Consider the following 72,089-nt stretch of genomic DNA (forward strand, 5'->3'; position numbering starts at 1 on the left):
TGAGGAAAATAATAATCGTTTAGTAATAAAGAGACTAAAAAACATGTGTGTGTATATATGTATAGGGTAAGGTTATGGTAAAAACAAATTGTTTCCTAGGAATGATAGGAATAAATATAGACCATTAGATCAACCAATCTAATGGATGAAATTAAAAGTTAAAAAAAACTCATGGTGTTTCTTAAGTTAACTCTTATAATAGTGTTTCTTAGGGGTACTTTCGTCAAAGCAGATTATTAAGATATTGTAACCGCCATATATATAATCAGTCAAAGTAAGTTAGACGGGGTGCGATGATTGTGGCCATGCTATAGCCATTTTAATTAATTTGAAATCATTATAAACCAAGTTTCAAACAAAAATCAAATATAAAAAATCTTTAAATACAATTCCTTTGAATGACCATCACCATCAGACTGTGTGGGTGTGTGAAAGAACTATTGTATCGTCATCTTATAAAAACTGTTAGCATAGAAGAAAAGTATAGATGGGGGAACCGGTTTCTAAACTATGGAGATTTTGATTATTTGGAAACCAGAATGATGTTCAAATTCCATTTTTTTAGGAGTTAAACTGTTTAATTGATATTTTATTTTATTTAATGGAAATATAAATTTACCTTAATACCCTTTAGTATAAATTAACAACTATGTCACATGTCAAAAACCTGTTGGTTTTTATCATTTTTAGAAAACTTTTTATTTTTATTTGAACTCTTTTCCATATATATATATATATATATATATATATATATATATATATATATATATTGATTTGATTTCTCCTATACTTTAAAAATGAGAAAGATATTATAACCACATATTACAACGAATCATGTGACAGAAACAAAGTTTAAATCATACTAACAAAGAAATATGTTACGAATTCATGTTTTATTAATTTAAAGAGTTAGTACAAAATTAATTAATATTACAAGTAACAGAAGGTTCAAGTGTAGACGTATGATTAATACCTCTAAAGTGTAATAAGAAATGTATATCAAGTAAGAGACCAAAGAGACAATTTATGAATAGATTAGAGTCCTACAACCAACATTTACATAATTCAATTATCGAAGAATAGACAAAAAAAATAATAATAATAACAATAATAATAATAATAATAATAATAATAATAATAATTGAATGCGTGATGGTTTTCTAAAATCAATCTACAAATCTAGTCAGGAATGAAGATACTTCGAAGACGGCTTTTCCTACGCGATACAGTCTCTACGAGTTCTTAGTTATGTCTTCCGGGTTAACCACCGCTCCAACCGCTTATTTTAACTCAAGCTCTAGTATTGTCATTACCGGACCGGATGGAACTGAAGACCTAATAGTACATCCTATCTGGGATTGAGGGTGCGTACTTATGCAACACAAATCGTCAACATAAAAAATTAGTAAGTAATTCGACCCACAAAAACTGCCTTTTCGGCCCGTTACCAAAACCCGCCTGTTTTGCAACATCGTGGAATTACATACTCAATGGACCCAATTTAAATGATGGATGATCTTCTATCTTATCTCGCTCGCTCCTCAGCACTTTTAGTTTCTGCACAAATACAAGTTTCAGTATAAAGATGTTAACTCATATATTTCAACTTTATTAATCAATCTTTAATATGACAAGCCAGAATATTACCTTTCTAGTTTCCCGTGAGGATGGGAGAATTCTAGCTTCTTTTTCAATTTCTGGAACAATTTGCGTTGTACTCCCACCCTGTTTGTTTCGTGTGGTAATAATATTACAATCAAAGCTCAAGAATGAATAGACACTTCTATAAGAGCACAATGATATTATAAATGACAGTCAAGAAAACCGAAGAACGTACGCAGAACTTTTTTGCTTCTCTTAAGATATCCCCCATAAATATGATCACCAACATACAAAACCTAAAGAATAATTGAACAGTATGTTAGCTTTATGAAAGTACTAAATTGTGATAAATGAAAGCAATAACAATCAACAAAATAAAATGAACATCAAAAATAATAATAATAAAAAGAAAACAATAACTACATCCAAAAATCAATATATGAATCAATGAAAAACGAGAAATAAAATAAAATACATGCGGACTAGATCCCACATTCAGTAGCTTATGCAAATGGCCGACATTACCTCCCTGAATCATATTAGTATAAGACACTAATACTTAAAATCAATATTATGCAGCAATCTGATAAGTAAAGCATGTTGTACCTGAAACACTCAAAACACCTTGCAATGCTTATTTGGGATCTGATCTAGCAATTCTACAGCAGGGCCTCCCACCTAATCATAATTAATTTATAGCCTTAACTTCCGCCTTTCTGTGCAACAGATCCTGACCAAAATGGGTACCTGAAATAATAATCGCAAATGAAATTATTAGCTTCAAATTGTAACTAATTACAGCATTTAGATTAAAAAAAAATGGTAGTTTAGTTGCTTCTTATTTAACAGTTAAAGCAAAAGAGTGTAAGGTGGACTTACAGTATTGAAGTCAGCTTCCTTCAAGATGCTAACTACAACTGCATGCATTTCCTCATTAGTTGGTTCTGGTTTTGCCTTCTTGTTGGTTTTCCCTTTTCCTGTAAAATTAATTTTATTTACTGAGCCACAAGCACAAGAAAGACCTAATTTTATATACTTGTAAACGAACCAAACAAACACAAACAGAGCATGTTCGGGTTTGTTCGTTAAGAAAATGGATATGTTGGTGTTCGCTTATGTTTGTTAATACCATAAGCAAACAGTTCAAAAACGTATGCAAACAAACATAACTGAACATAGATGAACAAACATAATTGAGCTAAAGCCATAAAAACAATGTGTTGGCCTAAAAGGTTATTAAAACTAAAACATATTAACAAACAAAAACTAAAAAACACAAACATAAATGAACAAAACCAGACATGTGTTCATGTCCGTTCGTTCGTTTAACTGACTAAACATTTTTCTTTTGCTTGTATTTGTTAATAATTAAATAAATGAACGTCCAGCCAAACAACTAACGATTTGTTCACTAATAGACCTAAGTGCATCCTAATATGGTATATCAGAGTTTAATCTAACTAGACAAGTAAATATAAAGTAGAAGAATAAACATAAAGACATGACCCATTTACATAAAATGGGTCAACCCAAACACAGCCCATTCAAAAAATGGAACCTGTTTATTGTAACTGTTCCAAGTCAACCCAAACCATTTTGACCTCCATTTTACCACCCTTACCAATCATATATGACTTAACAAACATCAAAGAAATGACGAAAATTAAAAAATCATGTAATCGTGCATTAAGTAATTGACAAATAATTAAATAAAACATGTATACCTTGAACTTTGGCAGAAGCTTTCTTGGTAGAGCTTTTAGCCTATGTCTTTTCGCTGCTCTTTTCTTCCTTAGCCTTCTTGCTTGATGAAACTTTAAGACTTAGCAGACGAAGCAGAAGCAGGTGTAGCAGCTTTCTTAGACTTTTTATTTGATTTGGCGGGTGATTCCACATCATCTTTTTTTTAACAGCTTTAAAGTCCTTAACAGTCTTCTTTGAGGAACTCTTTTCTTGTTTTTCAGACTCATTTTTTCCTCGTCACTTGCAGACTTGTCTTCTTCATCTTCATCTTCATCATCACCGCCATCTTCTTCAGACTTCACCGTTTCCTCATCACTTTCCGGTTTTGAAGGTGTGTTCTTCTCATCGTCTTCTTCTTCTTTAGATTCATCTTCACTCTCTGAACCTCCATTTTCTTCCACATTCTTCTCTTCTTTAGCCTTGGTTGCACGCTTGGTTTCTCACCAGATTGTTTCTAAAAAAGAATAGAAACTGAGACCAACTGTGCATAATAATAATAATCATAATAATAATAACAATAATAATAATAATCTTAACAGCAGTGCATGTGATTTAAAAGAAAGACGAACACAAACCATGGTTGGAGTCCTGCTCTTTTTAGCTTTAGATTTTTCGTTTTTAGCTTTCTAGAAGGAAAAAAACATTACCTTTTTAGCTTATTAAAAGGACCTGAATTAATTGAAGGGTATAAATGTAAAGTAACCTGTTCTTTCTCAGCAAGCAAGACTTCAGTTGTAGCATGTGGAGATTGAAGAAACTCAAATAACTTCAGTGAAAGTTCTTCCTGGACATATATTTAACAACAAATGGTGATTAATCAAAGATAATGTACCAGAGAATATAAAGTATGAAAGCTTGCCTTCTTAAGAGATGACTTGTAAACTTGAAGATTCATGATATCACAAAATTCAAACAGCTTTTCTTTGGTGAATTTGTCAAGCTTCGCTTTCACCTTTAACTCTTGCTTTTTCAGCTGCATGTATGAATCAAACAACACAGCATTATGTAAACTTAATGATTCATTGTCCAAGTAAATAACTGAAAGAAAAATAGAAAAAAAAACAATTACCTCGTCATCAGCCCAGACAAATCCAGAAAACAGGCCAATGTTCTTCTTCACAGTGTTCATCTGCAACATAGACATCACAGTCAAAAAAATCAAGTAAATTTTCAAGCAACTGACTCTAATTTTATTTTATCATCTTTACCTGAATGATGCACAACCCACCCATCATGCTAACTCTAATTTTCAAGCAACTGCAAGGCACAGCTGTAGGCCCCAGATGGATCGGATCATAGATATAATAGATTCAAGAAACCGGATTTGTAATAACCTGCAAACCAAAAACACTTGTGAACAAATCATTTCAAACTGATACATGTTATTTGACAAGTTTACCCTTAAATATGACTCTTTCATTTTGTCCAAAGTTCATAAAAACATATGGTGGCTAACGGGTCAAAAACAAAATAGTCTAATACGAGTCGGGTGGACCAAAAAGCACTTTTGTCTAAAACAATTCTATGAACAGCCGTGTCAAAATAAATTACAAAAACCATTCTTTTTCAGTTAATAATGCATTTTCTTTTTGAATAATATCATTTAGATGATCTAACCCAGGTATCTATCTGGTTTCATTTGCAGCCAAATAAGTGTGAAGATGACAAAAATGCCCTTCAAACTTTTAAGAAGAAACCGCTTCCATGACCCGGTATTTGTTGGCAACATTTATATATATATAAGTTATATCCTATAACTAGTAACAGAAAACCAAAAAGAACACATCAATGCTACACCCACTTATCTGATTTTCTAGAGTTAAAAACACTAAAAAGATGCAAGTGTTCATAAAGCATAAAACAGCAACAAAGGCTCACAGAAAAGTAGACAGTTCAAATTATCTTTCGACCGCCAACGTATTGACGAAAATTCAAAAGCACCTAGAACTAGGAACAATAAGAAAAGTAGGAACACATCAGATAGGTTGCTTAGAATCCGGCTCGATCAAGGCTGTGAATGAAAGACGTCTTAAAACACCCGAATCTTCCCCACCGTGAATGATTGAATCTAAGTTGTGAGGCCCGCACGTCCTCAAGTTTGGCTACGACCTCGGCCATGGTAGGTCTCCTCTGTTCTTAATCTTTGACATCCAAAGTCACACCAGCATACGAGTCGACTATACTGTGTGACTATTGTTGCGGTTTAGGGTCGAACACAATGACACTGCTGCATTCTATGATGGTACTACGGGTCAGGCACGGGAGGTTAGATGTGATCTGGTCCAAGGGAGAACAAAAGTGCTGCCAAGCTACACTTTCATACTCACCAGGTTCATTTTCAATCAAACTAATTATCGTCCCAGTTGTAGTTGATCTAACTTATATAAGACATGCTATCAACAAGCTTGGGGGTGACTTTAAGAAGATAAATTTTCAGCAAGTTTGACATGTTGAAACCAAAGAACAAGAACAAAGAAATAGGACACCATCTTTAACTTTACATTCAAACCTTAGTATACAATTAGTTACACGCTCACAAAAAATATTGAATCACACGACTCAAGAAATCGCCAAATAACAATGAGAGTAAAACAAATTTTTTTTTCATTTGAATGCCCACGCCTCATACACAAGAACAAACAATGATTATCAAGACATTAGGAATACTCTCAATGACAAGACTGGTTTAAAACACATAAACCATACAGTTCAACTAACCAGAAAACAAGAATATATATGGTCGAAAAGACATACGGGTCAAAGAAACACCACACATAAGAACCAAGTAAAACAACCACAAAACCCGAAAAATTTGTATACAGTTTTAAACAAATGAAACACATGCCATATTAAGAGGAAACAATCATGTCCTTATATTTAACAAGTCAAGATTAAAGCCAAATCAACTTCCCACCTTTTTATCTCAAAAAACCGGAAACTAAGAAACTTTAGAACATTATCTTGTTAAAAACAAACGACTGCTTAGAGTATCAAGTTTAGAATTTATTCTCTTAAAAACACACACACACTTAACTTGGACAAAAATAGGCATAACTAATATCATATCATCAATATATCACAAAACGAAACGTCTAGCATCCTCTTTAATGTTCCCATCAAACAAAAAAAGACACGCTTCAAGATTAACTAAAAAGATGAACCAGCAAATATCAGAACAGCGGAGCACAGCGCATCACAACAAGTTGAGCAAGAAAACCGATACTTAAAAGATAGTGTGAAATGAACTTGCTTTTATTTTCTTATTTCTCACACCTTATGAAACTTTTATAGAAACTAATTAAACAATACTTACAAACAACAAAGCTTTCCTGCAACTAAGAATTAAAAACTCTAAACAAAGCTATTTTGACTTTCTTGAAAATAATTTTTCAGATTTTAGAACAGAAACACAAGTCTAAATGTAACAAAAACTAGAAGACCAAACATAACTAAGTCAGTTTAACAACAGTTTGAGCATAACCGAATCACTACTAAGCTGAGGAAAAACTTACAGCAATATGAATGCAGTGAAGATCAAAGAATTCTTCAAGAAGAACCACTTCAATCTTCAAGAGGCGTTTATAGATCAGCAAACCCAAAAAAGTTGAACATGCATGAAGTTATCCCAGCAAAGCAACTTTAAACATCTATCATGATGCAGTCAGGCTAAGAGATGCTGTGAAAAATCTAAGAGAGACCAAGTGGAGCGGAGCTTTTGTTGATACATATGCAACGGTCACAACAAGAAAAGGAAAGAGCAAGAGGCCGGAATTGCAACAAAGGAAATCGTTGATTGGAACATATTGACCGGTGAGGAAACCATAAACCATACTGATGAAGCACGTTCACTTCATGGCTGACTCCAGGGTACATATTTCCCTGTTCAATAACAATTTAGCATATCATCTTCAATTTCCTGTCCAATAAAATATCCCCTTACTTCTTTAGAATAGATAAACCCCAAATCAGATGTGAGAGATTCCTAATATGGACAATCCAAACTCAAGAACACACTACTTATTTTAAACACACGATAGCCTTTGAATTTTGATTTGTAGTGATGCAACCGATTTGAAGAACTCCCTTGTTGCACAGGTGTGAGAATGGCAGCACAACAACCAGTAAGCACGAAGGGCCAATTGGTTTCTTTGACACACCAAGAATGTCCAGAGGCTAGGATTCAGTCAGAGATTCTGATGACAGCATAAGAACCAGAACTGACACAATAAGATTGTTCATCCGAGCTAGTGATGAAATTTGCACTTTTACTACAAGGATCTTGCACTTCCTATTACATGGGTTGACCCGATTCCTCATTCCATAAAGAATATTCAGTTGGATGTGCAATTCAAAAATGATTGTTGAACTTTGAAAAAACCAGAACCGATAACTGAAATTTAGGGGTGTGCAAGATTCGGTTTTAGGCTAAAACTGAAACAAAAAACGAAATTTCGGTTTTTGAATTCTTTTAAAACAGTTTGGTTTCAGGTTATTTTTGGATTTTTCAATTGGGCTTGAAAATTTTGGGTTGAATATCAAAAATTCGCTCAAAATAGTGAATTTGAGGCTATACCGTTTTGAAAATTAATAACTATAGAATTGGGTTAAAATATTTGGATTACGCATTTATTAAATTTTTAAAAATTACTTCAAACAAAAAATGAAATATAAAGTTTATTAAGTCGGTCTTTTTGGTTTTTATTACATGCAAAACCAAAGTCGAAGTACGTTCTATGGAAACATAAAACCAAACCGGGTCGATTTTATGTCTCGACTCGAATTGACCGGTTCCAAAGTACTTAGTTGGGTTACAATAATCAGTTTTCTTATATCCTAGCCTAATTGTCAAGATAAATCATCTAAATAATAATCAGCTTGCCTAAACACTTAATATCAAGTTCAAAACAAACATCCAAACAGCACTCAAATAAAATACACTGAAAAAAATTAGCAAAAAAAACAGAGATTTAAGTTACATTGAGGACTCCTGAATTTGGATGAGCAAACACTTCACCTTTTGAAGTGAAAGCTGGCATCAAAGCTTCGGCTCACTAATTCGCCATTGCCGGAAGGGTTTAAGCTCGAGTGAGTTTGGGGGGTTTAATTTGGGGGTCGGTTAGTGAAAAAACTTCTATTGAGGACCGGTGAGTTTAAAGTACTTTGGCCATACACGAACATCTTAAAGGACCCGCATCAGTCATGTTGTTGGCACAAGATAAAGTATATTCCGATATGTAAAGAAAATGCCATATGCAAAAGGTGTGAATATCCAAAACATATAGAATATAAGTTATATCCTGTAAACTAATAACAGAAAACCAAAAACAACACATCAAGTGTTCATAAAGCAAAAAACAGCAACAAAGGCTCACAGAAAAGTAGACAGTTCAAATTGTCAACGTATTGACAAAAATTCAAAAGCACCTAGAACTAGGAACAATAAGAAAAGTAGGAACACATCAGATAGGTTGCTTAGAATCCGGCTCGATCAAGGCTGTGAATGGAAGACGTCTTAAAAACACCCGAATCTTCCCCGCCGTGAACGATTGAATCTAAGTTGTGAGGCCCACACGTCCTCAAGTTTGGCTACGACCTCAGCCATGGTAGGTCTCCCCCGTAGCGGATCTTGGACATCCAAACATCTCGTTGCAAGGCGAACGTATTTCTTCAAACACTTTGGGGATACTTCATCCAATATATCCGGATCAGCTAGATGGTTCAACCATCCTTTTCGGATCAACTATCAAGTCTTCGAACCATTCCGCTATATGCACCCGCTGCTGCTGAATACGATCAAAACCCAAAACCGGCTTCCTACCCAACACTTCCAACAGCAACAGCCCAAAAGAATACACGTCAGAGGGTAATTTCATATATCCAGTAACATAAAACATGGGATCTAGATACATGAAATTCCTGCCTACATCACGATGAATGCGGCGAGCAGACATATCTGCTGGTTCCTTTAAGCAAGTTTGAAACAGCCCGAAGTTTGAAAGTTTAGGCACCCGATTTTCATCTAACGGAATATGCCAGCTAGCGATGTTTCCATGTAAAACACCAGAGTCAAGGCCGTGCAGGTATCGTAGCCCACACGCGACGCCTATGCAGATGTCGAGTCGGTGAAGCCAAGAAAGAGGGTCTCTCTGGTTGTGGAGATGATTCTCAAGTGTTCCACCAGGCACGTATTCATACACGAGTATATGCTCTTCTTCATAAGCACAGTAACCAATTAAGGACACGACATTAGGGTGGTGCAGCGTAGAAAGCGTGTTAACTTCACCCAAAAACTCTGCTGGCTTCGGAGTTGGATCCAAACGATTGACTGCAACAGGGACCAAACATGCTTCATAGGTTATGCTACCAGCTTAGACGGTCCCAAAACGACCCTTCCCAGTTATTGATGATTCAGCAAAGTTATGTGTTGCTGTCACAATTTCGGGATATCCGAAGACACGGAATCGATGTGGCTGTGGCATGATTCTTGATCAGTCGACTGACTTGGCTGAATCGATCTCAAAGTGAGGAATCTGGACAAGAAGAAAAGAAGGTGAGCATTTATATCAAGTGAAGAAGGTGAGCAGGACCTGGAAGGTTATAAAAAAAGATCCAAAAGCAATTGTGTTCTTAATTAAACGGCATTTCAAAGAAAATTGAATACTGAATCCGATTTGAGTTTAGTTTACAGCAAAAATCACATAGATACACATGCATAAAAAATATTTATTATATGAACAAGATAAATGAAGAACACGAATATAACAAACACAATAATACTCCAAATGCACACGATTATATTAATAAATCGTCTGGTACATGAGATTACACAAATCAGTATTGCTCTCTCTTGATGATGGTGGCTCTCTAGTTCTGCACACCAACCGAATGAACAACCTGTAAACCCTATACACACATATTCTCTATATATAGGGAAGCTAACAACCAAGCCCAAGTAAAGTCCAAAGCCCATCGGATCCTTTAAGGATCTCGGTTTACATATATCACAAAAAACCAAAACCAATTAACTAGAACTAAGTACAAACCACCAAATCCATAATGCCAGAATAAAATAATAAAAAATATCAAGGCTTAAAACCCTAAGTCAAGGATATACTCGATACCTCGAAAAGAAAACATAACAAAGAAATATAAAAGAAAGAAATATGAAAGTGATATGATTCTTTGTTATAAATATTATTTAAGTTATTATTAAGATTCTTAAATAATAAGTAAAGTATACGTTTCTTCAAGAAGAAGAAACGTAGTGCTTAAAGAAAAGTAAAACAAGTAAAACTAAAGGTTTTAAACTTGTAAAAGAAAGAAAGCATATTTAAACTAAAGGTTTAAAAGAAAATATAATCGAGGTAAAGATTATACAAAAGATACTAGAGGTCTTAAGCCGGATAAAAGATCTGGTACTAATAAAAGGTTATACTCGTACTATAGGTCCGAGATAGCTAAGCAAGAACCGATCAGTGTATTGAAGCCGGTCTTTTCAAGAAAGGTGAATACGCGCAACTTTATAAACTTGTTTAATCAAGTCAAATAAATTAAATGAATTACATGAGATTCCATATCTCTAAAACATTATAAACAAAGGTAATCGCTAGCCCTCATGTTGTCGTGTATGGTTGTTTGGATCCTTACATATGTGGTAAAAAGTCGGTGGGCACACCGCACCACACCTGATCATGAGCCTCCGCCACGATGGGTCGGACCTAAGTTACATCCAAGTGAGGGTGATCATGTGTATACTGATGGTACCTAAGTAATGTCGAACGCTGCGGTGTTTGCTGAGTGGTTTGTGTATAACTTAAGTTTATAATTATGTTTTGTTTTAAAGCTTGATTATCACTAAGCCACTATGGGCCGGACCTAAGTTATGTCTTGAAGGGTAATCAAGTAAAAGAAAATATTTTATGTGTCAGTTTATTCACCAGCATGTGTTTCTGACGTCTTTTCTAAACATTTTACAGGTAACGAAGGATAGCAAGCTTGAAGAATCGAAGTGAAGGTAGATGATCTGATGGCTCAGATCTTCTTGGTAAACTTTAAAATATGAAATGGTGGTTGTATGAACAAGTAATATTACGAGCAGTTAATATTACTTATTTTATATTATTTTATTGTATGAACAAGTAATATGAAATCCCGCCCGAAACAATAAGACAATTTGAATATTATTTATTTTATATTAGGATAGAATCAAGCAGTTAATGTTTTCCTATTTTATTGTAATATTCTATGTAATATAGAATAGCATTATGTGTATATAAACAAAATCAGTTATTGAATATAAATTAAGTTGGTTGACTATTCATTAATATGGTATCAGCCAGGACTGTTATGTTGTTATCAATGCATAAACGAGAGATGAATATAATATTACTAGATATGGAAGGAACACATAAAACGTTATGTAATACTAAAGGGGCGGAATCAAAATGAAGAGTTAAAGAACCAACATGAGTGATAGCAAGAGACGAACCATCACCAATGACTAGTTCTTGGGTGCCATTATACGGTGCATGCGTGGATAATACCGAGAGGTCATTTGTGATATGGTGAGATGCACACTATCAAAGAGCCATGGGCGTATGACATCGGGTTTGGTACTGGTAACATTCATCATGTTTGCTTGTGGGTGTAATTTTTGTGTACCTTTGGGTAAAGAAGGTAAACGAATGTGCGGATACATCCTTTTGAAAGCGTAACATGAAGTGAGTGAGTGGCCTTGGTGAAACAAAACCGGCATGTCCCAAGAAATTGATGGTTGGTTGTAGGAGATTGACTTGTGACAGATAAGTTTTGTGGGGTGGGCAATAGACCAGCTGTATGGTAATGGTTGCGGTTTTGCCACGGTTTGTGTTGCGGGAGGGTATGGGCCACAACTGCAGCAACCGGATGATGAGGCTGTGAGACAGGGGAGGATTGATTAGTGAGGGAGATGGTGCTGATGGTAGAGGCAGTAGACATGGTGATATGGAGGAGATGTGAGGGAGTCAGAAATATGTGCGTGGGGTTGCCGGAGTGGTTGCAACAGCCGGAGAAGACAGTGAGGGCTGATGTATGTTGCGGTGTTATTTTAGAGAGATTAGGGTAGTCCTGGCTGAACCCTAAACCATATAAATGAATAGTCAACCAACTTAATTTACATTCAATAATTGATTTTGTTTATATACACAGAATGCTATTCTATATTACATAGAATATTACAATAAAACAGGAAAACATTAACTGCTTGATTCTATCCTAATATAAAATAAATAATATTCAAACTGTCTTATTGTTTCGGGCGGGAACCGAAGTAGTCACTAATATTTGTATGAACCTTTTCATTAATCATGCTTGAATCGATACGAGGATATGTCTCATTGTCATCATCACATTAGAGCTTCGATTAAGGTAGCTAGTTGGAACTGGTGGTGGCCTAGATGAGATTAGCGGTAGATGGTTATAAAAGAGATGTAACTGCAATATGCGTCCCCTAGGGGTAAAAAAGTAATCTCATCGGTTTGTTAACGTTCATTTTAACGGGAGATAGAAGGGGGGGAGGGGCTAATACTAAACATGTACGTTACGGACTCAAACAACCTTCCTTTCAAAATAAAAGAAATCAAACATGCCATTGCGACGTGCTTATTTTTGTCAATGTTTCAATGTTAATTTTATTGAATATCGAGGTGCATAGCATAATGTACAAATCATAGCTGCATCCGAATACAAGTTTTTAAAGGTTAAAGATGCAACTTTTTAAGTAACTTTTGACTCTTTTTTTTTCAAATTACTAAAACAAGACCTTCAACCATTAGTCAAAACCAAATTAAAAACCAAAAATACAAAACAAATCCATCCATTTTTTTAAAAACACGAATAAAGAACAATTAAGAGAACCATTTTAACATATAGAACCTCTATGGTCTAATGGAGAATGAAAGAAACCAATTTTATGTACTACATCAATAATAAAAAAAACATTTCCAACAATCCAACACTAACATTAATACATGTTAACAGTTTACGTGTCGAAACCTTATGGGTCAAAATGTTTTTGTTAACGGGTAAAAATTAACCTGAATACGATTCTTTTTTTTTTGTATTAATGGGTTGGTTAACATGCCAAAATTATCCCAGTAACGAGGTTAGAAATGTGGTGTACTTAAACGGGTTCGACCCATAACAATTTTAGTTTTTAACACGTTATAATTATTGTGGTAACACGTAAAGTTTTGGTATTATCTACGGTTTACGTGTCGAAATCGTGTTTTTGAAGAACAGACCAAAAGGTTTTTATTAACGAGTAAAAGTTAACCCACTGGTAACAATTTTTTTTATTATTAACGAGACAAAACTATCTAGGTAACGAATATGATTTTTGGTATTATTAATGGTTTTCGACACGTAATAATGTATGTTATTAACAGGCAAAAAAGTATTATTAACGGGTTACGTGTCGAACCGTGTTTTTCAAGAATGGGTCAGAAGATTTTATTAGCGAGCAAGAATTAACCCTGTTTTCCTATGGATTAAGAGGGACGTGTTACTCTCACAATAATAGATGGTTTTCCTAGAGTACGTGTATTTTTACTTGAACATGACCCTTTGCATTAGCTGTAAAGCGCGGGGTGTTTAAAACTAAGGAAGTTATTTGCTTTAATATCATAACCGTAGATCCTCACAAATTTATGGACATATCATTTCCTTTCTACACACGTGAACAAAATTTTGCACAGATCCTCCCCTGCTTTAAATTAGACGCTAATTCGTTAGCATAGGTTAATAATTATCATGCATCAATGAAGACACCATATACAAAAAAGAGAAGTCCAAGACCATTGTGGGATGTTGTCAATATAAAGATAAGGATTGCAAAACCATATTTGTCATTTTAGTTACAAGAATGCCAATTTCCACATTTTTGTCGGCACCGAGAGTATAAAATAAGGAGGCTTAGGTTGGGAACGACAAACGAATGGACATTAAAATCCTCTTTTGATAGATGTTGATCAGTATAAAATAATGTATGTTATCTAACACTTTCTTGTTTGTGCAGGCGTGGATGTTGACGCATTCCGGGGTGAAGCGCAGGGGAGTACCTCCCCGCCAATGACGGTAGGCTCGGTCAGCCTTCCTGAGGCGTCGACCCAGGCGCCTGCGCCTGCATCCGCTGGTCCAGTTGCTCGTTCCTTTGAGCCAACTGTTCCGGCCTAGATGACGTCACCGCCGGCCGAGATGACGTCACCGCCGGCCGTGAGTGCGATTTTTACCGCATCCTTCACGGAGCCGGCGGTTACTGCTGCTGCTGAGGAGGCGGCGACCGCGGCGGCGACCGCGGCGGCGACCACAACGGCGACCACGGCGGCTGCCACCATGCCCGCGCCACCGGCACCTACGGCCGGACCATCAGGTACGCGCAGGGCTTCCCGCCGATCTTTGCCCCCTTCCCGTCTGCCTGACCTGTTGGATGGATTTCCTTTAGGTTCAGGTGATGGGTTTGGCGGCTATCGGCCTGTCATTGACCCTACAGGTGCGTAGGGTTCCTTTCTTTTTCCCTTATGTTTATCATCTTTTCCTTACTGCCTTTGTTTCTTTTGCAGTGTCGGATTCCAATGAAGTGTATGTTCCGCGATGGAACATACGCCGAGGAACAACCCTTCGTACCCCTGTGGAGTGCGTGGACTGGGCTCGCCACGCTGCTCCTCATGGTGCGTTGGGGGAAGCCATGGCTAGCTACCAGGAGGGTAGGCTAACCAATGAGCTTCGGGTTCTCCAAGCCCGGATGCAGCCGCGCGTCGAGCTGCTTTGTCGTGAAAACGACAAGTTGAAAGCAGCTCGCGCCAAGGACGTATCTGAGGCGCGTGCTCTTCGGGAGGAGAACCAACAGCTGGCGGCAGCTGCCGCCGACAAGGAGAAGGCCTTCAAGGCCCTCGAGGTTGAAGTTCAGGCGCGACTCGAGGCCCGCTCCAAGGCTGCCCAAGCTGTGAATGAACAGCTTCGGCTGGCCAGGGAGACTGCGCGAAACGCAACCGAGAGGGCTGCCAAGGCTGAAGCCGTTGCTGAGCCTTTGCGTGTGGAGAATGAGGAGCTCAAGGCCAGAATAGAGGCTCTCCAACGCGCTCATGATGCCTTGGCAATGGAAGATGCCAAGAAACTCCAGGAAATCCTGGACCAGAGGGGGGTGCTTGACCACACCGAGCGGAAACTTAAGGGCGTCGAAGAGGCTGCCGCAAAGGAAGTTTTACTTGCCAACCTTAACAAGAGCGAAGCCGAACGCGCCCATAACGAAGCTCAAGCTGCCCTCCAATGGCTTCTTCGAGAAGCGTTGCCTCAGGTATGTTTAGCTTTATCTTCTCGCTTTTCTTTTGTAAGAAAAGGTTCTAATACTTGTATTTTCTTTGTAGGTTGTGCGTCGGGTCTTTTCAGAGACCTCTTACGATGATGCTATGACCGCAGCCCTCAACGCTTCTCATGAGGATGGGGAAAAGGCCGGCTTCCTGCTTGGTCTAGGGTTTGTTGAGAAAGGCGTCCCGCCTTCCAACTTCCCTTTGTTCGATGTGGATACCGAAGCCATTTATGACCAAGCATTGAACCAATACGCCGCCTTCCCGCATCCAGTGGTGGAAAAGGTGGACGAAGTAGCTGCTGCTGATGATGGGTTAGCTGTCCTCAAAGCGTTCCTCGAACCACCCCGTTCTTCTGACGGAGCGGGTCCAAGTGGAAGCGGCCCTGAAGCTTGATCCTGAAGATCCCTTCCCATTGCTAAGAGACTTGTATAGTTTTTTTTTTTTTCTTTTAGGCGGGTTGTTACCCGGCCATTCTTGTAATATATTCTTGAAATATTAATCTTTTTGCGTATAAGATTGTTATTTCCTTCTTTGGGTTCCTTGCTTTATAAACTTATGACTTGCATACTTAGTTTAAATTAGCAATTTTCCAAGTGTTTAGAATAAGTTAACCTGTTAAACGTGGTTGATAATGGGTTAAAGTTTTGCTTCCTCTTTCGTGATTGTGCGGGTAGAACCGTCACTTGCACTTAGTAGGATGGCTAAACTTTAACCTTCATCTGACCTGCGTGTAGGTTTTCCTCATCTTTTGAGGATAAGTTAACCTTTGAACGTGGTTGATAATAGGTGTGAAGTTTTGCTTCCTCTTTCGTGATTGTGCGGGTAGAACCGTCACTTGCACTTAGTAGGATGGCAAAACTTTACCTTTATCTGACCTGCGTGTAGGTTTTCCTCATCCTTTGAGGATAAGTTAACCTTTGAACGTGGTTGATAATAGGTGTGAAGTTTTGCTTCCTCTTTCGTGATTGTGCGGGTAGAACCGTCACTTGCACTTAGTAGGATGGCAAAACTTTACCTTTATCTGACCTGCGTGTAGGTTTTCCTCATCCTTTGAGGATAAGTTAACCTTTGAACGTGGTTGATAATAGGTGTGAAGTTTTGCTTCCTCTTTCGTGATTGTGCGGGTAGAACCGTCACTTGCACTTAGTAGGATGGCAAAACTTTACCTTTATCTGACCTGCGTGTAGGTTTTCCTCATCCTTTGAGGATAAGTTAACCTTTGAACGTGGTTGATAATAGGTGTGAAGTTTTGCTTCCTCTTTCGTGATTGTGCGGGTAGAACCGTCACTTGCACTTAGTAGGATGGCAAAACTTTACCTTTATCTGACCTGCGTGTAGGTTTTCCTCATCCTTTGAGGATAAGTTAACCTTTGAACGTGGTTAATAATAGGTGTGAAGTTTTGCTTCCTCTTTCGTGATTGTGCGGGTAGAACCGTCACTTGCACTTAGTAGGATGGCAAAACTTTACCTTTATCTGACCTGCGTGTAGGTTTTCCTTATCCTTTTTAAGAATTTTGTTTTGAACCGTTCGACGCGCGGTTGTCGATAGGTTAGTGTTCAGTTTCCTTTCATGATTTATGCGGATAGACCGGCACTTTCATTTAATGGGATAATTGAACTCTTCCCCTTCAACTGACCTGCGTGAAGGTTTGTCAAGTTATTGGGTTCGTGCGGGTAGGACCGCCTTCCCACGCAACGACTTCACGTAATGTGAATGCCGTTACCAGTGTTGCATAGTTTAACCGTTCGACGCGCGGTTGTTGATTGGTTATTATTCAGTTTTCCTTAATGATTCATGCGGATAGACCGGCACTTTCATTTTTGGGTGCTGAACTTTTTCCCAAACTGACATGCGTGAAGGTTTGTCACGTTATTGGGTTCGTGCGGGTAGGACCGCCTTCCCATGCAATGACTTCACGTAATTATGCGGTGAAAACCGGCATATTAGTGTTCAGAAAAGTATGAATGTAAAATCATCAGCTTCGGTGTTCTTAAAGAGAATCATTTCCATTAGAAGTGGCTCTTGGCCTTTTCTTTACAAATTGGAATTGATTTACATGCAGACTGTGTAAATGAGCTCCCTTCCATGTTGGGATGGGAGTGCCATCGAGCCGATACGCACCTGGTTCGGGATCTCGTTCTTTACGCAGCATGTAGTCTCGATTTTGAAGCTGGAATTGATTCGTGTCTTCCCAGCTGAGGTTCTATACGCACCCGCCTGCTCAGCCTTTATTGTGCCACGAGGTGCGTGAGCGTCCCATCTCTGACAAATGCTTCGACCATGTCCTTTACGTCTATGCATTCTTCAGTGTTGTGGCCTTTTGTCTTGTGGAAGTCACAGTATTTGCTCCGATCAGCATCGTGACGATGTCGGATTATTGGAGGCTTTGGCCATGGGAGCTCTTCAGTGGCGAATATCTCAGTGACGCTTTTGGTGAGTGGCGTCCATCTGGAGTTCCGGTGCGACTGTACATTATCCCTTCCGCCCACTCGATGTTGCAAGCCGGATGAGGTGTCAAAGTTTACCCTTGACTGCCAAATGCCTAGCTTTCGCTTTTTATTTAGTCTGGCGGTGAGGACGTTGTCTTCTCTCGTCTTCTGAGTGTAGAGGTTTGTGCTCTGTGGGAGATCTCTACCCAGTTGCTTCTCCGTTTCCGCATAGCGTTTTGCTGCTGTCATGATGCCATCCCATGTGGATGGCATGCCATCTTTACCCGTTAGGGTGCGGATGAGCTCTGGGTCATGTGCGCCCTGGATGAAGGCAGCGCGAACAAGATCTTCGCTGATATTGCCCAAACTTAGCTTCTTTGAGTTGAAGCGAGTGATGAAGTTTGGCAGAGATTCATCTTCCTCTCGTATGCATTTGAGGATTGTCCATTGCTCCTCGGTATACTTCCGTTGCTGGCTGAAGTGTTGGCTAAACTTCTGCTGGAAGTCTGCCCAGTCGTAGATGTGGTTGACCGGTAGGCGATCAAACCAAGCTCTAGCAGCCCCCACCAGCGTCATTTGGAACATGTAACACCACGTGGGTTCCGTCCAATTGCTGACGGTTGCCCCCGCTATGAACCTGTTCAAATGATCGTCTGGATCAGATATACCGTCATATGTGCCTATGTTGGGCATTTGTTTGGCACTCTTTGGGGCGATTGCTTCAGCAATGTCCCTTGCAAATTTGGACGTTCCTGCATTTGCAACGTTTGGTCTGAACGTTTTGGAGAAGTCTCGTGGACTTCCACCTGTGCTTTTTGGTTTGAAGGCTTGTCCAAAATGCCTTTTCGGTTGGGATTCCGTTTCTTTACGCTTCCCTTTTGCCCTATGGCGAGGGTTCGCGTCGGAGTCGGATTCCTCCGAGTCATCCTCCCAGTATTCGAATTCGTCGGCCTGTTGCACGGAACGCAAGCGTTCGTCCAACTCAGCCTGGAATTCCTTTTGTCGTGCCTCCGCCCATGCCTTAACTTCATCGAGAGTCTGGCGGGGGATTCTTCGTTTCTCAAACTGGGTATCGGTGGATCCCAGTAGGCGATCATTTACTGCACTTGCCCCAGCTTTGGTAAGTGGGGTATTGTTCGTAAAATTTACTTCACTTGCCCCGGCTTCGGTAACCGGGGTAGTGTTCGTAAAAACTGTGTTGCCGGTATTCCTCCCAGTAGCTGGGGTTGTGGTTACCGGAATTTCTCTAACCATCTTTGTAAAAGTTTGAAAAAACTGGAGAAAATTGTAGTTCTAGCTTTATGCACGGATGGCGCCAATGAAGAAACACTAACCGGACCCCGGACAGATTACTGGTAACCTGGGGGTTAGATAGATGTTTCCCACGAGGGGTTAGACCCTTGGAAGATGGTTCTTCTGATAACCTGCAAAACAGACACCGTGAGCTCGTCACTGAGAAGGGGGGGGTTCCTCCTTGTGACCACCCTCCGGCGTGAGAATCAGACTAGATTGCTCTTTAAATATAAAAGTATATTAAGAGATTGCTAGAGCAGATATCAGGTATATTATGATGATAATGTGATAATGTAATGTTGTGTTGAGATGATCATACCATTTGGGGTATTTATAGCCGAAGGTAGGTTTCCAAGGAGGTATGGCCGGCTGCAACAGTGTTCCTGTTCATCAACAGTAGCCTACGCACGTGCCCTGCTGGTAGTTGGTGGGTAGGCAGCGGCTGATAGTGACCAGGCCTGCTGTATACTATTCCCTTTCCACCAACTGCCGGCTACGCACGTGGTATGACAGTAGTTGGTGAGTAGGCAGCGGCTAATAGTGATACAGTACAGGAGCATGCTGCTCGCCATACTGTATCAGTGAGCTGTCGTATCTCTGATCAGATCTTTCGCCCATACCTCGTCAGGTACAGTAAAAGATCCTTCAGTATACAGACTGGCTTATTTGGGCGGGAGTATTCCCCCTCCCGCCTCTGTGCGGGATTGCTCCCGGCTTTGCTCATTCCTTCAGGTGACACTGAATGATCGAGAGCTAAGTGCCTTGTGCGTGTAGCCATGCTGCGCGGGTGGCCTTCTCTAATGGCTTGTATCCGAGGCTGCGGGGACAGGCGGAGTCCTTCACCATTGGGAGGCTTTTCCTGTGGGACCAGCTTGCGTACTGCGCGTAAGGACGTCACGTCTCTGAGCATGGTTGGTTCTGCGGATCCAGTTGGTCTCTGCGCAGACGTCCCTGTTTAAGGTGAGTCTTGCGGGTCCAACTGGGCTCTGCTGGGACCTACCTCTTCAGTTTGTCATGTATAAAGTAGTTTCTCGTTGTTGTTCATACACATGATTACTGACGGAGAACCTATTGATAATGGATCTCACACCAACAAACGACTGAAAAGTTTAAGTATTATCAAAATTGTATCTTCGCTTTACCAACGGATAGTCAATTGGTTTTGAATTTTTACTAAAACCGACGAAACTTAATATTTTTTATATGTTACGGGATTAGGTCGAAATTATGTCGGTAATAACCAAAAATTTTTGTCCATCGATGACGCTTGTTTGTTTAGTAGTTTATACAATCAGATACGAGTGTGTATATGAACTTCATTTTAGTGTTTGGTTTGATCACATTTGATCACTAATTCACTAGGAATCCAAACCGTTTAACGAAAACTCAAATTAACCAACTGCTTTGCCTAACAAGAATCATGACGTTGGCCTAAGAAGAATTAATCGATATGAATCACGCTCGTTACATAATTGAACTTAACTAAAATTATATTGATACAAAAGTGCCCAAAACTATTTGTGTCGACCTTGACACAACCTCCTTAGCTGTGTTTTTTATATTTTTCTTCCAAAAGTTACATATCTAGCCATCAATAGTATTAAAAAAATAGAAAACTTAATTATGCTTGTTTCCAAAACTTGTTCACTGATATTACCGACCAACCAATTGCTTTGCACCGTCAAATCCAATCGACATGCCTACTTTCTTTGTTAATTATTTTTAACATTACCAGGAAGCTTACATTGACAAAGTACTTGTCGTCAAAATCATGAAAATATTTATGTAATTTCGTCAAAACTTCCTATTTTCATGTTCTACAAGAACCAAAGGGTCCTCCACTTCGTCCTTCACAAATGCTAGTACTTCTGGTCTCATAGAAACTAAAACATGATTTACATTTATTTATTTATTTGCATCCTACATGTTTATAGAATGGTTTATCTTATTACATGACTTGTATTCGTTTCTTGCTCGTCCTCTTTTTCAGTTTATATTTGAAGCGTCAACCACGACTTGTGTGGCGGTCCCACCATATGAAGAAGCTCACGCTATGAACTTTGGTTGTTTTGAAGATGGCCGAGGCAAGAAGTCGCCGGGAATGAATCAAAATACTATGATGGTAAGACTAGGGACGTGTGATCAAAACGAGAGTATAGGGTTGAAGGATATGGTTGATTTGTTTGTCGATGATGAACCAAGCTTATATGAAATAAAAGAAGCATTTAGCGTGTTTGATAAGAACGGTGATGGGTACATTGATGCGAAAGAGTTGCAAAACGTGCTTTATGACATGGGGTTTTTACGAATATCTGAAAGTGAATTTAGAACGATGATTGTTGGTTATAGTGCTCAGAAGGATGGTAAGATTAATATTAGTTTCCGAGAATTTTTGAAAGTAGTTGAGGATGCCTTTCTTTAACGTTGAAATCTTGTGTATTGGTTTCAATGTTAGCTGCCCATATATGATATATATATTTATTGAAACACATATTGTGTCATATGTGGTACATTGTATGAGTATTACAAGAAAGGAAGTACTAGATGCTTGTGTATGTACTAGATGCTTGTTGAAATAATTATTGTGGCATGCTTGGTCTTACTCTTTATTTATCATCATTGATTTATGAATTTAAACAAAAAACTTAGTTGAAGTTATGCACTAAGAAATATCAAAACTCTTTCGCCATGAAAAACCTTATACAGACGGAAAGAAATTCAACAAATAATGATTCAGATAAAGAGAATACACAGTGACAAAAAAACATAATACAAGTAGGATAGCATACCAAATTTTGGTGAATAAAAGTAATTCTGCAAATACATATACTGAAGAAAGTATTTCAGAAGTCAAAGTTGAAAATAAGCTAGATAGTGATAAGTTTTGAAAATTGCATAAGGTTTTTTTTTGAAAAAACGTTTGGATACACTCCCGATATTCGGGTAAGCCTTTCTGAAACAAGATGTCAATCCGTCATACTGATTTTGACGCTTAAGCCTGACTCACCCAAAAACATCATCAATATAAGAAAACCCTTTTAAGTTGGATACTTGAATTTCAAACTTAGATTTTAAGATTCCAAGCTTCAAACCACCCATTGGACAAGAAAGGCAATTCGCATGAGAAGTGAGAAGTGACTTTAATTAGTGTTTTACTAACAAGTGAGTTTTATTTGGTTCTTCGCTACAAAGTGGGTGTTGTATTACTTTTATGAGCATGCCAAAATATGGCAGCTGGCATACCGCATATCTTTGCCAATATGCCTTTCCCATATACCTATGTATTTCTTGTTTCTCACCTATCTGAAATGTTTTATGGCCCACCATTTTACTATGGTTTTAAGGAATGAAACTAAGCTTTGTTTTTGTTTGTACTGTTCCGAATTCCTTTACTTGTTTTTTAGAACAATTTATGTGAAAAAAGATCGACCAGCCACGAGTAAACTAATTTCTGGTCAGTGCACGGCACATCCTGGGCAGTGCACGGCACATGTTATATACAGACACATCATTAATAGATTGTTGACAGGTTCAATGGTTTGTGTACGTTTTCCGTGTATCATACAGTCATATATCCGTATACGGCCCGTATGACACGAGAAAAATATTATGCGAGCTTGTATAAAAATGATATAGGTTTTTATATAAGCTTGTATGATATGTGTAAAATGTTATTCAATATACATTGTATTGTATGATATGTGAAATATATATTTGTCAAGTATGGTATGACTTTAACGAACAAATTTGGCATTTGTGTTTATATATCAGTATAACCTCATACGTATAATAAGTAGGAGTGGTGTAGTTAGACCAAACTTCTAGTTCATTATGATTTAGTTCGGATCAAACCTTATAATTTAAAGTTGTGCTTGTAATGAGTAGTGCATGATGCATTAGTCTTTGTACAAACTCATTACTACATTTAGCATATTGGCATCAACTGTTATGCATGCAATAAATACACAATAAGCCAGGACACGTGTCCAGTATATGTGACAGAAAAGGACTGAGATTACACATAAAAACAGTTGCACACAAACTGCAAACATCATGTTCATTATGACGACAAAGAAACAACACACACACAAACAAGCCGTGTGTCATCACCAGTTGACCACACTGAATAATAATAATAATAATCAACTAATAAAAAAAGCTGGCTTCTTTTCACTATTATCATGTGAAAATACCACCACAATTAATCTAAATCACACACAACTACGAAAATACAAAGACAAAAGAGCCTCTTTAATACGAGCCCTTTCGTGTTTGATAAAATGTCTAAGTGAATTGTCCACCGGTGAATGTTTGACCGAAGGACCAACCGGCGGGTATTGCGTTGTTGCATACTACTGTATGGCCATCACTAGTGGTCACCTTGAAAGACAAAGCTTGTCGGTCAAGGTTTGAGTTGCTCTGCCAGTTTTGACCCCAGTTTCTTTTCATTGGCGCCCATCCGGTCTTTGAGCCTTTGACCGCAACCGTGGTTACATCCCCGGCTCCTCCTACGTTTGTTATTAACACCAAGTTGAAGTATGAGTGTCCGTTCAATGTGAACCTGATCCCACCTTTCTTTTTGCATGGTGCCCTATAAATTATTAAAAAAATATATATCATTAAAAAAAACAATATCAAGACCGTTTTTGTAGATGTTGCATGTTATTAAAATGTTGATTTTCATTTTCAGTTTTGAATTAAAGGTAATTTGGAACAATTTAATAAATACTGTAACGTTATTTCAGTTAATACCTAATAATCAGTTAATCATTAATTCATTAATAAACTAAGACTTAGGCAAAAACTTTTTACCCAAATTTTAGCCCAAGATATTATTTGGCTCAAATACTCAAACCAAAATGGTAAAACCAAAAAATGTGAAACAAATCGAACTCAAAAGCAAAGAAAAACGGAACCGAACGGTTTTCAAAAATTGAACTTTCAGTTTTTTGTTTGGGTGAGTTCAAAACGGAGCCAAACACATTAAAACCGAACTGTACGACTTTCAAAGACACAAAATTTTAATTTTTCGGTTTTGGTTCTGTTTGAGCCTTTAAGCCAGCACATGCACACCCTAGCAGACAAAATAAACCTCAAAAACCAAATTTTTGGTATTCGGTTCGAATTTGAGCCGAAAATGTAATCAGGCCGAAAAACTGAAACGGAACCAAGCCAAAAAAAACAAAACTGGACGGTTTTCGAAAACTCAAAAACCTATTTTTTTCTTTTGGTTTCTAGTTCGGTTTGAGCTAGAATCGACCATACTAACTCATGCACACCCCGTAACAAAAAAAACAATAGAAGCTAAATTCAAATTCGAGACCTTCTATAAATAACCGGCACAATTCCAGCTCGATATTGAGCAATTTGCTGAAACACAGGCTGAGAGAGATCAAAATGATGTTGTGGTGGATTACACCACCCTCCTTTGTCATTAGGCAAGGCATTGTTTGGAGGGCAAAAATTAGTGGCAGTGACCACTATAGAACCAGGATGACACCATTTTGGTTGACCAGCACACTTTATTTCAAAGCAAGCTCCACAACTCATCCCATTGCTGAATAGAGCAGTACTCAATGCTGCTGTGTTTGTACCATACCGTTGACTGTATAAATTCCCATACCCACAAGCCCCACCTACACGTTTAAGTTTATAACTTCATAGTTCATAACACAAATATAGAATAATAATATGAAATTAAAAGTTAAAACATAATTGTTGTATTTTAATTTGTACCCATTGTCCCAGAAGCATCACCACCTCCATAGAAGGTTGCATGAGCATTAATCCAACCTCCATTGTTGTTTCCTTTAACCATAGAGACCATTGACAATATACCCACTATTAATATCCCAATTATATTCATTTTTACTGCAAAATATAAACAAAAGTTAAACCATTTAGAATCTTGACATTCAAGATTAGTGAAAACTTAAGAATAAAATTAATAAAGGTTATACCCTTATAGAAATATAATGCAAGAGAGTGTTTGTAGATGAAAATGATGAGTGGGGTGAACTTTGAAGGCTGTTTAGGTGGGAATAAATAGATGGTTGAGAGTGGCAATTACGTAAATAGATGTAAAATATTTTATGTTTTATTATATTTTTTTAATATATTGAAGGAAATATTTAAACACGTTGTAGCACTGTAACAACAAATTGCCAGGTGCTGCTAGGGGTTTGATCTTATGTGAAACAAGGAAGCAATATTGCATCTAGACAAAACACATATAAAATGCTTTATATGTTGGATTTGTAACATTTTGACTAAAAATCATGTGGTTGGTTGATTCCATGTTTGTGTGCGGCAAATGGAATTGAATTAACCATAGTTTGAATGTGAAGGTAGAAGACGATATTTGACTACGTACATAATGCATTCATTGCATTTTTATCATTTAATGTTATCTCCCCCCGACTGACATATAATCAATTCTTTCACACTTGTGTGAGAGAGATGAAGAAAATGTGTGATTAAATGTTTGGTTGAGCCTGTTAAATGAATGTTGTACTTTCGAATCTTATGTGTCGTATCAAAGTTTTGCTCAACTCTAGCAAACAAATGCATAAATGAATATGATATTCGTATTTGTTCGTTAAAAATATGAATTTATTCATGTCTATATATGTAAACATCAAAGAAATTAATCCATGTATAACATGTAATTAACTCTTTATTAAATACACAAACATTCTTAGACGTAAATAAGTGAATAAGACTTGTCTTCACATCCATTCGATTAATAAATAAGAAAATTGTATTGTTAACATTCATAAGACTTTATTCTTGGATGTTAAACTAAGCAACAAACGTCTACTTGAAAGCCATATGGTAGTCAAGGACGAATCTAGTTTCCAACACGAAAGTCCTTACGAATCGCCTTTGGAGGAGAGAGACGGTTCTTTGAGAGAGGGAGGAGAGACGGAGGGTTGACGTTCGTTGGAATTTTGTCGGATAAGTCTAATGTGGAGGTCCTTGGTCTCCCAAAAGTTGATGATGCTCTAAGGGTGATCTCGTTAGTTGATGATACTAGTAGGGTGTATCGTACACAAGAACTTTCTAATGTGTGAAAAAAAAAATTTTGGTGGTTGTCTATCTTTAAAATTTATAATAGTTTTGGCATGATTGGGGTTGGTTCCGGTCGATCCATCCGGGTCAAAATAACCAACAAGTTTTATTAATTAAATAAGTAATCTAACAACAAACAACAAGTTTACTAGTGAGAGGTAGGGGTTCAAACCTTACTACCATCAATTTATATGGGAGATATGAGGGATGACCATGGCTTGCCATGATTCGAGTCCTGATCTCACCCGGTTTTACCGGCTCCTCGCTGTCGTACCATTTGGCGGGCGTGGGGTCGGGTTTTATCCGGTGAATCCCTCAATAGGTGGACCGCTAGGGTCTTCGTCCGTCCGGACTAGTGGCCGGCTCAGACTACCTTTAGCCAATGAGGGCCGCGTACGAAGTACCCGACGTTACTTAGTTAGTCGTTCAAAAAAAATCTAACAACAAGTTTCAATTTTCGAGGTTACAAACATTCAAATAATAAAGCATTCAAGCAAACAATCAAGCTATAAATCAAATAATCTAACCCATTAATCCAGGGCCGGCTCCGAAAAGTTGAAAAAGTTTTGGGCCAAAAGCGAAAAAATTTTTGGGCCTTAAGTAAAAGTAACATTTTATTGGGTTTAAACAATTTAATTATAAATGAGTTACTTGATTATGATTTAAGTTGTGTAAAAAACTTTTGTATAAAAATAAGTTTAAAATTGCCTCAAATAAGACTAAAACCCACAACCTTTTGGTTAGATGTCATACTCTTTTACCATTAGACCAAGCTAGTGGTTATGTAATTGTGTTGAAACGTTGATTATACACATGTTTTTGATAAAACATATATTTAAAATATATATATTCGGGCCTAGCGGGGTGTCGGGCATGTGGCCGTCGACTACCCTGTCATGCCTCAAGAACGGCCCTGCATTAGTCAATAATCTAGCAAATAATCCACTAATAAGGTAAGATTTGCAGAAAACGTTTTATTGAATTGAATATTTAAAAATTATTTACAATCGATTTGTGAGGGTGGAGTGGTGGTCATAGTCGAATGTGGGGGGTTGTCAGAGATCAGTCGGCGGTGGTCCAGGAAAGAGGGTGGCAACAATGCGTTAGGGTGCATGTTCAATTGTTCCTCATATGGATTTTGACGATTGACGATGAATTGTTAAATTGCTACTAATTTCATTTCATTGTTTTGTTGTTTAAAGTACACATATTGTATCCAAATTAATTGTTTAAATGGATTAGAATTATTCAAATTGGATTTGGATCATCCAAATATAGGCCCGGGATTAATTTGTATATGTGCTACTAAAAGAACTAATTAATTAATTATCAGTAAACTTAACACTTACATCCATCTTCATTGTGTATGTAGGTTTGTGATTCGATGATTCATGAAGACCGATTGTCACACCCCGACCAAAGGCGGCGGAACATACCGAGGTGTAACGATTGCCCATAAGTGCATGACACTATTTAAAGCGACAATATTTAACAAACTCATTTCATTTCACAACATCGAAAATGTCACATAACCAAATATTCATAAGTCAAATACAATAAAATATAGCAAAATATAGCAAATCAAATATTGTTCATTTTTGCTAATATCCTAACGGTATTTGTGTCATTTTCTTCACCGAACTCCATAATCAACCTAGATGCAAACCTGTAACTTTTCATAAAATAAAGTTGTCAACACAAAGGTTGGTGAGCAATTCATAAGTTTGAACAATAGATATATAGTATGAAAAGCCACAAAACTAGTATACAAAACCATAAATAATAGCTATAAACTTGGATAAATTGACAATCGCTAATAGAATTACGTTAGCGCCACCTAGCTACAAGGGATTACCAAGTAGTCTAGGATTTAATAGAATATCGTTAATTGCATTACGTTAACGACACCTTGCTACAAGAGGATGCCAAGTAGTCTAGGATTAATAGATTCCACCAACCGAAAGTTATAAACACATAGGCATATAAGCATAGAACACCAAATCGAGCAATTATTCAAGTAAAGTATACAACAACGTTTGTGGTTTAAGACTCAAGTATAAAACAGGGTATGAAGTTACTCACGTTCAAGTATAAAACTTGATCGGTAAAAGATGAATAACCGGATGGATGAAGTTTAACGAGCAAGGCCTAAATGACAATAAAATCTTGGATTTAGAATGGTTGTCTTGAAGATCTTTAAATAAAATAATTGTTGCAAAAAATAAACAATTGAAGTTCAAGGTTTAAAATGTAACTATTTAAGAATTTATAATAACAATCCTTTAAAAATGTAAGTTTGCTCGAAACCGGGTTAAAGTATCTAACCTTAATATTTACTTAACCAATGTTAAGTAATAAGGTGGGAAAAATGCTAAAATGCAAGTTCCTTTGGGACAAAGATACTAAAACGGGTTTTTAACGAGTGTTCGGGTTGTCGATTCGGGTCTTGACAAATGGTCAAACCCAAAGTCAACTTTCCAACATATTAATTGTTATGAGATAACTCATTAAAATATACTAACACTTAACCAAGTATGTAGATCTATTATTTAGAACTAACAACGCACGTTAAGCGAGTGTTCGGTTTTGTCGGTCCAAACTATGTGATGAGATCAAGTTGGATCCAACAATTCCAAGTACTTAAGAAAATAATTAAAATCAGTTTGTAAACTATTTTTAAAGAAATATACAAGTCTTGATAGCTAAAAACACACTTGTGTGTCTTAAGCGAGCAAAAGTCGGTATAGTTCGGTTTGGTTCGGTCTCCATCTCACAAATAGTTCATAGATGGTTTCTACATGCCCAGATATCATAGAACTTGTATATTGGTTTATAAATGAAGAAAACTTAAATTTTACAACTAAAAAGTTAACTACAAGTCTTTTAAGCAAAAGAGTTTAGTTCGGTTTCCATCTCCCAACGAGTTCATAGATGGATTCTATATGTTTAATATCAAAGAACTTGTAAAAATGATTTTTGAAACTCAAATCTAGCAATAAACATGTTTAAACAACTATTTTAACAAAACTAGTAAACAAAAGTTCGGTTTCCGGTTTGGACTAGTTTCGGTTAAACCAAGGTTAGTCTTATACAAACCCACACCATGGAACTTGTAAATAAGATGAACAAACTAAAAGGGTTAGAAGTTAGTCATAAGTGATATGTATAATAAGTTATGTGTGTGTATATATATATATCAAGAACACGAAGTCCTCCATGAAGCCTTGCCTTATGACATTCGAAACTTAACCAACCGGAGTCCGTGAAATAACAAATAAAGGAAACAATGGGTGTTTATTATATATATGTTGTACCACCATATTCAAGTGTTAGTAATATTATATGAACAAGTTAAAATGAAATACTATAGTTAGTTGACCTTAAGAAACCAAAATAACAAAATGTTGAAGATGAATACTTGGATTTGAGAGAGATTTTGGAGAAGATGAACAACCAAAATGGTGTATGTAGCCTTGCTTTTATAATGGTAAGAGTATGGTTCATACAAATAGGGTAAAGATGCATGTGATGGTTGAAATGGTCAAATAAGTTTTTGGTAAATGGCAATAATAGTCCCCAAAGTTTGGTTTAAGTCATTTTAAGGAGTTTTAAGGACCAAAAAGAATGTTTTCAAGACCCAACAAGTGTAAAACAATATTGTAACATAAAATCCATCATTTTGATTATATCATAAGCTTTGGTTTACAAAATGGGTTGGTTTACATGATAAACGAATAGAAAAACGAATACAAACGAGACCCGAAATTGACGAATATCACACCGATTTTAGTGGAGGGAGATTACTTAACCAAGTACTGCACATAACTGCCGCATAGGCATGTGACATTCACTAACTTTTCACTTAAAAACGCGTATTGGTTTTACCGTGAAATATTTTTTATTATAAATTTTTTTAATAAAAGAATGAGTGAATAGTTTGATTTGTTTGAGAAAAAAACTTGGCCCCACCGAATTTGTCTCTTTAGGCTTGTGTGGTGGCGCCGTAGCGCTCTAGAGAGTTGACGCCCTTATTCATAGTTTTTGACGTTAAAGTTGATAAAGTGGCAGGAATTGACGTTCTCACCTCATCACTATACCTGGTATAAGATGGTTAACAACATGGGAAGCAACCATCGAAGGATAAGGTGAGACAGAGACGTAAGCAAGTTTCCTAGGGAAAACCAATAAACTACAAATTTTGACTTTAACAAGTCAATTTTAAATTCACATGGGTCAAAAGTCGAAACTAGTTCGAAATTTGTGTTCTTTAGGTTTAAAATGAGACCCAATTTTATTCACCGTTATTCATTGATAACTGTCGTCTTCCTCGGTTAACTCTTTGAATAATATTATTGTTCTGTTTTTTTTGAACGGCCAACTAAGTAACGCCGGACACCCCGTAGGCGGCCCCCATTGGCTAAAGGTAGCCCGAGCCGGCCACTAGTCCGGACGGACGGAGCCTCTAGCGGTCCACCTGTTGAGGATTCACCGGATAAAACCCGACCCCCACGCCCGCCAAACGGCACGAAAGCGAGGAGCCGGTAAAACCGGGTGAGATCAGGACTCGAACCCTGGCTCATCCCTCATATTTTCCATATAAGTTGGTGGTAGTGAGGTTTGATCCCCCTACCTCTCCCTTATAAAGTGAGTGTTCCACCATTTTGAAAGACAATTCTTTTAATAATTAATAATATCACTTTGTTAATTTCTTATTTTCTTCCTGCCTTTGACTATCACTTTGGCACTTTATTTGTGGCAGGGCTATTAAAAAAAGAACCCAAGCCAAAACTTAAACCGAAGATCGAACGTTCTACACCCTCAACCAAACAAGATTAACCTTTTAAATAAAGATTGTTTTAGGTTTGGCAAACCGTTTTGTGTAATCATGGTTTAGGTTAGGTAGTACTAAGCGACTAACTTAATCGAACCACCTATATTTAAGAACAATCAGTTGTTGGTTAAACACTTGTTTTAGGTCGGGTCAAGCCCTTAGCCGAGTTACTTGTTCAACCGTCTACATGTCTGAACCGCTCCAACCCTAAGAGCATCCACAACATCAAATATCAACGTCACATCTATTTCAAACTTTTTCTCAAAACCCACACTTACTTTCACAACAATAAACCTTCACAAACCAACACATCATCACCTACCACTTTATATTTAATCAAATAAAAATACTTTTATAATATATTCATATTTATATTTAATCAAATAATAACTTTTAATGTATTAATTTTTTATTTAAAAAAATTAAATTTAATAAAATTGAAATACTTTTATAATATATTACTCAAATACTCCTTTTATAATATATTAATCATCAACTCAAAGACACAAATATCAAAATCTGCTTCAAGTTTGCTTCAAACCTTCACTCAAAAACACCATTCAAAAACAAAATCTGCAATTCTACATCAACAAAGTTTGCCTCCATGTTTGTCTGCTTTTTCCACATAGATCCGGACGGTGCCACATAAACACCGTTGTGAATACTCTTAGTGAAATGGTTCAAAATGATAGAACCTGACCGGTCAGTTGTCCAAATGGATGGTCCGGTCTGAGTTAATAAATACCACCAAATTCATTGTCTTTTTCAACCACATTTGATAATATAGGAGTTTCTAACCATTTTGGGTTTTTCGGTCGACTTGCCAAAAAAATGATCAGTTTTATTTTACTTTTTGCACGATCCACTCTTTTGTAAGTCATGTACTTTAACCTGAATATGAAAGTGTTCGGTCATCGGTCATAATTAAAAGCCCACAAACAAAAAGCCATGACTGATAAAAGTATTTGGTACCTTGATGGATTGGATGTTATGTTACTTGAATCGGGGAAAATATAAATATAGACATTGATCTTGACATAAAGCCCATATATATCCTACAATCTATCCAACGTCAATGCTGACAAAGAGGTTACTTTTTGCTTTGTATCTCCTACATACGTTGTCGTGGGCTTTCTCCTTAAGACTTAGGGGTGTGGGGGCTCTAGTGGGGGCTCTAGCAGAGCCAAGAACCAATAATATTATGACGTGTGGCAGAGAGAGAAACTGGATAAGGGGGGTGTTGGTAGCGCCCCTCTAGCGCCTGGCCCCTGGTGTGGGTAGCGCCCCTCTAGCGCCCCGCTAGCGCCCCACATCATCTCTCTCTTCTCCCGCTACCATGCTCGCGGGTGTGTTGGAGCCCCCTCTAGCGCCCCCTTGGTGTGGTACTAGCGCCTGGGGGCGCGAGCGGAGGGGCTCTAGCGCCCCCTTTGAAGCCCCCACACCCCTCAGTCTAAGGTTGTTACCTTTTGCTTTGTATCTCCTACATACGTTGTTGTGGGCTTTCTCCTTAAGGTTACCACTGATGTGATGTAACCTTAAACCACTTCCAAGGTACAAAAATCATACAACCATAAAGTTATTTTATGTACTACTTGTGTAAAACAGTATTGCTATTAGCCTATTAGTGAATTTCTAGTGGCCGTCCAGAAACATAATAAAGTTGGAAAAAAAAGCTATTGGTCATATAATTAGATAGTTATAATCGTACATGAGTTAATTGATATCAGGTTGTTCAAATCTAGCTTAAATGATCTTACACTCTATTTGAGCTCAATTTGTAGTTCATTTAATAAACTAGATCGAGTTTGTGCTTCATATACCTAATTTGGCTAGGATTTCAAGCTTTAACAAATATACTATTTGTGTATATAACAATTCCTATTATATGTATTTACACAATAAATAGATTAGTTTTCACTTTTTGTACATGTGGTTTGTCTGAAATTGCTAGATACATGATATTTGTCCAAATAAACCTCGAAAGTCGGTTTATTATTCTTGTTTATAAAAAAACTAGAAATACTGTAATTTTGACAAGTGAAAATTCATAGTTAAAGAGTTGGTTGACGACAGTCGACTATTTTAGAGTTAACTAGAATTTGTGCATGCGCATTGCAGCATGTTTGTGTAACTCGTTGAACATAGACTATTTACAAAAAATTTAAAATACTTGTAAACCTACGAAAAAAATGACGTAGAATATGTATACAACAAAATATTCATGTTGGAATGTTGTTAACTAGAATAGCGAAACACCATTTTACCCAAAAAAAACAAACAAACAGGGGGAGGGGGGGTTAATTGTGACGCAGTTTTGATGGTGTGTACTTTTGTATTTGTACATTATAATTAACAACTCGGTGTTAAAACAAAATTTATATCAATGTATAGATAAAAGAAGCCCGGGGGACATTAGTGGTCTAGATGACATAACATGATTGAATATAAAAGAAAAAAAAGTAAAAAAAAAATTGTAGCTTCTAAATGCTAAGAATTGGATTTTTAATGTTTTATAACATTTTTCATATTTGTTAAGCAGAAAGAATCATTAAACAGTAAATAATGTGTGCCAACAAATATCCGGGAGGTAAATTGCCTCTCCTCTATCTAAGAAGTCAAGAGTTTATATCTTGCAAGGTGCAAGCATAGATGATTATAGAAGTAGAGTAGAAGTTGTTATATCTAACTAAAGTTTATATATCCATTTAGGTACAAAATTTGAAGACATATTTAAAAGATAAGTGGATTTTAAAAATTGTTTACATAAGTTTAGTATAACGCGGAAGGCCAGAAAAACTAGTGTTAGGACTTAGGGGGGCCTTAAATTGGATATCATAACTAGGGATGATCATGAATCGAGCGAAGGCTTACTCGTTGCTTGGCTCATTTACAATCGAACCGAACCGAACGGCTAAAATTTGAACTGAGCGGAAATTGAAACGAGCCAAATCGAACCAAGCATTTTTCGATCGAACACTGAGCGAGTTTCGATCATTATTTATTTCTTTTTCACTTTAAACATTTCAATAAGAAACAAATTTGAATATTGTAAATAATATATTTTGTAAACAAATTAGTAGTTTTTAGATAGTAAACAAATTTATGGTATTTCGAAGACTTAGGTGGTGTTTGTTTTTGAAGACAAAAAATGTCTGCAATCTAATTTCATCTGATTTCATGTCTGCAACTGAAGATATGGTCTGAAGGTCTGCAATCTGAAAATATAATATTGTTTGTTTTATAAATTGGATATCTGCATAAGTTGAAAATTAGTTATCTATCATATGTATAACAGTAGAACGAAATCATATAACGTTTGTAAACTGCTAAAATAATTGGTGGTGGTGTACGAACTATGGAAATGAGAGATGGTAGACGATTGTGGTAGGCGGTGAACGGTGGTGGTGATAGACGGTTGTGGTGGGTGGTGTATGGTGATGGTGGCTTACGGTGGGTGGTGGTGGTGATGAACGGTTGTGGTAGGTGGTGTACTGTGGTGGTAGCGGACGGTGGGTGGTGATGGTTGTGACAATCATCAATTCCGGGCCATATATGTATTCGTTTGTGTATTCGTTTATCATGTAAACCGACCCGATTTATATCCCGAACATTTCAAATATATAAAATATTGGATTTTATGTTACTAAATCATTCCCGCTTGTTCAATTTGAAAAACCCATTTTACGGATTCGAAAACGCCTTTAAAACGCTCAAATTACATCGAAAACGAACTTTCGGGACGCAAAACGAACCACGCTAGACGAGCTGGACCAACCCACCCCACCCCAGACCACGCCGCGCCGCGCGACCACGGCAGGGAGGCTGGTCGCGTAGCGCGGAGCCCATAAGATTAGTTTGTTTGTTTTGTTGTTTATGTTTTACACCCTATTATCCAAATCCGATTTTTACACATTAAATCTCATGCATAACCCTTTCAATCTTATCCTATATACACATGACCCTCTTCTCCATTAATCCCTGCTCATACTTCATTTTCTCTCTCAAATTCAAGGTTTTTAAAGGTTGTTTTCATTGTTCTTGGAAGTTTGACTTTCAAAAGTCAAACTGATCATAATTTTTCATTTTAATCAACTTATTAGTTCTTATTAATACTTGAAGATTGTTATACAACATATATATAATATACACCCCTTGCTACCTTTGGTGGTCACTTCTCCGGTCTCGGTCGGTGGAGTGTCATGCTTCATGGACGACTTACGAAGTCCATGTTTAACTTCTGATCATTGTAGTTTCATCATCATCATCATCATCATCATCATCATCATCATCATCATCATCATCGTACTCAGTATATCCCACCAATAGCAATGCTATGGTAGGGTCTGAGGAGGGTAAGATGTAGACAACCTTACCTCTACCCCATAGGGATAGAGAGGCTGCTTCTGATGAGACCCCCGGCTCGATAGTAGTTTTGCATCATAGTAGTATATCCCACCAATATCATTGTAGTTTGTATATCATATTTATGAAGTTCCATGGTTATGGGTTTGTAGAGACTAGCCTCGGTTTAACCGTAAATAGCTCTAAACCGTAAACCGAACTTTGTTTACTAGTTTTGTTAAATGATTGTATAAATATGCCTTTATGTTATATTTAAGTTTCTAAAATCATTTATATGAGTTCCATGGTTATGAGTTTGTAGAATCTAACCTCGGTCTTAACCCAAAACAAGATCCGAACCGAAAACCGAACTTTTGTTTAAAGACTTTATTGTTGACTTTTTTGTTGTAAAACTTAAATATCATATTTTATAAACTATTATACAAGTTCTTTGATGTTTGGGCATGTGACAACCATTCTTGATCTTATTCCGAGTTAGAAACCGAACCAAACCGAACTAAACTGATTTCACTCGCTTAAGACACAAGTGTGTTTCTAGCTATCAAGACTTGTATATTTCTCTGTGAATACTTTATAAACTGATTTTAATTATTTTCTTAAAGTACTTGGAATGTTGAATCCAACTTGATCTTATAACAAGGTTTGGACCGACAAAACCAAACACTCGCTTAACGGACGTTGTTAGTTCTAAAACAATGGAACTGCATACTTGGTTAAGTCTTCTTAAATTTTATTGAGTTATCTCATAACATTCATTATTTTGGAAAGTTGACTTTGGGTTTGACTAATTACCAAGACCCGAACCAATAACCCGAACACTCGTTAAAACCCGTTTTAGTATCTATATTATAAAGGGACTTGCATTCTTACATTTTTACCCACCTTATTACTTAACAAGGTTGAGTAAAATTAAGGGCTAGATACTTTAACCCAGTTTCGAGCAAACTTATATTTTTAAAGGACTGTTATTATAATTTCTCAAACATTTACATGTTTAAACCTTAAACTTTAAATTGTTTGCATTTCTTATCATTTATTTTATTTAAAGACTTCCTAGACAATCTTTCTAATACAAGACTTCCTTACATCTAGGCTTTGCTCGTTAAACCTCATCCTTTCGGGTACTCGTCATTTTACCAATCAAATTTATTACTTGAACGTGAGTACTTTCATTTCCTGTTTTCCGTCTTTCGTTTTGGGGGTGATATTGCATGCTAATGCTAATGTGTTTACATGCTTAAATTTTGTGTTGTATGCTTACATGCTTAAATGCTAATGTGTTTACCGCTTTTGGGTTGGTTGATTCATAAATCCTAGACTATTTGGCATCCCCTTATAGCAATGTGTCGTTAATGCATTCTTATTAATGATTTCATATAAATCCTAGACTATTTGGCAATTTCTTATAGCAAGGTGTCGTTAATGTATTCTTATTAACGATTTCATTATCTAATTTGTTGTTATTATTATTGTTTTGTATACAAGTTGTGGAATTTCCTACCATATACTATTTGTTTAAAACTATAAAATTGCTCACCAACATTTGTGTTGACAAATTTTATTTTATGCAATGCTACAAGTTTGACTATTGGTTGACTCGAGAACTTGAAGAAAAACGTTGTCAAGACTATTAGGATATTAGCAAAACGAACAATATATTATTATGCTATGTTTGAATTAGGTATTTGTATGAACAAGTTATGTGACTTTTTTATGATTATGAATTTAAATAAGTTGATTAAATATTGACACTTTAATAGTGTCTTGTGTTTTTGGCAATCGGTTGCCCCCCGACATGTTCCGCCGCCTTTGGTCGGGGTGTGACAGTGGTGGTGGTGGTGACGGCAGACAGTGGGTGGTGGTGGATGGAGGCGGTAGCGGACAGTGGTGGACAGTGGTGGTGGTGGCGGACAGTAGTGGTGGATGGCGGTGTCGGCATATGATGGGTGGTGGTGGTGGTGGCTGACGGGGGTGGTGGTGATGGACGGTGGTGGTGGTGGTGGTGGCGAACGGGGGGTGGTGGTGGCGAAGAACGGTGAATGGTGGTGGTGTTGGACATTAGGTGTTGGTAGGATGTTAAGAAGTGTGAAGATGGTGGATATTAGCTTAATTTTGAAGACCATAAAAGCAGTTTTTAGAATTTTTTTTAAATCAAACTGTCTTCAGAAGCTTATGTTTGTGCGCCCGCATACATAAGTCTCTTGCAGATCTTTGAAGCAAAAACAAACACAACCTTAAAGTAAACAAATAAAACTTTAAAACTGATAGAACTGGGAAAATTTTAAAGGGTCTAAAAAATTGTACACATATATTTAAGTGTGTTGTCTATATATTTATATATTTGTTCATATATAATTATACATAAAATAAATTAAAAATATTCGACCCGAACCCGAACCGAACCGAGCAGAGCGGATCGTTTACAATCGAGCGAAAAAATGAGCGAGATTTACCGAGCAATTTGTGAGTGAGAGGTGAACGAGTTCAAGTGGCGAGCATTTTGAACGACCCTAATCATAATCGGGCTATAGCCTATAGAAAATTTTAGTTGGCCCATGGTACAATATACATTTTGATCTTAACATGAGTACGTAGGAAATAATGCCAATTTATTTAAAAATGCGAACGTAAGAAACAATACCAACTACAATACCAATCTACATAAACAATGACTTATAATAACAAATAAAAGAACCTAAAAACTACAAGAAAAGAATCAAAATCAAGAACTAAATAATAACAGCATATACAAGCAAATACTTATAACAGCAAAAGAAAACATCTAATAATAACAACAAAATATAAATAAGCAAATACTTATAACGTCTCATAATCGAAAATTAGCAAATACGAACAAAAAATAGCAGCAAACACCTATAAAAATAAACCTAATCATAACAACAAATTGGTTCTCACCGTTTTCATGTTAAGAATAAAGTGTATTTGATCCTGTTTCGGTACAATATCTCATTGATTAGAAAACGGCCCAGTAGCATCAACAGAGAACCTACTGGTGTCTCTATATAACAATCGCTAAATTGCTTGCCTGACCAATAAACCCTAATAACCAGGGTCTCTCCTATTCGGCTTGCGGCACAATCGGTCACTAATTTTTTTACTTTGTTTGATTTATGTTTTCTACTTATTTGTCATCAAAATTTGTTTTTGTTTGTGCTTTGATGTGTGGATTTAACTTCAAATGATGATATACAAGACAGGGATATCTGCACGACATCTGCACTCTATTGGAGTATGATGATTTGTCTGTGGGAATCTCTCTGATGCTTTCACTTAAACCACAATGTTTTTATAATTGTTTTGTTCTTGTTACTTCACTTTTTTTTTCTTTTTTCTCTGACATTTTGAAATAGCCGATGATGCATAAATTTCTTTATGATAATTTAAGATTGATTATACATAAAATAAAATGAATCATCGCACCTGAGGCTATGTTTGTTAGTGTGATCTTGATTTAGTCCGGAATCTAGTTGTCTGGTTACAATGTTTTTTTGAGTTAGTTTTTCTTTCAGTTTTTTTTTTCTGACATGATATTGAAATTGTATTGTTTTAATTAGAGGTCGTTTATTTTTTTTTATTCATTGATTTGTTTGTTAATAGGTAATTTTTTTTTCAATGACCATTTTATTATAAGCCACACACTTTTGTCAATAGACTAACACACCAAATCAATAATAAAATTATGGTTTAGACTGGTTTAGACTTGAAAATAATTTCCTAATATGTGTTTTTTAACCGGAACTTTAAAATAAGGCAGCACGTGTTGTGTACAAGAACGTTTGCAACAAACGAATCCTAGACAGATTTTATACCAGGATAACAGTCGGCTGACTCATTCAGAGTGAAATCTTGCTGGTCAAACCCTTTTTGGGACCTAAAATGTAACAAGAAATTGGTGCTTCTTTGAATTTTATTGTTGCGAAGCAAATGAGCAAACCATGAAATCATGAATAAACCTTTCTTTTCGAATAAAACTGTCATAAAAATATTTTTTTTATATTTCCTAGATAACAAATCTTGGGAGAGAATCCGACCAAAGTTGCCCGTTGTTAAGGTTAAGACAACTTACTAGGAATATTTAGGAACTGATTAAACTGTCTTAGTCAGGCTAAATTGTTTGCTTCGTTCAGGTTAGAGGAAGTAATATGATTTGTAGACATTATCGTCCAAAATATTGCGTTATGTGTGAAGCAACGTCGGAATCAGCCTTGTATTTGATGGTGCGGTGCAAAGTGGCGAGGTAGATATGGGCTACAATTTTTGAATGGGTTGAGTTACCAGGGTTTAATTTTTCCAAGTCTGTGCGTGGGATAATGGATTATCTAGCAAAGTTCAAGAGGAATAAGATGGAGTGTGAGGTGATCCAAGCAATTGTTTTGGTTACGTGTTGGGAAATTTGGTTAACAATGAATGATATGTTATTCAGTAAAAAGACATTTTCGATGGTGAAGGTAATAAATGACATTAAGGTTATGTTATTCTTTTGGGTGTGTAATCGGAACAAGAGATTGGGTTTGACTGGGAGAACTGGTGTCGTTTTTAATTTTGTTAATTTTCTAGTAGTTTTTTTATGGCCTAGGTTGTTTGTGTTTGTCCTTTTTTATTTCTTTGTTTGTTTTAGATACTTGCGTCTTGTAACTGATCATTTCTTGTTTTTTTTATAAAATTTGGCCTTAAAAATGATAAACTTATTGTCCAAGATACTGATAAAAAATTGATAGTTTCTTAATCACTAAAATTTAATTTTTGTTATTGTATTCAAGACTTCAAGTCCGCAGAATTATAAAGTTTCATAAGTCTTCTAATTATATTGCATATGAATTACTAGTCATGTGTCCGCACGATATAGCAGGAAACAATAGTTAAAGGTTGTTAGCACGCCAAGCCAAGGCTAGCTCTGGCTTGACTCGAGCTTCATATTGAGCATGACTCACGTTTGTTTAATTATTATAATAACTTGAATACTTTATAAAACATATAAGAAGGTAAAGAAATTAAAGTTGTGTAATATTTGGATAAACATGAGGGAGCAAAGTTGTAAGTATTACTTAAATTTTGAATTTTAACAAGTTAAAAAGATTAAAGATTAAATATGTAGTTATATGAAACATGACATTGTAAACGTTTGTTTAAGAAACTTGTACATTCATATAGTAATGACTTGTACATTTTAAACCGTCGATCTGTTTTGAAAAAAAATTATATTGAAACGTTGACCAAAATATGCTCGTTTAAATAGGTATGTTTGGATTTTTGTTAACCATATTTTTGCAAAACATATATAAAGAATACTAAAAAGAATAAAGTTTGAGTAAAAAATGGATAATCATGAGGGGTTAAAACTGTAATTAATTCTTATATATACAAATTTTAAGTAATATTAAGGTACTATAATTATAATTATTTTTATACAAATCACATGAACGTGGGTGAGATGTGTTAAAAGACAAATCTATGGTGCTGTTTTTATACAAATCACATGTCCGAAAATATTATTAGCCGATGTCCTTTAAAAACTTTTCATGATGGCTTTTTTTCGCTGTTTTATTTAAAAAGGACATAAAAACATTAATTATAAATGTTTGATAATGTATTATATAAAAAAAAATTAGATGTAATTTTGATTATATTACTTTACTTTTTGAGTTTATTTTAGTTAGTATTGCGTATAGGTACCCTATCGAATGTTTCATAGCGAATCGAACCGACAACGACTGAATTTTCACCCCTGCTGCAACGTGCGGGCTTTAATAACACCTAGTTACTTTTTAACTTCACAGTTCACACACTAAGGTGTTGTTTGTTTTTTAAGACAAAAATTGTCTGCAATCTGATTTCATCTGATTTAATGTCTGTAACTGAAGGTGTGGTCTGAAGGTCTGCAATATGAAAATATAAGACTGTTTGTTTTATAAACTGGATATCGTCTGCATAAGCTGAAAATTAGTTTCCTATCATATATATTACAGTAAATAAAAGTTATTTAACGTTTGTAGACTGCTAAAATAATTGGTAGTGGTGTACGAACTATGAAAGTGGGTGGTGGTAGATGATTGTGGTAGGCGGTGAATGGTGGGTGGTGGTGATGGACGGTTGTAGTGGTGGGTGGTGGACGGTGATAATGGCCGACAATGGATGGTGGTGATGATGAACGGTGGTGGTGGGTGGTGGACTATGGTGGTGGTGGATGGTTGTGGCGGGTGGTGGTGGTGGCGGCGGACGGTGGGTGGTGGCGGTGGCGGGTGGTGGTGGATGGTGGTGGCGGGGTGGTGGTGGTGGTGGATGGTGGTGGCGACGGACGGTGGGTGGTGGAGTGTAGTGGTGATAAAGAATAATTATAAGGAGAGAAATAAGGACATTTGTCATAATGCATGTGAAGTAGGCTACTTGTGATGTTCTAAAACCACCAGCTCACTAAGTCATCATGCCTACAAACTAGGGAGAGGGGGTTGGACGGTCATGGGGGTGAGAATGTTTGCATAATTTTTTTTATAAAACTTGTTAAATATTGTACCCACTTTATCATATTTTGTAAAATACAACTAGTTAGAAAATATTTTGTGTAAAACTAATTACATATCTGAATTGGTCATAAAATTAGCTACAAAACCATATAAAAAATATAAAATTTTGGAGTTAGTTGGGTTCGGATCCTTAGGGTATCCTATACCGACTTCTACACGCTTATTTTTCTAATTTTCAGGAACCGAAACTTCTAAAAAAATAAATTTATGACCTATAGTTAATGTTTTCACTAATCATATATTATTTTAGGCCATTCTCAACGTTTAGAATATTTTTGGACTTTTAACTATACTCGAGTAGTTGCTAGTGTCAGTTTTGGGCAGTTTTCGCTACGCGACAAAACTTAACTTTTTGAACACAATAAAATCTAACTCATATATTTTTGGACTAAAATAACGTCATTGTATTAATTATTATATTTTATTCACATAACAACGGATTACATTAGTAACGGATTAGGCTTAAAATAGCCGGGTGTCACATTCTCCCATCCTTTAAGAAATTTCGTCCCGAAATTTATGATGTAACACTTGTGTCTGATTCTAGAGAAAAAGGTGAGGTTATTTTCTCTTCATATAATCTCGTCATTCCCATGTGATTGCGTGGGGCTACGACCTGAATTCAATCCTGACTTTGACTAGCTCGATTTTGTTTTGCCCAAGTTTTTGGATTTTCTATTACATTGTCTCAACATGTTTTACAATATATCGAAGCTTGTTGTCCATATGGACTTCGTCAAATGGAATGATCAGTGATTCATCAGATATGTATTTCTACGTATTAGACACGTGGAACACATCAAATATTTTACTAAATGCTAAAGGTAATTTAAGCTTCAATGCTACTGGACCAATTCGATTAGCCAACATAATGAAGACTCAACTTCCCTCTGGCTTAGCTTAGTATGTGACGATTGATGAATTTTATTTCCGTATAAGGCTCCCAACGGTGGGACCGTAATACTAGAAAATAATTGCTTAAGGAAAATAAGCAAATGGGGGCGAGTATTCCAAAGATTTCTGGAGAGGTTGCCAAATCATTGACATAGAAAAGCCATATTAGAGTTCAAATGCACCTGTAAATTCGCAATTACGTTCTAGAACCGTAATTGTCAATTTACCTTACAAGAGTACCCTAATATCATTTCCATCATGAACTGGTAAATTTCTCCAAATTGTATTCTTCCATAAAGGTAGAGAAAGAGCCGATCGATCTACCATTATCCAGATAGTGTCGCACTCACTAGATATTCATGGTAAATATATTATAAGGTCTATGGTGATAGGCTACCATTTTTATTGAGGAAAGTTCAGGTTATTGCAGAAGTTTTAATGGTTTTGATATTCTACCCTCACATTGGGATAAACACTTGTTTACATAATCTATAATATCTAATTTTGCATTGGTCCACCAATGAAGTTCCTTAGATATCTTTTTGTATCTTGGTAGAAATTGGATAAATTGAGTATCTAGACTTATGCGTTCGTTTAGCACCTAGCTACACAAGTTCCAACATCGCAGTACCAAAACTTGGTTTAGTAAATGTAACGTTTGATAAGCTTTTGACGCAAATTTACATTCAATTACTCTTAACTTTTAATCTTTGAATTTTTTCTCTTCAAGGCTTTGTATCGAGCATCAAAGATTAGGATTATAAGAATTATTTTGAATTATTAATCACAAAATACATATGTGTGACAAATTTTCTCTTTTCTTTTTACTTAAGAATCAACTACAATATTCACTTTACCTGCATGGTAATGAATATCATAGTCATAATATTAAAGTAGCTAAACTCAACGTCATTGTATCTTGTTAAAAAGAAACTGAAGACTCTTAGGATTAGTGTAGGATGTGCACTTTGTATCGTAACGCTCATGTCTCAAGATTTTGAGAGAGAGAAAAGTAATTCCTAATTCTAAATCATTATTTGGATAAGTTTTCTTATGCAATTTGTGTTGTCATGTCGTATAGGCTATCTGCCTTTGTCTTTATGCATAAGCATGTATTCAAGACCTAAGCGTGAACATCACTATAAGCTACAAATTCAACTGTTCTTTACGGGAAGAACAAGATAGGTGCATTATACCATTTTTTCCTAGTAATGAAGAGTTTTGTCTTATCCCATGTTCCTGTCATATTTCTTATCAATCTGGGTTGGGTAAATAAGGTCAAAGGATGAGCCATCTTTGAGAAATTCTCGAGGATTCTCTGATAATACCCAAACAAGATCTAAGAATTATTGCACTTCAGTTGGGAACTTTAGTGTTCTAAATTCTTAATTGTTTTAATATTTAGTAGATTTACGCGTATTCCTTCCTCATAAATTACATTTCTCATAAAATGAATTTCCTAAATCCATAAGTCATACTTAGAGAATTTCCTAATATCGCCACTGATATCATCGATGAACATTGTTACGATTTTATTCGAGTAGGGTTGGAATACCCTATTTATGAGATACATGAACACAACGGGCACATTTGTCAATTCGAACAATATGACTATAAAAAAAACTTATAATGGCTCTATCGCGTACTAAAAATGTCTACTTTTGCTAACGGTAACTAAAACATAAGTCTATCTTTGAGAAGGAACTAGGTCCTTGTAGCTGATCGAACTCATAATCAATTCTCGGTAATGGGTACCAAATTTTATGGTGGGTTTATTCAATTCTCGATGATCGATACTCGTTTTTCTTTTTATGAATAGACCTAGTGCTATCCAGAGCGAGAAGTTTGGTTTTATGAAACCTTTGTTTACTAGTTCTTGAAGTTGATTTGGACAGTTTTTGCTTTTCCGATGGCGTCAATATATATGGAGACCTAGCTATCTGTGCAACATTTTGAACAAATCGATTTTGGAATTAGCATGATTCGATGGAAATAGTCCAGACAGGTTTTTATGGAAACTTCTAGATAATCTTTGGTTATAGAAATATCTTGACAACATTGATTTAAACGTAAGGTATCTCCTACGCAATAGCTCACATCTCTTGATAGAGACCAATAATTTGGTATTACACTGATCACTACGGATTACTATAGTTTCACTAGTTACTTGTGGTAAACAATCTAGCTTTTTCAAATATACAATCTGTTAGTGCACAGAAATTTGACACTGTGGATATGTTATCCTGGCATATGTTTTGGATCAGTTATCCTTAGCGTGTGTTCCAGATCCCGTCAGGATCAAGGATCCATAGTACTTATTATTTATGAACGGTTGTTCTCATGTGTAGTCTTATATTTAGCAGGTATAACGGTTAGAAAACCCAGTCTATCCACTAACTTGCAGTCAAGAAGATATTGACGTGTCTGGATCAATTATCCTTCTGAAGAGTTCCAGAGCTACGTCAGGATCAGTGATCCTCAGTACTTATTGCTTATTAACGATTTTCCTTTGTTATGTTGATATTTTTGGCAGGTATAACGGCTAATGACCAAGTCAAAGCTATAATCTCGCAATCTAATTAATACACCACGTGGATAATGAAGGAAACAATCACAATTAAGGAATGGCTTGATTGGCGGATTAAATTAGGGATATTTGTTATTCTTTTCTTGTATATAATGAACATATGATCAGCTAGGTAAAACACATGTACGAACACACACACTAGAGCAGAAGCAAACATTCTCTCTACACACTAGCTTACTTTGTAATCTCGATCATATACTCCACAACACTTGTAACCACCTTTTATTATCAATATAATCGACGGTGATAGTTTTCACCGTCCCGGGGTTTTTGTGCGGAGACCACGATAATCATATACTTATCGACCAAAGGTTACCTTGTTGATCATTGACTAAAGTAATTCGACCAAAGATTATCTTATTAATCCTTGACCGAAGTTATTTTACCAAATATTACCTTGATAAGTTTTGACCGAAGTAAGACTATCGTATTCAAGGGCTTTTTCCCTCGTGATCAAATCATTGTGTACATCAAGATTTCGATTACATATTCGTTATTATCAACATAGCACTATACCTCACTTTACAGATTTGGATATATTATCCTTAGCAGATTTTTTATCCAAAACACAATCATAACATGATTTATCGATAATCAGTCTATATCCTTAATGAGAGTCAAACTGTCTTCTTGACGGGTAATAGATTAATACAGAATTCATAGTTTTCTACCAAATGATTAAAGTCATTGATGACTTTATAGGTTTCTATCAATTTCCCCATTTGTTAATTCTACCAAGTACTTTCTATCTAGGTCATTGATTTTATGCCAAGAAATGTGTCTAATCATTTAGAAACAAAACTTAAGTTGGCTCTAGTATCGAAAAGTACAAAAATATATTGGCTATTTAAGTTAATCGAGAAATCCTTACTAGCCTTCCTTGCTTTAAAAGATCATTCTCTAACATTTCACTTTTTGAATTTAGTGTCCTATGGGTATGTTATTCATCTCTGTATTCAAAACAACCTTACTTTATCATATCGCTAGTTATCAGTTGTCTCGCGAATCAGGTGTCTAGAACTATTTCTCTTGATATATCTTTTGCAAACACCAAGATGGCACTTCCCACAAGTATTACACTTGGGCATTTAGAATTGGTTTTTCCCAATTCTATCTTAATTTGATCAAATTTACGGCCTGAACCTTGTGTTCTCTTTATAATCAAGAATTTTCTCTGAAAAAATAGACCATTTTCTTTGCCGAATTAGGTTTAACATATTTCTTGGCGTTATCACTCTTGTTAAACCACAATCCATTGCGAATGGTATCATCAGACGGTGATTTTTCCAGAGTTTAAGCAATATGATTTACTGTTGGATTAACAGAGGTAACTGTGCTCTTGATATATGGCACAAAACCATATATATATCTCTAGATTCTGACATATTTGGTTACAACGAAGCGTGGAACAAATCTTGCCAGCTCGTTAATCGAGAAGTTTAAGTTCTAATTTCAGCACCTTTCATGATTACATTATGGAATTTAGTTTCGAAATTCCGAAGCTCTTTCCTGGGACAACATTCTTTCAGCAACATCCCATGATATAAATCCAGGTAAGACCATGGGCAACGTCTTTTCCCTGATTCAGATCTTAAGTGTTCTCCCATGATAAAGCCTCGTCTTGGAATAAGCACAATGTCTACTTTACTCTATACTTAACACAATCCTTGATCACCACTATTATCTCTATCTCCTCTATCCATCGGAGGATATTTAGAAGATCTTCAGTCCTGGAATGGTCTTTAAGTTTCAACTTCTATAAGTTATGCAGATACATACTAGTAGCGGATTCCTTGTTACATAGTTTCCAAATCAATGTATGCTATCCATTAAACTAGTTACGGTAACTCTTGAGTTATAACAAACACATTTAGTCTTTTTCTCCATGTCGGATTTCTTGTAGTAGCTCTATTGCAAGTACCTTTACTTGTACAACATCCTTGACCTGTTTAATATCCTGGTTATCATTGCATTACTGCAAAGAAGTGTTACGTGTTGTGTGATCAAATGTCTCATCTACAGAGAATGTAGACAAGATCTTCTAAGGGTGAGAGGTTGTCTTTATTTGGGTGGTATATTATCGTCTCTGTTATTTTCGGATAACAGAAATAAGACAATATTCTATATTAATTATAAATCGCGTGTGAATAAATATAGGAAATAAACACGATCGCGCAATAATTAACAAATCAACCCAGAGAAGTTTATGACATTTAAATTTGAAAAATTATATTACTTGTGTAGAAGTTAATAAAATAACAACTAAAATAGGTGTGAATACGCATATACACCAAACACAAGTTCAAATTTTCCTTACGAAATGTCTAAGTTCGGTGGTGCCTAACTAGATCAATACGAAAAAAAATTTCTAAAATTTCATTACACCATGAATGGCTCTTATCACTTGAGTTGAATTGAATCAACATCAAAGTGGAGTTAGACAATCTAGGGAATCGAAAGAGGTAGGGCCACATCGCCATTCTTTATCTCTTTATTACTTAACAACTGCAAATGAGAACGACTCTTGCGTAGGAAGATAACATGTGGCCTATGGCTAGTAGATGAATAGGTTATTGGAATGAGTGCACTGTTAATGGCACAACAGAGGTCGGTGAAGGCGGTCCCGACATACTTTTAGTGTTGCGAACCTCGAAAATAGAGTGTGAATCAGACGTTTGTGACTTAATCCGTACTAAGTAATCATGATATATGTAAAATTTATCACTTAATATCACATAACACATAAACAAATCAAATGCAACCTTTTCTTTTGCGTTTCTTATAAAAATTTGTACATAAAACTTTTCTGCTTCGTGAAGTGGGAAAATGCTTGATTCAAATACTGGGTTATAGTCTAGAGATTTTCTTTAAAAAAAAAATTCTAGTTCTCTATAACCAATGGCTCTGATACCAACTTCTGTCACACCCCAAAAATCATTAACTTAACAGCGGAAGACTTAATCAATTATTTGGGTGGTGACAGACGCTGTTCAGCCAATCATATTCAAAAATAATGAACCAAGAGTTGGACTTTATTAAATATCAGAGTTTTACACGTGTCAAACATGCACGGTTCTTGTTAGGGCATGGAAATTTGACGTTGTGGATACGTTATCCTGATATATGTTCTTGGATCAGTTATCCTTAGACAGATCCTGTCAGGATCAGTGGTCCTCAGTACTTGGTATTATTAACAATTGTTTCTTGTATGTAGGTTGTTATTTAATAAGTATAACGACACCAAGACTTATTCCACTGGATATCTCGCTAGTAAACTTGTCAAGCAGGTGGTCAAATGGCTGTAACACGTTTAGTGGGGATAATGGCGGATTTATATGACTTCTTGTTGTGTCACAAATAACTGAGTACTGAGGATATGTTATTCTTGAAGACGTGTCTGGATCAATTATCCTTCTGAAGAGTTCTAGAGCTTTGTGATCAACTTTGTCTCTAGAGACTACAAACTATTTAGAGATTCTTGTACCATAGAAGAAAGTCCCATAGAAGAATTCGAGTTCGATAATGAGAGAAGACCACTCATTTCCACCACTCGAGTAACTGATCAGAGAATCTTTTTCAATTCAAGGATCCAGGATCCTCAACAGGACAAGCTGGGTATACAAGCAATCAATTTCATCTCCGGAGGTTCAGACATCTGTGGAACTTCTTTCTCTGCAGCAAAAAGATTCGCCAAGGAGATCAAGATGGATAACGGGGATCATCCGATAGTGTCAACCACATTAACAACAGACAAGAGAATCTTCTTCGACGAAGAAGACAAGTTGAACATTCAGGATCCTCATCATGACGGTTTGATTATTACTTTATTTATCTCTAACCATTATGTACGCAGGATCCTAGTGGATGATGGCAGCTCAGTCAACATTATCCAACATGATGTACTCAAGAAGATGAACATCCCAGATTCAGATGTCATTCCTAGAACATCGGTGCTAGTCGGTTTCAGTGGTGAAACCAAGAAAATATTGGGGGACATCAACCTCCCAATTTATATTGAAGGGTTAAACTCATATAAAAAATTTTGTGTAATAGATAACCTTTCCTGTTGTAATGTTATTTTAGGTAGGCCTTTGCTCCATGGGATGAAAGCTGTAGCTTCAACTTATCACCAATGCATCAAGTTACCTACTCCTTGGGGAGTTGTGAAGATAGTGGGTGACCAAGCGGAGGCCAAGAACTATTATTCATCATCAATGAAGCCAACAGCCAAACCAACTATAGCATAGCAACTACTGTAACATCCTAGGGACGTGCTGGAAGCTCGAGAGAAAGACCTTAAAGAAGTATCATTGGACCCCGAAGATCCAGAAATAAAGGTGTTCCTAGGATCCAATATCACCAGTATGATCAAGGAGGATATAATATCCTTCTTAGGGCGAAGAAGATCTACTTTTGCCTTCAAACACTCAGACATGACAGGTATTTCAAAAGAGGTAATCACTCATAAAATCGGCCTTGATTTAACTGTGAAACCCGTCCATCAGAAGCGAAGGAAATTCGCTCCTGAGAGGAACAAGATCATACAAGAAGAAGTTGAAAAACTTCTTAAGGCCAGTATGATCAGAGAGGTTCAATATCCTCGATGGCTAGCTAATGTGGTCGTTGTTTCAAAAAATAATGGAAAATGGAGGGTGTGTGTCGATTTTACAGACTTAAACAAGGCATGCCCCAAGGATCCTTTCCCATTACCACATATAGATGCCATGGTGGATGCGACGGCTGGACGTGAAATGCTCACCTTTATGGATGCTTCCTCTGGATTTCAACAAATTCAAATGGAACCATCTGATCAAGAGGATACAACATTCATGACTCCAACCAGCATATATTGTTATACTGTTATGCCGTTTGGACTAAGAAATGCAGGGGCGACGTACCAAAGACTAGTCAACATGATGTTCAAGGACCAATTGGGAGAGACTATGGAGGTATACATAGATGATATGGTGGTAAAGTCGAAGAAAGCAGAGGATCACCTCAGAGACCTTGAAGAAGCATTCAATATCCTTGATCACTATAACATGAAACTAAATCCATCCAAATGCCACTTTGGCGTTAAGGCTGGAAAGTTTCTAGGATACATGGTCACAAAGAGGGGAATTGAAGCAAGCCTGGAACAGATCGAATCCATCATCAATCTCAAGTCTCCTACAAATGTCAAAGATGTCCAGAGACTCACCGGAAGAATAGCGGCTTTGAATAGATTCATTTCAAGATCCTCCGACAAGTGCAAAGACTTCTATGATATCCTAAGAAAGAACAAGAAATTTGAGTGGACTGAAAGACATGAGGCTGCACTCAAGGATTTGAAGGATTACTTATCCTCAGCACCAGCCTTGATGAAGCCTATAGATGGAGAACCCTTGTTTCTATATCTCGCAGTGTCAGGCAATGCAATAAGTGCCGTCTTGGTAAAGGACCACGATGGTGAACAACACCCTGTGTATTATGTAAGTAAGAGTCTTTTAGATGCAGAATCCAGGTACTCCCATTTAGAGAAATTAATTCTTGCACTTATTATGGCTTCGACTAAACTGAGACATTATTTTGAAACTCACCCTATTATTTTGAGAACTAACTATCCTGTAAAGAATGTTCTTAGAAAACCAGAGTTATCAGGTAAAATGGCTAAGTGGGCTGTAAAGTTAAGTGCATATGATATCCAATACGATCCGAGGACAACAATCAAGTCTCAAGCACTAGCGGACTTTGTGGCTGATTTCACTAGTGATCTACAAAGAGAAGCTGATTTGGAAGTCCAACAACTGGAAAAGACCAAGGATCCTTGGATACTCTTCACAGACGGAGCGTCCAATGTGAGAGGAACAGGATTGGGGATCCTACTGAAATCGCCACAGGGGGACATATTACCCCAATCCATAGCTTGTGAATTCCAGGCAACAAACAATGAAGCAGAGTACGAGGCTTTAATCGCAGGTTTGCAATTAGCCAAAAGCATGAGGATCAGGTATCTTCAAATTTATGTAGATTCTTTATTGATAACTAACCACTTTAACGGCTCGTATACTGTTAAAGGTGAGAAACTAATGAAATATTTAGATGTTGTGAAGGAATTGTCGAAATTTTTCGAAGTATTTAGTATTACACAGGTACCGAGGGATGAAAACGTTGGGGCAGATGCCTTAGAAAACTTAGCCTCATCTCTGAAGATTCCTGAAGATTTGAAAATCCCAATAATCCACATTCTCTCGCTAGCAATAGGAGAACAGAAAGTTGGAGACATAACAAATGATAAAGAAATTGTACTCTGGGATCCTTCATCCTTAAATAACAAAGGATCATGGATCCATCCTATCAAGAACTATATTCAGACTGGAGAAATTCCAGCCACAGAAAATCCCAAGTCCTTCAAACTCAAGGTATCCCAATATATTTTATTGAATAATATGGTATATAGAAAATCTCTTGCAGGTCCATATCTGAGATGCATCGAAGATCCTGAGATCCAAGAAGTACTTAAGGATTTTCATGAAGGAGATTGCGGCAATCACACAGGTGGAAGAGCATTATTTTCCAGGATACTCAGAACTGGATACTTCTGGCCAACAATGAAGAAGGATGCAGTGGAGTATTCAAAAAAGTGTGATGCTTGTCAAAGACATGCGAACATCCTTCATCAACCAGTGGAGCCTCTATATCTTATATCCTACTCATGGCCTTTCATGAAATGGGGTATGGATATTGTAGGCAAACTGTCAAAAGCACCAGGTGGAAAAGTCTTCATGCTTGCTATGACTGACTACTTCTCCAAATGGATTGAGGCAGAAGCATTTGTACAAGTCCGAGAAAGGGAAGTAATATCTTTTATTAAACGAAATATTATAACTAGATTTGGTATTCCTGCTGAAATTGTTTGTGACAATGGTTCCCAGTTTATCGGGAATTGAACCACTAACTTTTGTGACAGTTGGGGCATCAAAATGATTACTTCTACTCCGGTTCATCTTCAAGCCAATGGTCAAGCAGAGTCTAGCAACAAGATCATCATCAACAATCTAAAGAAGAAGCTAGGATCGAAGAAGGAAAAATTGGCTGAAGAACTTCCTTATGTTCTTTGGGCAGACAGGACTACGCCTAAAAATGCAACAAGCCAAACACCCTTCTCATTGGTGTTTGGATCAGAAGCAGTATTCCCACAGAAATGGTGGTTCCTATGGCAAGAACGAGCATCCGTGATCCTGAAGCCAATGAAGAAATCCTTCTTGAAGACTTGGATATTGTATAAGAACTCAGAGACCTAGCCAAGATCAGAATGGCAGCTTATCAACAAAGGGTAGCTGGGGCATACAACAAGAATACAAGGATCAGAAGATTTCAGGAAGAAGATCTAGTCTTGAGGAAAGCCTTCCAAAACACAACTAATCTAGCAGATGGAAAGTTAGCACCCAAATGGGAAGGTCCCTACTTGATCGAGTCAGAAGCTGGGAAGGGGGCATATCACTTGCTAACTATGAAGGCAACAGGTTACCCATAGCATGGAATGCTATCCATCTCAAAAAGTATTTTTTCTAGTCAAGATCTAGTATCCTTCGAAAATCAGGTATCCATCTAGGATCAAGGATCCTAAAATTGGTAATATCTATCTGATCACTTATTCATTTCATATTCTTGTTATTTTAAGGATAATGTATTCTTAACATTTATCTTTTCCAAGTTTTTAAGTAACAATGCAGATTTCAACAAGAGGTTCAATGTCTAAGAGGTTGGCCACCTCTCCTTTACATTTAAGGTACTATACCATTTCCCTTGGCCTTGCCCACGATTGGGTATGACCCCCGATTTTCATATCCCCTACAGTTTAAAGGTTTCACCTTTCTCACGATTACCAGTTGCGCACGCTATCCGATGTATAGTCCGGGGCAGCGGGACCAGTACACGCTTAGTGGCTGACAATTTCGTTGTTTCTGGCTATATGGAGGATCCTACGATTTATGGTAGACGTACCATACCACCGGTTTATAACGTTTTCACGTTATCTCACGTTTGGGCTAAATCCCGGTTTGGGCGAGTCCCCAGTTGACATCCGTAACTTTGGGCCAGTCCCCAGTTTGGGCTTGTCCCCAGTATTTGGGCTTGTCCCCAGTTTAACACCAGTTCACGGGCTTGTCCCCAGATTACACGGGCTTGTCCCCAGTTTATTTTATGGGCTTGTCCGCAGTTGCACGGGCTTGTCCCCAGTTTATTTTATGGGCTTGTCCCCAATTTGTTGGGCTTGTCCCCAATTTATTTTATGGGCTTGTCCCCAGTTTATTTTGTGGACTTGTCCCCGGTTTATTGGGTTTAATCCCAGATAATATCGTAAGTTATTTGCATCAGGTATCATAAATTAGATTCTGAGGATCGCCGAAAGATCAATACTTATGGATTCAAAATCCTTTAATTCAGTTTTATAAGGATTGCAAAAAGATCAATACTTATGGTAACTTAGGTCTAACCAGACCTTACGGTATGATTTCTGTTTATTGGTTTACACTTATTTGATTTCAGTTTATATCTTCATAGATATAAGGATTCATTATTCTCAATATATTTTTATAAGGATTTAAGATCCTAGTTTATTTTTGCAAGGATATTTTATCCTAAAAACTTTTTACTAAAGAATATTTCTCAAAAATTTCAACAAGTCTAAAGCTATATCAGACAAACTTTCAAAATAACAAGTAACAAGCGAATAGTCAAAAGTTTTCAATTATTATTAAACATAAGTCACCTGGACTTAACTAAAAGTTTTAACCCGGACTTCACCGTTCAAAATATAGACCATCTATCCTGGTTAAACATGTGTTACTAGTTGTTCATGATTTGCAGGAAGAATAAGAGGTTTCGGATATATAGCCAGAAAGGAAGTTCCCAAGGAAAGTCTATAAATATTTGATGATTATATCTAGCTTGTCAAATCTCATTTGTTTTTGCAGGAAGTTTGAATTCAAAGGCAAAATGACAGCTGTGATTGATGTGTTCTAAAATATACATATTATTATATAAATATTTCCTACATTTTTAAATATTTTTGAGCCATATTTTTATCGAATACTATTCTTAGTTGATTCATATATGACTTTTAAGATTTTAAGAAATAATGAGCTAAATTGCAACATTTTCTTTTTTACTATACAAATGAAGCTTCATACATGTTTTTATACCTGTCGATTGTTTATTTAAAGCATGCCTACACAATTGCCTAAATCTCAAGTCATGTGTAATTATATAATATTATTATATTAGTTTTATTTGAAAAAAAAACAAATTCAACACAAGTTGTAGTGCTCACGTGAAATAATAATAATTAATAATAATAATAATATGTAAACCTACGTTTATGAAAAATGCAAGAAAGAAAATATTATAATAATATAAATTTAAATTGGAGTCACATGATTTTGTGAAGACTAAATTAATTTATATAGTGGCAGCTAAAAGAACAAATGGAGACATGGATTATGGAGCACTGATTGGAGCCAGAGAGCATGTGCATCATAGTAAATCTTGGGCTTTAAAGTAAATACACAAATTAAGGGTTTTCATTGGGCTAGATCTTTTGGGCCAATTATGACACAATAGGGCTGCAATGAGAGGGAGTCGGTTATGTTAACATAGAACCCTCCAAACGAATATAAAAAGAAGGCAGGAAAGGAACAAAAACGATTATTCATTATTAAGTGGACGACAGATTGTGGACGGCGAATAGAGGGGGTTTTTAGCAGACGAAAGTCAGAGGGGGCACCCCTGCTTGGGGCGATTGTGTTCGGGAGCTAGACAAGAATTGAAGAAGCAAGCTAGCAGGTCTTATTTATTATATCATTAGATGAATCGTATTATTTGTTTTATCTTTGTTTCATCGAATATTATTATGATTGGCTAAACTTTTATACTGCCTGGGTTTGGATGAATACATTTTAGACTCGTTTTATTTTCAGTCTTGGATTATTTACTGATTGGTTCATGTTTTGGTAAAGTTTTTATTTTATTTGGTTGTGATGCATATGCGTACTTGGTATTAATTTATAATCAATTTATTGTTCCATATGCGTCTTTGTGAACGTCTTTCATGTATGGATGCATATTAGGTTGCTTACAGTGTGTTTGTAACTAGTTTATGGTTTATTGTTAACGTATTCCATAGGAGTGGTAATTGAGAATTTAGAGATACCTTATATTCTGTCACTTGAGAGACCAGGAGGTAATTAAGTGTCGCCTGTTTTGGTCTTTTGCGGGTTTTGGTAGTGATTGCACGGGAGTGAGTTACCCTAGATTCCTTTAGATTCTTACATATCCGAATTATAACATAATTTAATAAGAATACCTCTTTACGCCTTAGGGTGTTTTGTGATTAGAGAGACCGGGAGGTGATTTAATCTTTGGGTACCTTAGCATAGTTAGGTAAGGTGAGACTGGGAGGAGATCTGAACCATTAAACCGTTGAGCTTACATGATATTTAAGGTTTTTAGGTATTGTTGGTGAGACTGGGATGAGATCTTGTTTACTATAGTTATTCCTTAAATTTCATATTTTTAGAATACGGTACCGATCATAAATCCAATTCCGAAAGTTTACGAGTTTACTAGTAGAATTCCTTACCTAGGTAGTTGTTTCCCCTATTTGAGTTCTAGTTATATTTTTCCGTGTCAGTTTTAGAGTAACTATTATTTATTTTATATTATTTAATATTAAATAATAAAAAAATACAAAAATCAATAAAAATCAATTTATTTAAGTTATTAGTCAGAGTCTAGTTTAGGTGTCGCTAGTGTCCTTTGGGTTCGATATCCGGACTTCATTAGGCTTTACTAAAGTCGATAGGTACACTTGCCTTTCTAGTGGTCTAGCATTAGGAGAGTCTAGATTTATAAATTTAAAACTAGAGTGTCTAATTTAGGTTAGGTTTTAATAGACCGTTTCGCACATCAGTGATCTTATCACAACCGCCATTTTGGGGGCAATTGTTAGGGCATGGAAATTTGACGATGTGGATACGTTATCCTGACATATGTTATTGGATCAGTTATCCTTAGACAGATCCTGTCAGGATCAGTGGTCCTCAGTACTTGGTATTATTAACAATTGTTTCTTGTGTGTAGGTTGTTATTTAATAAGTATAACGGCACCAAGACTTATTCCACCGGATATCTCGCTAGTAAACTTGTCAAGCAGGTGGTCAAATGGCTGTAACACGTTTAGTGGGGATAATGGCGGATTTATAGGACTTCTTGTTGTGTCACAAATAACTGAGTACTGAGGATATGTTATTCTTGAAGACGTGTCTAGATCAATTATCCTTCTGAAGAGTTCCATAGCTTTGTCAGGATCATGGATCCTCGGTATTTGGTGCTGTTAACGGTTTTTTTCTCATATGAATGTTGATATTTATCAACATTAACGGCTCCAAGACGTGGTCTACCTAAAATTAAGCTACAAGGCACCTCCAGCACGTGGTCAATGGTGAAGACTAAGTTAGTAGGAGTAGTGCCATAAAAATAGGAGTTAGTTAGCTTTTATTTATTATTTATATTGAGATTATGATCAAAGTTAGGTCACTTGTTCACATTCATTCACTGCTTACACTCTCAAATACTCTGTCAAGAACTCTCTCTAGCAGTTCACACACACACACACACTTAGATATTCTTTGTAATCTTTGATCATATCTCCACCTTTGTAACCCGATTTTTGTCATTAATATAATCGACGGTGATAGTTTTCACCGTCCGGTGGTTTTTTGTGCCGGATACCACGATAACCACATACTCATCGACCAAAGGTTACCTTGTTGATCATTGACAAAAGTAATTCGACCAAAGATTATCTTATTAATCCTTGACCGAAGCTATTTTACAAACGACTACCTTGATAAGTTTTGACCGAAGTAAGACTATCTTGGTTAAGGGATTTTTCCCTCGTGATCAAATCACGGTGTTCATCTCTATTTCGTTCATATAATCGCTGTTATCATTTTAGCACTAAACCTCACATAACAGATTTGGATACATTATCCTTAGCAGATTTTTGTCCAAAACAGTTCTATTTTAAATTACAAGTCCAACTATCATTCATTCAAATGCACAACACCATTTTCCCGAATCCTTTACGAAGCATCCATTTTCTTCATTTACCTGAAAAGTATGTTAAAATAATTTTGTCAACACGAATGTTGGTGAGTTTCTCAATTAAAAACCGGGATGTAACAATTCTCAACTTTACTCCCATTTATTCATCATTCTTATCAATGATAAATCTCATTATTCACCATTCTTTTCAATGGGAATTTAATTTCCACTTTTCCAAACATAGCTATATATTTCTTAAACAAAACGTGTTAGTTGTAAACGAGCAAAGAGTACAACACATGTATGACTATCAATATGATCAACCTGATACATACCAAAATCAAAATATTCCCACCTTTTCAACTAGAGCGACTGGAAGAGTGGGGGGCGTCGCCCCGATAGATCTACCAATATTTTTAGGCCCTTTCTCTCTAGGTTAACGGTTGTTCCTTTCATAATGACCCATCCCATTTAACACAATTTGTAAAATATATAGCCCTTTCTTTACAAACTTTTCCCCCAAAAATATTTATAAATCATTAAAACATTTAAAAGCGGGGATTTACGAGAAAACTCACCTTTAGCAGGTAATACGTCAATAACGTCCAAACACTTGTGTCCTATTAATATAGTACACGCTTTAATAACTAATCCAAATTATAATATAAGTCGTTCATCCAACTTGAAGTGTTCACACAAACGTTTTTGTCTTTTTAAGAAAAACGTTTATTTTTATTATTTATGTGTTCAAATGACCCATTGGCGACCTTTAGTCTGATTAAGTTCAACTTATATGTTTTCACAAAAGCACGCATCACATAAAACTTATAGATATCTATATTAATATATCTAACCCTTAGATTAACCAATACATACATCTAGCACCAAATTATAGAAGTAATTCATGTAAGTTATATCTTATAATTACTTAATAATAATTATATTATTAAATATTATTTAAATATATATAAATAAAACTTTAAAATTAATTTTAATTTACTGGAATTTTATGATTTATCCATGAATTTGCAAGTAAAACTTTAAATATTATTTCATACCTTTTAAGATGTCTTTCTGGTTATGTCAATTTCACGTTCTTGGCGATCCGGCTAACATTTGTGGTTTTAAGTATGAAAACACTTTTTTTTATAGTTAAAATATGTAAATTATAAAGTTTAGATTATAAAAATAGTTTCGTTTCGATTTAGCTTCATTTTTCATAAAAACAGTTATCTTTAACGCTTTCACGCCATTTTGGCGACATGAATGGTCTAACGTCAAGTTTTACCAACTTGACCTTATTTTATACATTGTATTACATAATTTATGTAAATAATTAGGTTTTAGCGGCTGTTATGAAATAATTTCTAAAACTTTGTCGGTTTCGCGCTAAATAGTTGAACTCTCGATCGTTTAAGAAAACGACTACCAAACTAAGCCAAATAAAACATGTAAATCATATAACACAATCATATAACACATAAAAACTATTCATTTTAAATATTTAATATTTATAAATTTCCAGTTTTGACCATACAACTTGAAAATGCATTTTTAACTAGTTAAAAGTAAACATTTTATATCTCATATTTATTCTATCATATGTAATAAATACAAATTTTTGTAAATTATTTGACACCTCATGTAACATTTATTTTGCCTTAAAAATCAGATTCTATCATGTACCTTATGCAACTTTTGTGAACATGCCAAACTCATCATCAAAACCTAAGACTAACATATTATTAAACAAATTATCTTTTCAAGTATGTGGTCAAATAATATGTATGAATGCATGTGTTTATTTATTACCTTTTTTTTTCTACAAATGTATGTGGGTTTTTACATTTCTCTCACAAATCCTCAACTTAGATATGCATTTAAACCATTTGATTATTCAAAACCCAAAACGATAACAGTCTAGCATCTAACAACTTCCAAAATTTAAGAAAACAAAATACACATACATATATGAATGTACACACATACACAAATATATATATATACTTTCACGACACACACACACCACACACATATCACCAATGTTCTACTGAAGAGGTAGGTCCCAGCAGAGCCCAGTTGGACCCGCAAAACTCACCTTGAAGAGGGACGTCTGCGCAGAAACCAACTGGATCCGCAGGACCAACCATGCTCAGAGACGTGACGTCCTTACGCGCAGTACGCAAGCTGTTCCCGCAGGAAATGCCTCCCAATGGTGAAGTAATCGGCCTGTCCCCGCAGCTGCGGATACAAGCCATCAGGGAAGGCCACCCGCGCAGCAAGGCTACACGCACAAGGCACTTAGCTCTCAATCACCCAGTCACCTGAAGGAATGAGCAGAGCCGGGAACAATCCCGCACAAAGGCGGGAGGGGGAATACTCCCGCCCAACTAAGCCAGTCCGTACGATACGGGAAGATCTTCTGTACTGTACCTGACGAGGTATGGGCAAAAGATCTGACTAAGGATACGACAGCTTATTGACAACAGTATGGCGAGCAGCATGCTCCTGTACTATATGTCACTATTAGCCGCTGCCTACTCACCAACTCCTGTCATACCACGTGCATAGCCGGCAGTTGGTGGAAAAGGAATAGTACACAGCAGGCCTGGTCACTGTCAGCCGCTGCCTACCCACCAACTACCAGCAGGGCACGTGCGTAGGCCACAGTTGGTGGAACAGGAATACTATTCAGCCGGCCACACCTCCTTGGAAACCTACCTTCGGCTATAAATACCCCAAATGGTATGATCATCTCATCTCATCACATTACCATCATATTATCATCATATTATACCTGATATCTGCTCTAGCAATCTCTTAATATACATTTATATTTAAAGAGCAATCTAGTCTGATTCTCACGCCGGAGGGTGGTCACAAGGAGGAACCCCCCCTTCTCAGTGACAAGCTCACGGTGTCTGTTTTGCAGGTTATCAGAAGAACCATCTTTTCTGGGTCTAACCCCTCGTGGGAAACATCTATCTAACCCCCCAGGTTACCCGTAATCTGCCCGGGGTCTGGTTAGTGTTTCTTCATTGGCGCCATCCGTGCATAAAGCTAGAACTTCATTTATTTTCAGTTTTTTCAAACTTCTGGAAAGATGGTTAAAGAAATTCCGGTAACCACAACCCCAGCTACTGGGGGGAATACTGGCTACACAGTCTTTACAAACACTACCCCGGTTACCCAAGCGGGGGCAAGTGAAGTAAATTTTGCAAACACTACCCCAGTTACCCAAGCTGGGGCAAGTGCAGTAAATAATCGCTCACTGGGATTCACCGATACCCAGTTAGAGAAACGAACAAGACTCCCCCGCCAAACACTCGATGAAGTCAAGGCATGGGCGGAGGCACGTCAGAGGGAATTCCAAGCTGAGTTGGACGAACGCTTGCGTTCCGTCCAACAGGCTGACGAATTCGAAGAATACTTGGACGATGACTCGGAGGAATCCGACACCGACGCGAACCCTCGCCATAGGGCAAAAGAGAAGCGTAAGGAAACGGACTCCCAACCGAGAAGGCGTTTTGGAGAAGCCTTCAAACCAAAAAACACAGGTGGAAGCCCACGTGACTTCTCCAAAACATTTAGACCAACTGTTGCAAATGCGGGAACGTCCAAATTTGCAAGGGACATTGCGGAAGCAATTGCCCCAAAAAGTGCCAAACAAATGTCCAACATAGGCACATATGATGGTATATCTGACCCAGATGATCATTTGAACAGATTCATAGCGGGGGCAACCGTCAGCAATTGGACGGAACCTACGTGGTGTTACATGTTCCAAATGACGCTTGTTGGGCCAGCTAGAGCGTGGTTCGATCGTCTACCGGTCAACCACATCTACGACTGGGCAGACTTCCAACAGAAGTTTAGCCAACACTTCAGCCAACAACGAAAGTATACCGAGGAGCAATGGACAATCCTCAAATGCATTCGAGAGGAAGATGAATCTTTGCCAGACTTCATCACTCGCTTCAACTCAAAGAAGCTAAGTCTGGGTAACATTAGCGAAGATCTTGTTCGCGCTGCTTTTATTCAGGGCGCGAACGACCCAGAGCTCATCCGCACCTTAACGGGTAAAGATGGCATGCCATCCACATGGGATGCCATCATGACAGCAGCTAAACGCTTTGCGGAAACTGAGAGGCAACTGGGTAGAGATCTCCCACAGAGCACAAACCTCTACACCCAGAAAACAAGAGAAGACAACGTCCTTACCGCCCGATTAAACAAAAAGCGGAAGCTAGGCATTTGGCAGTCAAGGGTAAACTTTGACACCTCATCCGGCTTGCAACATCGGTTAGGCGGAAGGGATAACGTACGGTCGAACCAGAACTCCAGATGGACGCCACTCACCAAAAGCGTCACCGAGATATTCGCCACTGAGGAGCTCCCATGGCCAAAGGCTCCAATAATCCGACATCGTCCCAATGCTGATCGGAGCAAATACTGCGACTTTCACAGGACAAAAGGCCACAACACTGAAGAATGCACAGACGTAAAAGACATGGTCGAAGCATTTGTCAGAGATGGGACGCTCGCGCACCTCGTGGCAGAATGAACGCTGAGCAGGCTGATCCGTGTAGAACCCCAGCTGGGGAAAACACGAATAAAATTTCCAGCTTCAATGTGGAGACTACATGCTGCGTAAAGAACGAGATCCCGAACCAGGTGCATATCGGCTCGATGGCACTCCCATCCCAACAACATGGAAGGGAGCTCAATTACACAGTTTGCATGTAGATCAATTCCAAATTTGTAAAGAAAAGGCCCTGAGCCACTTCTAATGGAAATGATTCTCCTTAGAACATCGACGCTGATGATTTTATATTTATACTTTATGAACTATCAACACTGATGCCGGTTTTCACCGCATACATAAGTGTGAGTCGTTGCATGGGGAAGGCGGCAAAACCCGCATAAACCCAAAAAACGGCAAACCTTCACGCAGGTCAGTTGAAGGGGAAAAGTTCAGTCATCCCACTAAATGAAAGTGCCGGTCTATCCGCATGAATCATGAGAGGAAACTGAACACTAACCTATTAACAACCGCGCGTCGAACGGTTAATTTATTGAACACGGATATGCCGGTTTTCACCGCACAAATACGTGGAAAATCGTTGCGTGGGGAAGGCGGCAAAACCCGCATAAACCCAAAAAAACGGCAAACCTTCACGCAGGTCAGTTGAAGGGGAAAAGTTCAGTCATCCCACCAAATGAAAGTGCCGTTCTATCCGCATGAATCATGAGAGGAAACTGAACACTAACCTATTAACAACCGCGCGTCGAACGGTTATTCAAAACAGAGAATTTCTAACAAAAGGATGAGGAAAAACCTACACGCAGGTCAGATGTAGGTAAAGTTTAGCCATCCTACTAAGTGCAAGTGACGGTCCTACCCGCACAATCACGAAAGAGGAAGCAAAACTTCAACCTATTATCTACCACGTTCAAAGGTTAACTTATCCTAAACACTTAGAAATTTCAAAAAAGATGAGGAAAACCTCCACGCAGGTCAGATGTAGGTAAAGTTTAGCCATCCTACTAAGTGCAAGTGACGGTCCTACCCGCACAATCACGAAAGAGGAAGCAAAACTTCAACCTATTATCTACCACGTTCAAAGGTTAACTTATTCTACACTTGGAAAATTGCTAGTTTAAACTAAAGTATGCAAGTCATAACGTTTATAAAGCAAGGAATCCAGAGAAAGTAGCGGTCTTACCCGCACAAAGATTTATATTTCACAATGATTCATTACAAGAATGGCCGGGTAACTACCCGCCTACAAGAAAATAAATCTATACAAGCTAAATCTATCCTAGCAGTGGGAAGGGATCTTCAGGATCAAGCTTCAGGGCCACTTCCACTTGGACCAGCACCATCAGTAGATCGTGGCAGTTCAAGGAAAGCTTTAAGGATAGCTAACCCATCATCAGCAGCAGCAACTTGATTCACCTTCTCCACCACCGGATGCGGGAAGGCGGCGTACTGATTCACTGCATGGTCGTATACAGCTTCAGTATCTACATTATACAAAGGGAAGTTGGAAGGCGGGATGCCTTTCTCAACGAACCCTAGACCAAGCAGGAAGCCGGCCTTTTCCCCATCCTCGTGAGAAGCGTTGAGGGCTGCGCTCATAGCATCGTCATAAGACGTATCAGCAAAGACTTGATGCACAACCTACAAGAAAATATACAAGTGTCAAAACCTTTTCTATTTACAAAGAAAAGCGTAAAGAAATGAAAAGCATACCTGAGACAACGCTTCTCGAAGAAGCCATTCCTTGGCAACCAGAGCTTCTTGTAGGGCAGCTTGAGCTTCGTTACGGGCGCGTTCGGCTTCACTCTTGTTGAGGTTGGCAAGCAACACTTCTTTAGCCGCAGCCTCTTCGACGCCCTTTAGCTTCCGCTCAGTGTGGTCAAGCACCCCCCTCTGGTCCAAGATCTCTTGGAGCTTTTTGGCGTCTTCCATCGCCAAGGCATCATGAGCCTGCTGGAGAGCCTCTAATTTGGCTTTAAGCTCTTCATTCTCCACGCGTAGAGGCTCAGCAACAGCTTCAGCCTTGGTGGCCCTCTCGGTTGCGTTCCTTGCAGTTTCCATAGCCAGCCGAAGCTGTTCATTAACAGCTTGGGCAGCCTTGGAACGGGCCTCGAGCCGGGCCTGAACTTCAACCTCGAGGGCCTTGAAGGCCTTCTCCTTTTCCGCAGCCACTGCGGTAAGCCTTTGGTTCTCCTCCCGGACAGCCCGCGCCTGAGCCACTTCTTTAATGCGAGCTGCTTTTAACTTGTCATTTTCACGACAAAACAGCTCGACGCGCGGCTGCATCCGAGCCAGGAGAACCCGAAGCTCATTGGTTAACCTACCCTCCTGGTAGCTAGCCATGGCTTCCCCCAACGCACCACTGGGAGCAGCGTGACGAGCCCACTCCACGCACTCCACAGGGGTGCGAAGGGTTGTTCCTCGGCGGATGTTCCATCGTGGAACATACACTTCATTGGAATCCGACACTGCAAAAAACATAAAGCAGTTAGGAAAAGATGATAAAAATATATAAAATAGGCCAAAAGAACCCTACGCACCTGTAGGGTCAATAACAGGCCGATAGCCGCCAAACCCATCACCTGAACCCAAGGGAAATCCATCCAAGAGGTCAGGCAGATGGGAAGGAGGCAGAGGTTGGCGAAAAGCCCCATGCATACCTGACGGATCGGCCGTCGTTGCCGATGACGGAGGCATGGTAGAAGCCGCCGCGGTCGCCGCCGCGGAATCCGCAGCAAAAGTAACCGCCGGCTCAGTAAAAGATGCGGTAAATATCGCACTGACGGCCGGCGGTGACGTCATCACAACTGGAACAGTCGGCTCAACGGAGTGAGCAACTGAACCAGTGGAAGCAGGCGCAGGCGCAGCCGCCTGGGTCGTCGCCTCAGGTAGGCTGACCGGGACTACCGTCATTGGCGGGGGGGTACTCCTCCCCGCTCCACCCTAGAATGCGTCAACATCCACACCTGCACAAAGAAAAAGTGTTAATGATATTAAGCTATGAAGTTAAAGGATGTTTGTACTTACGGGTTTTCTTGAGCCTAAATGTACGGACAGGCGGGGATGAACCCGATGGAGCCGGCCTCTTCATGCCGCTCACCATTGTCATCCGGGGCTCTCCGGAGGTGACAGTCGCAGCCTCCGGAGCGGTGGTCTTATCACCACCGGGGTTCCCCGCCACCTCCTCGCTCTCGGCCTCTGAGTCAGACCGAGGCACTGGATCGGCAGTGGAGGCCACCTTCTCCTTCCCCTTCCCGCCGGCAGCCTTCTTCTTCCGCACCAACGGAGGACCATCTGCGGATTCCTCATCAGAACATACGATTAGAGGAATTCCAGCAGAGGTTTCAACATTGAGGGGTCGAGGGTTGAATAGCGCCTTACCTGGCCGCCTGGCGCTAAGGATCTCGTGGCCTAGTGGGTAGACCTCCACGAACCGATCCGCCGTTTGTTCTAGGATGGGCAACTCGTTCTCGTCTAGAGCGCGAGTACCCATCCGAGCGGGACCGTCAGCCTCCCGCGGGTACATGAGCGACTGCAAGTCGTTCCCCTCTGAAATAAACAGGAAAGAAGTTAGAAGAAATTCTAAATCAACAAAAAGAAACAGAGCATACCGTAAGGAACAGAGTTCGAACCGTATTCAAGGACGATTGGGATCTTTTGCGCATCCGCATCCTTCCACACCCGGCTCATCCCCAGCATCACCATCCCGGACTCCGCAAACCGGTAAACCGGAGATTGGACTCGGGATATCTTCGAAAACCATTCCGCCTCCTGGTAGTTAGAGGCGTGAAGGCTGGGAAGTGCTTTCCCATTCTTGAATTTCATGGCAAGGGGGATGGCGCGAGCGGAAATGTAGAAGAACTCCCTCTTCCACGAGCGAAGACTGCGCTCGGTTGCGCAAATCTTCAAACCCTTAATCTGGGTTATCAATGTGTACCACCCCTGGATGCACCTCCAGGAGTAGAAGGTCATCAGGCGGTCGACAAAGGGCTCAATGCCCAGAATCCGGCACACCCACTCGAAGTGGCGAATCTTCGCAATCGCCATCGGGTGCACCTCGGTCAGGTGCACACCGTGCCTCTCAAGGACACGGTAAACAAACTTTGTCAATGGGAACCTAAGATTCCCATAGACAAAGAATGCAGCATAAACCCCGATCTTGCCTCTGGGGGCATCATACACCGTCTGATGGGGTTCAGGAAACTCAGGCTCGAGAGACTCGAGCATGAACTTCCTAACGATGTACTAATACAGATCGACAGGCAGAGCACACTGGCACTCGCCAGCAGTACTCTTGTCATCGGCTGTAGATTCGAGATCATGAGAAGACATCTTACAGATGAAAGAAGAAAACGATTTCAAAAGAATGCTTGCCTGAAAAGGTGAATATTCGCCGGAAATCGTTTAGAAGAAGAAGAGAAAAGTGAAAAGTGTGGATTACAAAGAACCCTCTCCCCCTTTATATACTAATCGCAATTAATGCGATGAATTTAATGCGGAAGAGAGAGAAATCGAAGGTGCAATGAAACTATGACACGTGGCAAAAAGCAAGCTGGCAACAGCTGTTGAAAGGACGCGTACCATTAATTTCGCGGCCACGCGCCCGAAAAATCGCGCCCACGCGCCTGAAAAAGCGTCTGGAATGACCATGTACTGTCACGTCACCATAACTTCCTGCACGTCCTGACACAGTCAGAAGAAACCGTCGCACGACGTTTCAGAGGTTTGGACTGTTCTTATCCTTTCACCAACCTTTCGAATTTCAAAAATTCAAAAAGATTCAAAAGTAAGCGGGAAAATACCCCTTACCTTGGCAACCAAGTAACTATAAGACGGGTGCGGGTACAGTGTTAAGGCAAAACCCTTCACATACCTAGCACCCGCAGGGAATTGAAGCCAGGAATACCTTGGCAACCAAGTAACCATAAGACGGTTGCGGGTACAGTGTTAAGGCAAAACCCTTCACATACCTAGCACCCGCAGGGAATTGACGCCAGGAATACCTTGGAAGTTACCGTAAGACGAGCGCGGGTACAGTGTTAAGGCAAAACCCTTCACATACCTAGCGCTCCGCAGGGAATTGAAACCAAGAAGGATCTTCTGGGCAATGCTTGCGGAAACGGAAATAACATCCCCGCATAGCGGGAACGTCGAGAACTACATTGTTTGAAGCTCCAGGATGGAATTGGTGGTTTTAACTTAATTGATCACTATGTTCAAAACTACCAAAACCTCATGGAGAATCCACACAAGTGGGACTCAACGCTCCTGACTTGCGAGGAGGTCACAGACCTACCCGCATCATACCCAAAGACCAAGCAGGAAAGTCGGGAATTTCTGCAAGTGACAAGGACTTCCGCGGGAAGAATCCCCATGGAAAACCTTAAAACTAAACCCTTTTCAAAACCCTTTGCTTAAGTCCAAAAGTTCACCTCACTTTATTAAACATTCATGAGAAGAACATTGGACTGGGGGGACTTGAAGAGGTAGGTCCCAGCAGAGCCCAGTTGGACCCGCAAGACTCACCTTGAAGAGGGACGTCTGCGCAGAAACCAACTGGATCCGCAGGACCAACCATGCTCAGAGACGTGACGTCCTTACGCGCAGTACGCAAGCTGTTCCCGCAGGAAATGCCTCCCAATGGTGACGTAATCGGCCTGTCCCCGCAGCTGCGGATACAAGCCATCAGGGAAGGCCACCCGCGCAGCAAGGCTACACGCACAAGGCACTTAGCTCTCAATCACTCAGTGTCACCTGAAGGAATGAGCAAAGCCGGGAACAATCCCGCACAAAGGCGGGAGGGGGAATACTCCCGCCCAACTAAGCCAGTCCGTACGATACGGGAAGATCTTCTGTACTGTACCTGACGAGGTATGGGCAAAAGATCTGACTAAAGATACGACAGCTTATTGACAACAGTATGGCGAGCAGCATGCTCCTGTACTATATGTCACTATTAGCCGCTGCCTACTCACCAACTCCTGTCATACCACGTGCATAGCCGGCAGTTGGTGGAAAAGGAATAGTACACAGCAGGCCTGGTCACTGTCAGCCGCTGCCTACCCACCAACTACCAGCAGGGCACGTGCGTAGGCCACAGTTGGTGGAACAGGAATACTATTCAGCCGGCCACACCTCCTTGGAAACCTACCTTCGGCTATAAATACCCCAAATGGTATGATCATCTCATCTCATCACATTACCATCATATTATCATCATATTATACCTGATATCTGCTCTAGCAATCTCTTAATATACATTTATATTTAAAGAGCAATCTAGTCTGATTCTAACGCCGGAGGGTGGTCACAAGGAGGAAACCCCCCCCCCCTTCTCAGTGACAAGCTCACGGTGTCTGTTTTGCAGGTTATCAGAAGAACCATCTTTTCTGGGTCTAACCCCTCGTGGGAAACATCTATCTAACCCCCATGTTACCCGTAATCTGCCCGGGGTCTGGTTAGTGTTTCTTCATCTACACATATACATATATGAATGTACATGTATACGACACACATACACACATATATATACTTTCACGACACACCCACACCACACGCATATCACCAATGTTACATTTTCGTGTATTTTTACTTGTTTGTGTGAATCATTTTTAAGTGTGTATGAACCTCTTCATCAAACTTTAAGAATTAACTTAACCAAAAATGGGGTTTTTACCTTAGGGCTTGTGAAAGAAGATGAGTTTGGGTTCTTGCTTGTAATACTTAGAATAAATTTAGAGAGCTCTCAGATCTCCAACTTTTGACCCTACTTTAAGTGTTCATCCTAAATTCTTTATGGTTTTTGAATTGTGATAAAATGAAAGTGAAAGAAAGGAAGTGGTGTAGGGGGATGGTGAAGAGTGAGAGAAAAATGGGAGTGGTGGAGTGTAGTGGTGATAAAGAATAATTATAAGGAGAGAAATAAGGACATTTGTCATAATGCATGTGAATTAGGCTATTTGTGATGTTCTAAAACCACCAGCTCACTAAGTCATCATGCCTACAAACTAGGGAGAGGGGGTTGGACGGTCATGGGGGTGAGAATGTTTGCATAATTTTTTTTATAAAACTTGTTAAATATTGTACCCACTTTATCATATTTTGTAAAATACAACTAGTTAGAAAATATTTTGTGTAAAACTAATTACATATCTGAATTGGTCATAAAATTAGCTACAAAACCATATAAAAAATATAAAATTTTGGTGTTAGTTGGGTTCGGGTCCTTAGGGTATCCTATACCGACTTCTACACGCTTATTTTTCTAATTTTCAGGAATCGAAACTTCTAAAAAAATAAGTTTATGACCTATAGTTAATGTTTTCACTAATCATATATTATTTTAGGCCATTCTCAACGTTTGGAATATTTTTTGACTTTTAACTATACTCGAGTCGTTGCCAGTGTCAGTTTTGGGCAGTTTTCGCTACGCGACAAAACTTAACTTTTTAAACATAATAAAATCTAACTCATATATTTTTGGACTAAAATAACGTCATTGTATTAATTATTATATTTTATTCACATAACAACGGATTACATTAGTAACGGATTAGGCTTAAAATAGTCGGGTGTCACAGTTAACGGTGGTGGTGGTGAGTGACTGACGATGGTGGTGGCGGACGGTGGGTGGTGGAGGACGGTGGTGGTGGAGGCAAACGGTGGGTGGTGGTGGAAGTTGGTGGCGGCGGAAGGTGGTGGTGGCGACGGATGGTGGTGGTGGTGGCGGACGGTGGGTGGCGGTGGTGTTGGACATTGGGTGTTGGTACTTTGTATGATGTTAAGAAGTGTGAAGAAGTGTGAAGATGTTGAAAAAAAACTTATTTTTTAAGACCAAATAAGCAGTTTGCAGATTTTTTTTTTAAACAAACAGTCTTCAAGAGCTTATGTCTGCGCGCCCGCAGACATAGGCTCCTTGAAGACCTTATAAGTAAAAACAAACACAACCTTAAACATGTACCTAATGCATAATAAATTACAACATGGGCGTAACCACCCCTGGCCCCCTCCGTTTTTTTCTCTCAACAGCGTAAAGTTATCCTTTTTCGATCGAAACTTTTTATACATAGTGTCAATTTACCCGTTTTCGACTGAAATGTTGAGCCCACCCCCCTCGGTTTTTTGCTCGGTAGTGTAAATTTATCCTTTTTTGCCCGAAAATTTTTATACATTGTGTAAATTTACCTATTTACGATCGAAATTTTGAGCCCAGTCTCCTTCGTTTTTTCGCTCAGTAGTGTAAATTTATCCTTTTTTAGTTGAAAATTTTATACATGGTGTAAATTCACCCGTTTCCGACCGAAATTTTGAGCCCACCGCCCTCTAATCTATGAATTTTTTTTATACATATTGAGTCCGGCTCCCTCGACGTGTATGTTCAAGCTTCGCCACTGATTACAAATTCATTTGATAACACATCTCACCCACATTCATTTGATTTGTATATAAATAATTACAAGTATGTTTTTTTACGTAAAGAGAGCCGTAAAAAACATCCCATCTGTGTATGTTTGTACTTCGTAGTTTTGTTTCGTGTGAACTTACCAAAACAGAAGAAGAAAAAAGTAATTGATTTCTTCACTTCAAACAGCGTTGGCCTATTAGCTCAGTTGGTTAGAGCGTCGTGCTAATAACGCGAAGGTCGCAGGTTCGAGACCTGCATGGGCCAGTTTTTTTTCATTATTTTTTTACTCTATTTGATTTTGTTAGTTGGTCAATGGTGGCTGGCATACGATCCTTTCTTAATTCCTCGTTAGTCATAACATCAATTTTTAATCAGCCAACAATCTTCATGATATTATTGTTTATTTCAAAATTATTTTACTATTTGTAAAATATATTAAATAATTATAGTATATAATATAATATATTAAAAATCAACATCTAAATTACATCGCCATCAATAGATATGGATAGTTTAAATGTTAGCTTTTTTCCCTTAACAAAATATGACTCGCTTTCTTTATTAAAAAGGTAAATGAAAACAGTTAAAGTTGGTAATCAAGATGTTTATAGATTAAAATGATTTGCAACACTCATAAATATGAATTGGGTGATTTATCAATGTTAGTTTGATAAGTAGCATGCCCGTTATATATTGCATAAGAGCTAAAGAGCTATGAATATTATAATATATCTTAGGCTCAACTATATACGTAAATAGTGATGTATTTACAGAAGAAACTTCAAATCATAGAAAACAAAACCTTGTTAGACAGATGTTTGGGTCAATCATCTCGACAAAGACAAGCAAAGGCATATTGTCTCGTCAAAAATCAATAATTTTGAAAATCTTAATTAGTTGGAACCCACATTTACATAAGTCAAGTTCCAAGTTTTACTACTTCATTAACAAAAAAAGACAACCCTAAAATATATAAAAATATTTTAAACATGAAAGCATTCTTTTTCTTTTGGAAAATCGATTCTAAAACAAATATTTTGGTTGAAAACCTTCGTTAGTTAGTATCAGTTGAACAACTAGTTTTAAATTCATAGTTGATTGATTTCATTAGATGAAAATAGAAAACAAAGAATTTATATATTCTAATAGAATTTGCATACATATTGATGTATATGTATATACTCTTAGGTTTCTAAATATTATTTTGTTAATTATAATATGATTTACGTTGTTTAACCTTTAAAAAGAAATTTATCTGCCATACATTTTTTCAACGGTAAATTGTATTCTAACTCTTTTAACATCAAAATAATATATATTGTGTTGCCCATGTATGAACCTTGGACACTCTCATCT

At 37.8% G+C, this 72,089-nt stretch overlaps 3 protein-coding genes, 2 non-coding genes and 1 pseudogene across 6 annotated transcripts; 3 read left to right on the forward strand and 3 right to left on the reverse strand.

Moving 5' to 3' along the window:
* Positions 1–2,477: 2,477 nt before the first annotated feature.
* Positions 2,478–4,493, reverse strand: LOC143569981 (uncharacterized; annotated as a pseudogene). The gene is made up of 6 exons (XR_013141838.1): positions 4,415–4,493; positions 4,205–4,318; positions 4,049–4,129; positions 3,921–3,971; positions 3,327–3,799; positions 2,478–2,579 (listed from the first exon to the last, which is right to left on the reverse strand). The product of XR_013141838.1 is annotated as an uncharacterized LOC143569981 (transcript).
* A 4,557-nt stretch (positions 4,494–9,050) lies between these two features.
* LOC143569990 (putative receptor-like protein kinase At5g24010) lies at positions 9,051–12,321 on the reverse strand. Its single transcript, XM_077055765.1, has 2 exons — positions 12,138–12,321; positions 9,051–9,670 (listed from the first exon to the last, which is right to left on the reverse strand). Exons 1-2 carry the CDS (start codon positions 12,319–12,321, stop codon positions 9,051–9,053), a joined length of 804 nt encoding a protein of 267 aa, XP_076911880.1.
* A 9,015-nt stretch (positions 12,322–21,336) lies between these two features.
* LOC143569991 (putative calcium-binding protein CML46) lies at positions 21,337–21,834 on the forward strand. Its single transcript, XM_077055766.1, has one exon. It carries the CDS (start codon positions 21,337–21,339, stop codon positions 21,832–21,834), a length of 498 nt encoding a protein of 165 aa, XP_076911881.1.
* A 1,263-nt stretch (positions 21,835–23,097) lies between these two features.
* Positions 23,098–25,279, reverse strand: LOC143569987 (expansin-A1-like). Its single transcript, XM_077055761.1, has 3 exons — positions 25,149–25,279; positions 24,736–25,048; positions 23,098–24,003 (listed from the first exon to the last, which is right to left on the reverse strand). The coding sequence occupies exons 1-3, from the start codon at positions 25,276–25,278 to the stop codon at positions 23,697–23,699; spliced, it is 750 nt and encodes a 249-aa protein (XP_076911876.1). The 5' UTR covers position 25,279; the 3' UTR covers positions 23,098–23,696.
* Positions 25,280–38,868: 13,589 nt separating this feature from the next.
* Positions 38,869–38,964, forward strand: LOC143569992 (small nucleolar RNA R44/J54/Z268 family). The gene has a single exon (XR_013141840.1). It is a non-coding gene; the product is annotated as a small nucleolar RNA R44/J54/Z268 family (small nucleolar RNA).
* Positions 38,965–70,923: 31,959 nt separating this feature from the next.
* Positions 70,924–70,997, forward strand: TRNAI-AAU (transfer RNA isoleucine (anticodon AAU)). The gene has a single exon. It is a non-coding gene; the product is annotated as a tRNA-Ile (tRNA).
* The last annotated feature ends 1,092 nt before the right edge of the window (positions 70,998–72,089 follow it).

This window comes from Bidens hawaiensis, unplaced genomic scaffold, assembly GCF_021521415.1.
Source record: "Bidens hawaiensis isolate Kalapana, Puna unplaced genomic scaffold, B.hawaiensis_p1.1 tig00024810_1, whole genome shotgun sequence".
In the NCBI taxonomy this organism is placed as follows: Eukaryota; Viridiplantae; Streptophyta; class Magnoliopsida; order Asterales; family Asteraceae; genus Bidens; species Bidens hawaiensis.

Excerpts from the sequence above, each read along its gene's own strand:
- LOC143569991 (XM_077055766.1), top strand. The coding sequence starts at position 21,337 with ATGTTTATAGAATGGTTTATCTTATTACATGACTTGTATTCGTTTCTT.
- LOC143569987 (XM_077055761.1), bottom strand. The coding sequence starts at position 25,278 with ATGAATATAATTGGGATATTAATAGTGGGTATATTGTCAATGGTCTCT. Across the intron at positions 25,049-25,148 it reads TGATGCTTCTGGGACAATGG|GTGGGGCTTGTGGGTATGGG; the intron begins GTACAAATTAAA and ends TTAAACGTGTAG. Across the intron at positions 24,004-24,735 it reads GTGCCGGTTATTTATAGAAG|GGCACCATGCAAAAAGAAAG; the intron begins GTCTCGAATTTG and ends AATAATTTATAG.
- LOC143569990 (XM_077055765.1), bottom strand. The coding sequence starts at position 12,321 with ATGTCTACTGCCTCTACCATCAGCACCATCTCCCTCACTAATCAATCC. Across the intron at positions 9,671-12,137 it reads ACAAAACTTATCTGTCACAA|TCAATCGTTTGGATCCAACT; the intron begins GTCAATCTCCTA and ends TCCCTGTTGCAG.